Source organism: Dipteris shenzhenensis, chromosome 2 (assembly GCF_047967505.1).
Source record: "Dipteris shenzhenensis isolate YYH24624 ecotype China chromosome 2, Dip_SZ_1.0, whole genome shotgun sequence".
Classification (NCBI taxonomy): Eukaryota; Viridiplantae; Streptophyta; class Polypodiopsida; order Gleicheniales; family Dipteridaceae; genus Dipteris; species Dipteris shenzhenensis.
In genome coordinates this window covers 26,216,818-26,288,906 of record NC_141597.1, presented here as the reverse complement: position 1 = coordinate 26,288,906, position 72,089 = coordinate 26,216,818, and the positions used below count along the sequence as shown (strand labels likewise).

Sequence of the window (72,089 nt, the reverse complement as noted above, 5' to 3'; positions counted from 1 at the left end):
ATTAAAACTTTATGTTAGATAACAAATAAATGGCATAGAAAGGCTCTACAAATCGATACAACACATAAGGTTTAGAAGCTTTGACGATTTTGGATGTTGTTGTACAGTATGTATTGACTTTGCCTTTGGGAAATTTGAAATATATGTGTACAAAATGCATATGGTATAATAGTGTTGTACAATATGTATTGACTTTGCCTTACAAAATTTTGAAAGCAATTGCAGGGTGAAAGTGATTGCATAGAAAATTTCATGGGAAAATTGTATCCAAAATAATGTTGAGATTTATATTAGCAAAATTAGTATATTTGATTGTCATATTTTGCATGTTAAAATAACAGAAGGATTGATGATACAGACAACAAGACCATGAATAAGCTAGAAAAGAGCACAAGACAACTTATGATGGATGATTTTGATATTATATCATTCCGTTGAGAGTCTGCAAAGCATATGTGAAGCAAACATGACACTCACCTAGAAATTTTTAATGCTTATTTTGAGGAAGCACTGCATCACTCTTAATTTTAACACTTTATCATACATACATACATACATATACATATACACACACACATATGTGTGTGTGTGTGTGTGTGTGTGTGTGCACGTGCGTGCGTATGTGTGCGCACGCATGCGTGTGTGTGTGTGTGTGTACAAGACATATGCAAACCAATTCTTACACTGTTGAACTAGGTTATACTCACCACTAATTATGTCTATGGGCAATGAAGACTAGGTATAAGAAAACTACCGGCTGAAGTCAGAGAGCGTATATGAGCCGTGTCTCATCCCCGGACATAGAAGCTATACTTTGAGGCATGTATGGTAGGCTTTATATTGCCATTTATGTGATCACCCCATCTCGTTGGTTTGTCTTCATACGTCGCTTCATGTCCAAACGATTACTTTCATGAAAAGAACCTTGTAATTAGTATGCATAGATTTTGCCATCTATCCTTTGAGCACTCCCAAGCCTATGCCCTATAGTAGCTTTGGAATTTTTATTACAAAGGCATATACTTTATCCAAAGGCTTTTATTAACACATTACAAGCTCGTATTCAGTCCAAATGCTTTAGTTTTCATTATGTAACATAGGTTGTAAAACCTGTTAAGAAATTCTTTTAGCATATCCCGGATTATCGAATGCTTACAAAGTAATATATCTTATCGGATTAGTGTCTCATGGACTATCAGATGTTTGACTAATGATAAGGAAAGATACCATATTGAAGTTATGGTCTAGCTGTAATAGCTAGTCCAATCATAAAAAGCATACATGTGTGTGTGTGTGTGTGTGTGTGTGCGCGTGCCCAACCATCCACCCACACAATCACAAACCCACACCCTACGAGGGTCACCATGCCCCCTCATAGGGAGGGGATCATGGTGCCCACCTTTATAACTTAATGACATCCGAACAAGCCTGATTAGATCATGAGTGTTGATCATTGTTTTAGAAAAACTATTTATGAGAAAGTCAATGATAATCCCTGTTGGTATCTTTTTTATATAAAGGGAGAATCTATATAAATTTATTAGATCCTCGGTCTTGATCAAAATGCCAGGGAAATCACCCTTGAGAAAGTTACATACAATCCTTTTGAGTCTCAGGCTATTGCATCCATTATCAGAAAAGTACTTGAACAATTTATGGATAAAATACCTAGCCTGCTTAGGATTGTTACAAATGTAAAGGATAGGCATAATTTGAGAGCATATACCCATATAGCATAGCTTTGATGGTCTATTGTTGTCCACTTTGATGAATCTTGACACTTTAAATGGGAGGGAATACTTCTTATCATATTTGATGATGATGAACGTCCCATTATGTACGGATGTGATAATGATCTCCGTGCTAAGAAATTTAGCACTGGTACCAGTTATGCAACCATTCTCTAACCGGCAAAATGTTGTGGTGTCAGTGATAATCTCCACAAAATCGAGAGGGTAGATACAGTAATCACCATGGGAGCAGAACTTCATTGGGTTAGGTATATTAATTATGCAAATTTCATCGATATATCTAAAGGGATATTGAAACCATTTCAGAATATCCCATCTACCTTGTCTATTAATGCAGAATTTGTACTCAAAGTAAAACAGGTATAGATTGCACCAAATAGGTGAGCATGATAAGCCCATAGTAATTCCCATCTTCTGCCTCCAAGTCACATTGTCTAGTTGTACGTACCTATTCGAGATAAGCCATGAATTAATTTGAATGTGATAGTTTCCATATCATAGTTTAGATCAAGTCCATTTGTCATGGTCCAACTTCCTTCGATGGGAGAATGGGGCATCTTTCGAAAAGAGATGAAATTGAAGTTACTATCCTTGAAGGCCATAGTGATTATTTCCCTAATGATGTTAACCAGACCATTTTCACCTTCTAGAGGAATGTTTTCATAGCATTGTGCTATGTCAGCAGGGAAAATATATTGAATATTTTGTTGGGAAGATTTAGAGTGTAGTGATAAAGGGATTCAATCCCCCACCAACAAGAACATTTAACACCACTTCTGAGAAAGAGCTCATGCTGAGCATGTATTGATAAGTCCAATTTTATCATATGTGCATCCATCAGCATCTAAAAGTGTTTTTATGGGCTTTGTATATACCCATAATAAATGGCAATTTTGTGGACAAAGGTGTCATGGAAATTGAATGGATTTCGGCCTCTATCTTAATCTCTAAATTCAATGTATTTATAAATTCAAAATCTCCACCATTAAGTCTCCCATATGCCAAGTCATGGGCAAATTTCTGACAAACTAATGCCAAGTTATTAGAAGCTTTGTCGATTCCATGCATGAAAAAATGTTCTTTAAGATTACTTAAATTTTCCCAAAAGTGTTTATCACTCCATATATCCTTCATAAACCTCTTATGGTTGGGTAAATTTATGTATTGGTTCCACAGCCAATCATACGAGAATTTTCTAAAAATATGTAAAGTAGCATGTAGGGATATGCCAAGTATGTGGCATAATTTTTTCCAAGCTTGTTCAAGAGATTTATGGGTATCTCGTACACAAGGTCTTTTAACCGGTATGTGGTTTAATCCTCTTATGAGCTCACGTCTTAATGGTTTGTAATCAATAATACTTAAATCACAAGTGACCACATGACCCCATTTACTATCGATAAATTTTTCAAATTTTGGCACGAGCATTGTAACTTAGCACTATTACAGAAGGTCTCCTTTGGAAAATAAACATATTTCAATAAATTCTTGTGGAGCTTCCAAGTAAACAAGATTTCATCAAAGATAGTATTATTAACCATTACCTTGCATAATTCACAAGCATTTAGAAAAAAGTCTCTCAAAATTACGCCTTCAAGTAGTGGGTTATCACAAAAGAATATGGATGAAGTGTGAAAAGTTACTTTCTCTCATATTTTCCAACACCTTCCTTCCGTGAGTTGAAAAAGAGATCCATCTGTGAACCTGTATAAAAAAAGAATCCTTTTAGTAGGATCCCCTTCCTCTATAATAGATATTCTTGAAGAGCTTTTACTCCCCTCATCAGTATCATATCTCGTGTTGCCCTGTCTTGAGTTGTCCATCACGGATGATCCACCGGGGGAGAAATCCAAAGTTTCTTGTCTTCTCCCGACATCATTGCCCCCATTAAATCCATAGGTATCAACTGAACGTTGCCCTCTACCTCTACCCATGGGGGGGCGGTAGCCTCCTCTTCTAGGTATGTTAACCCGGTCTTCCACCACATGCTGAGTTGCCACGACCTCTAGAACTTCTAGGTTGCCTTTCATTTATAATTCTAGCCCATTTTGGGTTGAGAGACCTGACCAAAAAGTTAATCCCTTTGCCATTAAGTCCTTGAAATGGATCAATGTCTGGATCATTTACTGTAGCTTTTACACCTTCATTGACCAACTCCCAGTAGCAGGAAAAAATCATAGCTTGTTTAATAGAGAAATGAAGAAAACATGAGCACCACTGTATGAAGGCATACATTTTGATTGCCATGCATAAATATGTTTATATGATTCAGTATGTACCATATAGCATGGTCAAACCACATTACCTTATTTGGGCATTGTAACCCTACATTGATACAGTTGCATTTTAAGTAAGGTCACATATAATTCCAAACATCTAATACCTTTTTTGCAGGTAGTAAAGTTTTGTGGCTGCAAGGAATCCCTTGCCTTGATGTGCAAAAAGACTCTTCCAACTCATTTAGAGCAAAGAGTTCCGGTAAGATAATGTTATCAGTATGTGATGATCTCCCCTCAATAGCCATGTTCCTATATTCTTTTTTGACAGTATCAACATTCTCAGTGACCCCTGCCAAAACTACCCACATTTTAAAAGTAATAGGTGATGTAACGCTCAAGTCATTGAGCGACCATAACTTATGGTCAACCTGGTGTGAAAATGTCCCTTCCTTTATTCTTCTTGGGATAAGGGGATTAACTAAAATATCCTTGACATTCAGAACCAAAGTGTCTGGTGCAGGAAAGTCCTGTGTAAGGACATTTCTCTCTTCCTGAGATAAAGTATCAAATGGAATAAGAGAGTGTAATTTTGTCAAAAAAGGTGTAACAGTGGTGTTACACTTCCTTCCTCCACTACTATCCAAAAGACATCCCGCATTGTGGTAGCGGTAAAAGGCTTTGATCACCCCATCAGCATTTCTTTTATACTCCTCATATTGTGGCTTATCATTGGAAATTATCCTTCCAATAACTTTTGATAGCTTTTGAATAGTGGAAAGGGCATTGTCAGAAAATTTTGCAAAAAGTTCCCAAATGCGGCAGTAACCAAAAATACTTAGCTGGATCAACAATAGTTGCTGGTTTTTTGGATCAGTAGAAAGTAGACCATTGTCATGCTATTGGATGAATTTATGGATTCCTTGCTGGAAATGATGGATAAAAATCCTAGAATTCCAATGGAAGGAGCCGGAAGGGTATCAATATATCCCATTTTTAACAGATCACCATATGCTAGGCCTAGTCCTATTTAATTTAATCAAGAAAAAAGATTGGATAAATGTTATGGATGGCAATAGACAAGGATTTCCCTCCCTTCTCCATCCCCCCAAGTGTGTGTGTGCATTTCAAAACAAACATTATCCATCTTAGTCTTATCAATCAAGACCAGTACGTGGCAAGACAATTTTACATGGAGGGATTAAATTTATAAAAATTATAAATACCAAATGATATTGAAGGAGCTCCACTCACCTGCATCCATCCACAACAAGGACAAGTTAGAACAAGAACCCTTATTTGTGGGACTATAGGCTTCAATGCGTAGCTCCACTTGTTATCGATGTCACAATATCATAGGTTATTCTAATATAGCAAATTGAATCAACCTTGGATGGTGGTGCACAGTGCGGCACCTCAACAGTTGAGTCATAGGCATCCAGATGCATTATGTGTACAGTGTGAATTTTTCACACTTTCTGAAACACATTTTTACAAATTACCCCAGGTAGGGGGTAGGAAGAAATTTTAATCTTGATTGATATGGAGAAAGTTTTATCTCCACTGAAGCTTTAAACAAGATCTTTATATAGAGACCAAGGATCTAGTCATATAGATTACCATTTAATGACATATAGCATATACATCCAGTGGTATCGATTCATGTCTATAGGAATATGTCAATAATATGCCTAGATAAAAAATCATCATACCTTAGAGCTGCGTGGCGGGACGGCGGGCATTCAATTGTGCACTCATGCTTGCTCTGGAGTCCGTTCTCTCCTCCACCTCGCAATGCCATGTGGTAGTCTAGTGCAGTGTGTGCCACGTGGCACTTTCACCGAGCCTCGCGTGACTGGTCACTGGACTCAACAGACTGAAATGCATGCCCATCTGTTCACCATGTGTCCCCGCTCCACTGCTCCATCCAAATGATTGCCACGTGGTGGCCTCTCGTCTGTCTCACCCTCCTTAATATATAGTATAGATGTTATTCTTGTAACCCTTGATGGGGAATAGCATGCATGGACAATGTGTGGGCACTCGTCACCCATGCAATGAAATTCTAACTTTGATTCTTGTTAAGACTATGTATCTATTTCTATAACTTTTGAAATTTTAATGTGCTTCCTTAATGGTAGGCTAATAAATCACTTTCTTTAACTTGTTTGTGCCTCGTTTATGGTAGGCTTAGTAAGTGCATTATTTATCTTAATGCCTCCTTTATGGTAGGCTAGGAAATTATTTCATTTCCCTATAATTTGCTGTGCCTCCTATATGGTAGGCTTTTAATTTGTTAAAAAGATTGTTTATTATGCCTGTTTTATGGAAGGCTCTTAATTTATTTCTCCGAATAATTTGATGTCTATGTTCCTTGCACCTAATAGGTTCTTAACCCTTTCTTGTATTTCAATGGAAGGCTAATAAATCACTTTCTTTAACTTGTTTGTGCCTCCTCTATGGTAGGCTTAGTAAGTGCATGATTTATCTTAATGCCTCCTTTATGGTAGGCTAGGAAATTATTTCATTCACCTATAATTTATTGTGCCTCCTATATGGTAGGCTTTTAATTTATTAAAAATATTGTTTATCATGCCCCTTTTATGGAAGACTATGAAATTAATTTATTTCTCCAAATAATGTGATGTCTATGTTCCTTGCACCTAATAGGTTCTAACCCTTTCTTATACCTTTTTGAATTACTTCCTGATATATGACATTTACTAGCCTAGGTTCTTATATGTTTGATGATTGTTATTCGTGATAGCAATGACAAGTGAGGGAAGAATGCTTGGATACCTGTCACCCATTCAATAACCAGTAAAGTTATAACTTTCGTTATTGTATGGTTGGTTGACAGGTATCGTTCTTCCTTCCTCTAATTATTGCTATCAAGTACATGACTACCTTGGCTACCCCTTGAAGATACATTGTTATCTCTTTTGGATTTCATCAAATATTAATAAAAAATATTTGCCTTTTACTTCAACAAAGGATCGATATAATGTTTGAATTATATATGATGGGATACTGAATTATTTACACACACACATGCACTTGTGCTACCCACCCCCACCCCCACCCCCACACACACATGGTGCATGGATGTACGTACACACATGCATGCACATACATACACATACACATGCACATGCATGTGCATACGGGCACACATGCGTGCGTGTGCACATACTCAAGCATGCACATGTATGTGTTTGCACACATAGCCACACCTGTGCACATTCACACACACACAACACCAAAAATAATCTCATGTCCTCTCTTTCTTTACTCGAAAAGCACGAATTTTGAGAGCTAAACAAGCCTTGTTGGCTCCAAAACAGAGTGAAGCAACACCAGTACATCAACCTCCAATACTACTCAAGAAGCAAAAGAATTCTACCCTAATGCAAAATAGAAAATGCCCAATATCAATTCTTGAGGCAAGGAGCCATTTGAGAAAGACAAGATAGCAGCAGCACAGTAGTCAAGGATACCAATGCCATCCAATACAGAAACCATTATTTAACTTATCACCTAACAAAAGGTGACGAATCTACATGCACCTCCCCCCAGTTAGAATGCATTGCATCAGCTAGCTACCATGTCTTTTCTACTCATGTCCTCTTCCTAATTCCTTCTTGTCTCCTCCTCCTCCTCCTCACCTTCCCCTATTTTTCCTTTACTATTTCCTTCTTGTCTCCTTCTACTCTTAATCTCTACTTACATCTCTTCTTCTTCTCTTGCTTTACTTCTTTTAATCAATTTTATGTCCTCTTCTCTTTTCCTTCTCTTTAACTTGTTTTCTCTTACTTTTAAAGTGTTCTAAGATTGCATAAGAAACGTTCAAATGTCCTAAATTTTCATCATGATGTGCCCATCGGCATCATTTATTGTAAGGGGTGTGTGTGTGTGTGTGTGTGTGTGTGTGCGCGCGCGCGCGCACGCGCATGTGTTCAAGTCCTAGAAGATCACTCCTAGTTAGAAAAGAAAACATAAGTATACAAGTGCGAGTGATTGAAAAAACATATATCATATATCTAGAATTACTAGGTCTTGTCACTTTGTTTAATGGGAAAGTAACATATCATAATTGTGTTTTTTAAAAATCATTTCTTTGAAAAAAGATTACGTCTGATTGAAAGAAGCTCATTAATTGAACAAAAAGACCTCATACTCTAACTTTACTCCAAAGCAAAGACCTAATAGGTGCCACCAACACAAATAAGAAAAAGTTGGTTTATGATGGGGAAGGAGGTGTCATGGGTCCCAGCTACTTGTTCTTCATGTTCATAGTAAACAAAGAGTGAAAAAGCAACATGATATTCAAAAAGTGAGAGGATTACAAGGAGGACGTGATAATACCATATGTATTGGAGATCCGTAGGCAAAAATTATAATATAAAATATATGTGCCATAAAGTTGTCCATTGGACTGTTATAAAATATGACCCTATTTACCAAGGTGAAATATATGTGTCAAAGTATAATGACGCCCATTTAAGGAATGCAAAATCCAAAGAATGTCACCATAGCCACATTTCCTTATGAAATTATATGGATCATCTCAATGGAAAAACAAGAAGGATGTATATGAAAACACAGACTAGGGAATAGTTAGTCTGATTGTTTATATATTGAGAACTAGTTGGGTATTTATGGATTGAAACCTCAATAATCAGTTTGTCTATGGTTGCCTAGCAATTGCAACTTGTATACATGAATTCGAATCCAATTATCTATACATGGAGGCTATCTATAGGGCTTATAAAATACCTATAGGTCTAGCAAACCAGAGGCTACCTATAAAAACTATAAAGCCCTCTTTGTTACACCAACCTGCTAAGCAATGCCCAAAATCATAACCCATCTATTGGGCCTATGCAGCTCCATCTACCCCTCCATTGCTAATAGTTCCATCTACCTCTCCAATGGTGACAAATTTAGACTACGGCCCATTTATGGCCAAAGGCATGGCTACCCGTGGACAAGATCCGCCCTTCTAGGTGGATCAAAAGTAAATCAAGATGGGGAAGTATCCATGCATGCTACCCACATGGCAGTCCACATGACTTGCATGTGGTAAAAACTAGTATCTAAGCCTATAGGAGACTGCTAATTGAGCCTATAGTAGTATCTAACCCTACCCACTTGGCAATCCATGTGACTCCCATGTGATAAAAACTAGTATATGACCCTATAGGAGACTGCTAACTACTATGAGGAGTAAATAAGTCATGGCAAAGACTTTGGGCACACATAAACAATATTATAAATGCAATACATGGCATTCGTTTCAAGACAAAATGTTGGGGAGAGAGAGAGAGAGAGAGAGAGTGAGAGCTGATTTAATCAACTTCTTCTCCAATGTAGTTTTAGATTTGGTAGCTTCAACAACTCAAGACAACCATTATAGTGTGCATGGCAAAGACTTTGGGCACATATAAACAATACTATAGATACAATACATGGCATTCATAAGAGAGAGAGAGACATGATTGAATCAACTTCTTCTTTAGCGTAGTTTGAGTTGGGCTTCAACAACTCGAGAAATGTTGATCATTGAATCAACTTCTTCTCTAGCGTAGTTTTAGATTTGGTAGCTTCAACAACTCAAGAAATGTTGATCATTGAATCAAGTGCTTCTTTAGAGTAGTTTGAGTTGGGCTTCAACAACTCGAGAAATGTTGATCATTCAATCAACTTCTTCTCTAGCATAGTTTTAGAGTTGGTAGCTTCAACAACTTGAAAAATGTTGATCTCTCTCTCTCTCTCTCTCTCTCTCTCTCTCTCTCTCTCTCTCTCTCTCTCTCTCTCTCTCTCTCTCTCTCTCTCTCTCTCTCTCTCTCTCTTCCCTTGTTTGTGTGTGCGTGCGTGTGTGTATAGATATATAGATAATAGCTATCCAGAGTTGTTAAAACTACCAACTCTAAACCTACGCTAGAAAAGAATTTGATCTCTCTCTCCTCCTATTCTTCTCCTTCTCCTCTTAACACCCGCTTACATCTTGGTACATGAGTATTTTTGCCTCACGTGGCTCCATCATTTGATTATTTTCTCTCTCCCTCACTTGACACTCACCATGTAAAAACTAACAGTTGATAAAATTCTTGTTCAATCTTTGCTTCTCCTTGTTGGAGATGGAGGGTAGTCGAAGATGATAGGTTTGATGTTCATGTTCCCTTGCATAATTCTCATTGATAGAATCCTTCTTTGGCCTCTACTCCTCCTCGTTTACAGATAGAGGGATAGATGGCAAGTTTGATGTACCTCCTCCCTTGGATCAGGAGTCCCTTATGCCCATCCTTGTTTGCCCCTTATGGCTAGTATGGTTATAGCTTGGAGGATTTTTAAGAATTCTTTATGGAGGGTCTCCCCCATTTTGTAGGATGAGATTGAATCAATTATGTGGAATAATTCTATTCTAGATGAGAGCGGCAGACATCTTGGTGCCTCAAGATATATGCAGTGATCTAGATGGGAGAGAGGTCACACTTCTTCTCTAGGTTCCTGGAAGGTTTTCAAGGATCTTTTGAAGATCATTGATTTCAAGAGACTAGTCACCCTAGAGGGAATGATAGGAGAATTGCTTAGATAGATGTAGCTATCCCTTTGGAGCAAACCTCTACAAATGGGGACAACATAGATGTATCAGGTGGATGGGTGCTTTTTAGGTACAGGAATCCCTCTTTAGGTCATAGGCTTATTGCGGGAAGTGGAGATGATGCTCTAGTTCTCAGTATGCAATCTAAAGGCAAGTTGATCATATCCCCGACTTCTAATGTGGTTTTTAATGCACACTTGGAGCCAGTCAGAGTTGTGGGCTTTGTTGAGTTTTGATTATGGATGGTATGTAGCCCCTCATCTAGAGGATATCCCTCTTGGTAGTTAGAAGCTTTGGTTTTTTTGAGGTGTTCCTATAAAGTTTCTTCAATGGGATTCAAGCAAGAGGGAAGGGATTAGCAGACAGCCACACAAAGGGCCTTTCCTTCTTCAAATTTATAGTGAAGAAATGGCAAGAAGTTTCACATTGCCACCAGAGGTTGGAGAACCTCTAGAGTTTATCCGAGAGATCTTTCAAATCACCTTGGAAATTCAAAGATCTTTTTGGATGAGACTTTGGCATTTCCTCATGAATAGAAAAGCCACTCTCTTTTTCTAGCAATCCATCCATGGAGAGATTGCAGTGAATCATTGGAGGAATATTTTTAAGGCTAATCCCTCTTGTCCTCCATGCTCATTAGCAGTTAAGTCTATTCAACACTACCTTTGGGAGTGCATACAAGCCAAAATCATTTGGATTGGAATTATAGAATTGTTGTGTAGGTTTTCCCCCTCTTCTCTTTCTTCATTACTTGAGCTTCTATGGTCTGGATCTCTCCTATTGGAACTCAATTGTTTAGTGACGGTCGGGACTCTTGTTGGGATATCTTGGTGTGGCACCAAGGTGTATAATTTTTTAGATATTAGGTCGTCCCTTCTTCTCAATATAGACTTGCACATGCATCCATGGAGACTTGTTGCAAGATTGTAGCAAGCACTATTGCCTAGCGTGTTTGGAGATCTAGATGGACAGAGTCTATGGATCACACTTAAGTCCACCATTTCATACCTTGTCCAACATTTTGACAAATATTGTACACTCTCTCATGGCTATTTGGTCTAGGATGTAGGGTTCTTCTAGGTCTGCCTCGACAAGGAGCATAGTTTTTCTCAGTGAATGGAGAAGTGGTCCTTTCTTTTCTGAGACCATAACATTCATGAAATCAAAATGTCAGGCACACTCTTGGTTCTTATCTATTTTTTAATCTTTTTAGTACAAAATGAGGTAGAAGTAGGTACCTTACGCTTAGTACGACACTGCCAGTGACGATGGCCAAAACCCTTCATTCTGTGCACCAAAGACCACTTTTGATTTGGGTCTCAAAGGATGATTGTCCATCTACCCTTGTTCTGTCTTTTAGACTTCTTTGATTTCTTCTAACTCCTTGAGTTTCTGCCATGCCTCCTCTCTGATGATGAGGCAAAACTTAACTATGATCGTTCCATCTTCACTGCTTCTTCATGAAGTCTTATAGTGAGGCATGTTCAGGGAGTTTGTCAACCAACCTTATAACAATGGTGGGAGGTAATGCTTTTAAAAACCACTCCTTCATAACAGCATCTTTAGGTGGCACAGACATCTCATCCTTGTCTACATCTCAAAGATGATTTCTCCAGGTTTCATGGTGTCAATGGACAACTTGTAGACAATCATATTTTCAAACTTCTCCAATTTGAAAGTTTGTAAGAATTCCTCCCTTAGATTTGTCCAAGTCTGGAAATGGTCAGGGGGAAATTGCCTATATCATACATCAGCTGCATCCTCCAATGAAGACAAAAAGGTGTGTAGGGAGGCATGCTCATTCTCCACACCTTTAGTTTTACATGCCGTGAGAAATATCCTCATAGGAGCTTCGCCTCCTTGTGGAGGTGGCCTTTGAACTTCTAAGTCTACACATGGACCTTGTTGAGTAACTAAAGAAGTTTGGCTTTTTCTGCAGGACAAAGAACCACCATACCCATCCCAGAGGCTAAAGGGGGTGAAGGGCCTCCCAATGGAGTAGTACTAAATGTGGGTGCTATGGAGACATCTGGTGGAAAGCCTTATGAGACAACACCTCCTGCAGTGGATCAAGTTGGTGAAGTCACTACTGATGTAGCCATAGAGGAAATAGATGGTACTGCATGGTGCTGTAGGCACTACCCTTGGGAAATTGCTAAAGAAAGCAATGATGTGTGGTATGTTGACTCAAGTGCATCAAACCACATGACAAGTCATGCAGAATGGATGCAGGATGCAAGGAAAATGGAAAGACCAGGATTTGTGGACACTGGTGATGATACTGCACATCCTATTCTGCAGATTGGTAAAATTCCTTTGTCTATGCAGGATGGGAAAAAGAAATACTTGTCTGATGTATTTCATGTTCCGAATATCACCAACAACCTGGTTTCTGTTGGTCAAATGGTTGAGCAAGGCTTGCACGCCAGATTTAATCCTCATGGATGCTTTGTTGAGGATATGAAAAATATAGGTCGCTTGCTAGCAAATGGGAAGAAGAAGGGCAGGATGTGTACGTTGGATGCGGACATGCCTGAATTGAGTGCAGCAATTTTGCACATGGGACCGGTGTAGTTGCAGATATTGATATCTGGCATAAACGCATTGGTCATGTTAATGTACAGTGACTTAAATTAATGCAGGCCCAAATATTGTTGCAAGATTGCCTAAGTTCAAGGTTGCAGAAATGCATAAGGTATGTGAAGCCTGTCAATTTGGAAAATAGGCAAGGAAACCATTTCCTAGGCATGTTCAAGAGAGTAAGAGGCCATTGGAATTAATCCACTCTGATGTGTGGACTACTAAAGCTGCATCTATTGGAGGCTGTCATTATTTTGTCACTTTTATTGATGGCTACAGTAGAAAAGTTTGGGTGTATTTTATGAAAAAGAAAAGTGAAGTGTTTGAGCATTTCAAAGCTTTTAAAGCTATGGTTGAGAAAGAAACAGGCCTGCAAATAAAATGCCTAAGGTCAGATGGAGGGGGAGAGTACCTCTCAAATGAGTTTGCAAGGTTCCTGCGGGAGCATGGGATAAAGTAGCAATATTCATGCAGTCATACCCCACAGCCTAATGGACTTGCAGAAAGGAAAAATAGGCATATTGGAGAGGTATCTCGTGCCATGCTCAACGAAAAAGTCCTGCCAGATTATTATTGGGCTGAAGCAATTGCTACAACAGTCTACAGAATGAACAGGATTCCCACTACAGCAATACATGGCATGATGCCAGAGGAGAGGTATACTGGTAGGAAACCAGATATTTCCCATTTGAAGGTTTTTGGTTGCATTGCCTATGTTCATGTGCCAGATGAGTTGAGATCCAAGTTGGATCCAAAAGTTGAGAAGTGCCTTTATTGGTTATTCTCTGCACAGCAGAAAGGGTATAGATGCTATAACCCTTCTACTCATAAGTTTACAGTGAGCAGAGATGTTGTTTTTTATGAGATGAGCAGCTGGTATAAACCAGTAAATGTGATTGATGATGTAGATGCACAAAATGGTAATGCTGCATAGAATTCACAGCAACAATCACAAAATATTAGTGGACCTGTAGGGTCCTCTAGCAGTGGTTCACATACTTCACCATGGACGGGTAGATTGAGATCGAGAGAATCTCCTCAAAGCAATGCAGATAGTGGTATGCAAGTATCATGAAAGGGAAAAGAGAAAGTAGATCAACCCATGGTTGATGTGAATGCAGGTCACTCTTATGTGTATGGTGAATCTAGTGGCTCAGAACAGAGCCTTGATGATGAGTTGGGTATTCCTTTTGTTGTTACACCTAGAGTAAGGAAGACAAGGGATGTTTTGAGAGCACCTGGTAGTGAGCCTATTTTGCGCAGGTCTACCAGAGTTAAGTATCCTATGGATAGGCTGAAATATGATGGATTTACAGCCATTCACTATGCCTATATGGTCAAAGTGATACAAGAACAAGAACCCACTTCTTTTGAGCAAGCCATGGGAAAAGAAAAATGGGAGAAAGCCATCGATGAAGAAATGGATGCCTTGGAAGCAAATGCTACATGGGAATTGGTGCTTTTGCCTAAAGACAAGAATACAATTGGTTGCAAGTGGGTCTATAAGGTGAAGCACAATGCAGATGGTTCTATGAGCAGATACAAGGCAAGATTAGTTGTCAAGGCGTATGCACAGACATATGGCATTGATCATGAAGAAACATTCAGTCCGGTTGCAAGGATGGCAACCGTAAGAGCAGTCATTGCTATGGCTACATCAAAGGGATGGTCTTTACATCAGATGGATGTAAAGAATGCCTTCTTGCATGGTGATTTGCAAGAAGAGGTCTATATGGAGCAGCCACCAGGTTATATTCATGCTGTTCATCCTGAGTTTGTTATTGGCTTTCAGATTTCCAAGGCAGATTTGTCACTTTATGTGAGAATAACAGAGAGAGGCATTATGCTGCTTGTCATTTATGTTGATGATTTGATCATCACAGGTGATAGTGATGAAGATATCCTTCATGTGAAAATGCTATTGAAGCAGAAGTTTGAGATGAAGGATTTGGGACAACTGCGTTATTTCTTGGGCATTGAGGTGATTAGATCCACAAGTGGGATATGACTCTTACAGAGGCAGTATGGATTGGATATGCTGTCCAAATATGGGATGACAGGCTATAAGCCTATTTCAGTTCCTGTGGAGCAGAATGTGAAGCTGAGCACAGATGCAGGTTAGCTTCTGGAAGACCCTACTATGTACAGACGCATAGTAGGAAGTTTGATTTATATGACTATTACCAGGCCATATTTGAGCTATGCTGTTGGGTTGGTAAGTCAGTTTATGCAGGCTCCAAGGAAATCACATTTGGATGCGGCTAGACGCATACTCAGGTATGTGAAGTCCACACTGCAGTATGGACTATTTTATGAGACTGGGGTTCAGATACAGTTGCATGGATACACTGATGTTGATTGGGCTGGTAGTATTTCTAATAGACAATCTACTAGTGGATATGTGTTCTCTTTTGGGAGTGCTGCAATCACTTGGAGCAGCAAGAAACAACCTACAGTTGCCTTGTCGAGCATAGAGGCTGAGTACAGGGGTGCAGCAATGGTTGCATGTGAGGTAGCTTGGTTGTGTAAGCTACTTTATGATATGCATCAGTCTACAAATGGGCCAGTTGTCATTTATTGTGACAACATGAGCAGTATACACTTGGTAAATAACGCAGCCTATCATGCTAGAACAAAGCACATTGAGGTGCATTATCACTATGTGTAGGAGAAGGTTCTAGTAGATTTTATTAATCTGGTTTATGTCAACGGAGGATCAGGTAGTTGACATATTCACAAAGGCATTGGGTGCAGAGAAGCTGTGCAAGTTGAGAGACCTACTTGGTGTGCAGGAATTGGGATTGAGCTCAAGGGGGAGTGTTGAGATATCAAGCTCCACTCGTGATATGCCAGGGTGATCGTTGTGCATTTATGTCACCGACTTGTTAGCTGCAGATGCGGTCGGTACACCACCCATGAATAATAGCTAGATGATAGCTATCTTTATGTACTCTAGTTAGTGGCTCAATTAATATGCCACCTAGGTTAGCTGAGTTTGGTTTAAAACCCACATATAGGGTTCATCTATTCCTTTTGTACTAAGAGAGAGTTCTTTTTGGCTTTCACAACTAAGAAGAGGAAAATTGTTTTCAGCCTCCACCTTTGTGCGTATTCCCCCATTGTGTATGTGAGAAAGCTGCAAGTGAGACTCCTTACCTCTCTCCCACTCTCTTCACACACACTACCTTGCCTGCAATTAGCTCGCCCTAGTCAAAGACCTCATTAGCGAGTGCCTATGAGGCTGAGATACAAGCCCCACTACTATACTGCCGACTGCTGGGAACCAGACCTCGGGTCCCCTACCAGGGGAGGAGGTGGTGATGGTGCGCAATATCCGCCGCTGTGAAAATATGCTCCTGAGTCAAGAGGAGGTCAACCGACCTACCTACTGCTACCCATTGCAACTTCTCGCAAAGAATCAAGTAGTATTGAGGCTGACTACATGCACGATCGTGGAGCCCATGCACGTTCCAATTCACCATTGTATCATGTCATCAAAAAACTCCGACGTCCATCTCTCCTCTCCTGTGGAGGCAAACTCCATACCCCAAAAAGAGTGTGTGCAAGATCCGTTCATGCTCAAAGAGCCCCCATTCGAGGATGCCTAATCAAAACTATCAAATTGAGAGACAAAACAAGGCCCCAAGCACCAGAATTCTTACGTCAAGGGAAGTCTGGGGTTTCAATTTTGGGTCCGAACCCTGCTACCCCTTGACTCCCGATGTGAGGCTATGGTCCTCTACTGGGGGCTCTCACCTACTACACTAGGAGAGGGTTTGGGGTAGGGGTCGAACCCTTGCTCTTGCCCTAGCGCTGAGGGCCAAGAGGGGTACTGGAGAAGGAAGGGGTGGACCGCTTTGCTGTAGAAGGAGAAGTAGGGGGAGGGGAGGGGGAGGGGGGGCAGGTGATGAGGGTGATGACCTCAGGGGGTTGGAGGAGGAGCGAGGGGAATAACGGGGGGGAAGAGGGGGCATCCGGGGAGCAACAAGGAGGGGGGGAAGGAGGGTGGGGGAAGGAGAAAAGAATCTGGGGGGAAGGGAAGGCATGAGGGGGGAAGCTCCACTGATGAGGAACGCACCTGCGTCTACGTCAAGGCCTAATGACGCTGCCTCACCTCCTCCACTTCTTGAGAGGGTCTCTCTAGAGGAGCGTCTAACATCTATATCTCCAAACCCCGAGGATACAGTGGAGACTACGTGTCTGCATGCACGGCTCTCACGAGGTCCTATACTGAATTGGGAACCCTCCCTACCTGCCTGAGGTGGGATCTATAGGTGATTCTGCTATCTACTCCACCTGATGAGAGGAAGATGACTCGTGCTTCAATCACTCTTACGTTTGGCTCTCTGTCTCCTATTCTTTTGGGTCTGTTTTCTTGGTTTTTCTTACTTTTTACTAGGATCCACTTGCCCTCGGACGGTGTCACCCAAGGTATCTATGACATGGAACCACAAGGACTAATATAGTAATAGAGTGATTCTTCCAATAGTCTTGCCTTGATGGTGTCTCGTAGCTATGATCTTGATGTCACCAATGGTTTTGGCTACATTGATGGAAGAATATCTGACATGGAGAGTATGCCAAGTCCAATGGAAGAAAAATACTTAATGAGTCTATAATCATTTTTAAAGTGGGGGATGGGTGGCAATTGTGTAAAGCTTGTTGAATTCCATCTGCCTAAGGCATTGCTTATAGTGTGTAATCGTGCATGAATTTTTGGGCAAAAGAAGTTTATGTTATATTATATTCATAAGATTTGTACAATAATGTCCCCACTAAACAAATATTTCTCCTTTGATGAGGAATAGCTATCTAGAGACAAAAGATTCCACTAATCAGTGACCATCCACAATACTTTAGGCCACCTGCTCTGCTCTATTGTCATGGGGTAAATTGCCCTGATACATCTTTTGGAGGGAGAAGTACCTTGCATAATTAGGGCAAAGAGTACGAGCTTTAGTAAAAAACAATCAAATGTCTAGCTCCTCTTTGACTGGAAACAAAGGGATAATTTGAGCCTGCAAATCCTAGGTGGATTTGGAGCGGACCTCCACAAGGTTTGAAGTGTTCATCAATTTCAACCTGTAACTGAGAAATCTGATCATTAAAGTTGTGAATTTCTTGGTCCAATAGGTATTTAGCCTGAGCCAACCTGAGCCAAAAAAGAGGAGAGTCAGTTAGCATGTAGAGTTGAAGTCTTACTATACCAACTTATGAATAACTATTCAGCACTTAATTCCTCATCATTAAACTGAAAGACATTTCTGGCAATCCATATAAACCACAATGCATGTGCTCAGATAATGACCCACAAGGCATAAGGTATCTTCAAGGCATCTCCTAATAGCAGAGACTTCCAATTGATAGGCTCTCCTACCATGAGCTAGATCACCTTCTAGACTTTCCTAGCTCTAGGGCAGGTTATGAACAAATGAACAATATATTCCTTTGTCCCAGGGCAAGCTTTGCACATACTATCTCCCTTACCAATACTCACACTCCCATAGTTGATCCAAATAGCTTTATGAAGTATCAGCCACCATAGGAGTGTGGACATTTTTCCTGGAATCTTTTTTTCCCAGATTAAAGAAAATCTACCTTTCCACTTTCTCTCATTGTCTGAGAGCTTCCATATGGTGAATTTCATTTCATTAATTGCGAGCTATCTTTAATAAGCCCTCCAGGAATGTATGCACTAAGCAACCCCCAACATTAGGGGAGAATACCAATCAATAAAAATTGTGAAAATGATTTAGAACCATGTTCACCATGCTCAGCACCCATGTAGTTCACACTTGTACTCCTCCACTTACTTGTCTTCCTTGCATTTATTTTCTTTAGGACACAATAGGTAGCTTAAAACTTTCATGACATGTAAGGGATACTCTTGGTGCTTAGATGAAGAACATTTCCTCCCACAAGCTTGTACAAGTTGTTGTATCTTCAAAGTTCTCATCATCATGTTTGACTGCATTCAAGCATTGCTACAAAGCAACGTGCGTGAAGGCAAAGGATGCATGAATTGAAATTTATCAATTGTTATATCCTCTATGCAACTAGACAATCTTCAAAGTTAAAATTGTTGTATCTTCAAAGTTCTCATGATCATCTTTGATTGCATTCAAGCATTGCCACAAGGCAGTGTACATGAAGGCAAAGGATGTCCATAAATTTGAATTTTTTGATTGAATTGACATTTATCAATTGTTATGTCCTCTATGCAACTAGACAATCTTCAAAGGGGGTTAACAGCTAATCGAATCTATCCTATGATGAGCAATCTCTTAATTTCATTAGTTCATGTGTAAATAGGTATACTTCCTTCATGGAACCTAGAGCATTGGCAACCTAAATGCATGTCTGAGTGAAACAAAACATATTTTTGGGTACAAATTGTAGTAGTTAACTCAAATACTTTCTTGAACATGTATTGCACTTGAGCACAACTCCCAAGAGTCCATGCATATAATAAATAGCCACAATGTCCAAAAATTGCACACAAGCCATTTTAGGGCCCTAATGGGGATCTATATTACCGAAATGAAATAACATACAAGTAAAGGCCCAAATATCATTAATGTAGAAAAATAGAGAGAGACTTGCCCAAAAAAGAGTTCACAATGCATGCACTTCACACATTCAACTTCTATAGAAACTCAAAAATTACACAATAAACTAAAAACTATGAATTAATTGTAGCATACGAAATAGTGAAATTGTCACTCGGGTTCCATGTGAGTAATTTGAGTAACTTTTTAGGTACATTTGAGAGTCATTCCCAATTTTTATTCTTCCTCTTCTACCTAGTTTTGAGTTGTACCAATTCTAGCTTTCTACTCGATGGAATATTCTATCTCCTTGCAATTATCATGGACTAGTAATCAATAAGAAAATAGAGATAAAAGAAGCAACTACAGCTAGCAAGCAAATTAAACGTATGAAAGTATATGAGAGCAATTCACTTAATACCAACTACTCTAGTAGAATTGTGGCAAATAGGCAAAGAGAGCCATAGCCAGGCGAGTGATGCAGATGCACAAACCATGCATAGTACCACTAGCAAGTTCAAGCACCAACTCAAAAGTGATAGATGCAAGTTAGTCACAATGCGCAATGACCTAAAAGTAATTTAGACTCAAGTAAGGCTTATGCACAAGAAACAAGAAAGTATAATAAGCAAAAAGACTGCACATCAATGAAAAATGCTTAAACAACATGCTAACTCAAGATGTTATAGACACAACTCATAGGAAACCCAACAAAAGCAAACAAATAAATTCCAATGTATAAGCAAGATGGACAAGTAGAAAAGTTGATTCGTGACCATAGCAAACAAGCTTAGTGCACAAGCCAAGCTCAAATGTGTTGGAGGTGGTGGCCTTCACCCCTCGGTTGGCTAAAATGGAGCATGGTTTGTGGGTGGAGTTAGCGTGCTATCAACACATGGAAATTTGATGGGAGACTAACCCCATATGCATTGGTGCCCCCTTGGGGGGCTTGAATATAAAAAGACATGTTTGTCCTATATCTCTAATCCCTCCCAGGATTTTTTGGGAGGAGAGAGAGGCCCTTTGCATGGCTAGGGGGCAGGGTTTGGGACCCCCCCATAGCGATCCTTGTGATGACTTGAAGTGCGACTTCATGATGACTATGGCATCGGCATGTCTTGATGACTCCTGATGCATGTACCTCCTTGTGGACTTTCACTTGGTGCAACAGTCAAATTGGGGACAAAAGAAGGAGTCTAGATTGGACAAGTTCTATGTCTCTCAGGGTTTCCTGAATAGCACCTGCGCTACTTGTGGTGTTTGGTGGCAGCTGGCCTTTGTTTGGTGGTTTGTTCTTGTGTCTATCCGTGACCAAGTTTGGTTAGCTCCATTGTTTGTTTACCTCAAGGTTGGTCCATAGGGGGGTGTTGGAGGTGGTGGCCTTCACCCCTTGGTTGGCTGAAATGGAGCATGGTTTGTGTGTGGAGCTAGCGCACTATCAACACATGGCAATTTGATGGGAGACTAACCCCATATGCATTGGTGCCCCCTTGGGGGGCTTGAATATAAAATGACTTGTTTGTCCTCTCTCTCTAATCCCTCTTGGGATTTTTTGGGAGGAGAGAGAGGCCCTTTGCATGGCTAGGAGGCGAGGCTTGGGACCCCCCGTACCCGGTGCACATGTGGTGCCTTTTGCACCAACAAAATGAAATTCTCAAACACTTTTTCCCTCCCCCTTCTCATTCCAAATTCATAAAATTCATTTCCTCCCAACACAACCCCCCCCCTCCCCCCTCTATTTTCCCTTATGTTTTTCACTCTCTCTCTCTCTCTCTCTCTCTCTCTCTCTCTCTCTCTCTCTGTTTTTCACTCCCCCTATATCCCTATATTACTTAACCTTTTTTTCATTACTTTGTAACTAATTTCATTTAAACATAATTTCCCCAACCCTCCCCCCCCCTTTTCTTACTTCCTACTCTAAAAACTCCCCTTTCTAGTCTCTTCCCAATTATTTACTCTCTTTATTAAATCTTTATTTATAGTGCCTTAACCTTGTTTTATTTAAAAGAATGAATTTATTTGAAGATTATTTTTTCCTCTTCGACCTTTTGTTAATTTTAAATTTCTAAAACTTACATACCCTCCCCTATATTCTCAATTTGAATTTTTTTTCATCAAACTCATCTCAATGATTACTTAGGGAAATGCTCATGATAATTGTTCTATTCCAAACCCCCTTCTTTTTCTGTATTAGAAAACTCTCACACACCCACTTATCTAACTCATAATACCCTTTTTCCATTTTTTATCCTCCCTTTTAAAAAAAAATTCCCCTCCATATTAACTCTTTCTATTATGCACCCTTTCCCTAAAATGCTCTTCCTTTGTCGATCACAAGTCTACTTTGAGCTATTTGAGTTTGTGGTTAAGCTTCTATTTTTATTGTGACCCCAATAACAAGGGAGGGGTGTTTATGACACCTGTCTTCCCAACTAAGGTGTAAGCGGGTTCTCACCATGTTTTTCTTGTTGGATGATGGCAAGTAGGCAGACTCCCCACTTCAATAAAAGTGATGCTTGCCAGGGCTTATCCAAGCTCAACTTCTATACAATTTCCACACAATATTTCTACAAAATGGCCCACTGTTGGTTTCCTTTATAAGCAAGGATTCACCAACTTGTACAAACTTTTTCGTTAATGCAATTAGTCCTATTTCATTGTCTAGCTTCGCTCTTTTATCTTTTCACTATGCAAAGGGGTGTTGTCAAGTTTTCCACACATAGGTCATTTCCCCTGCAACTCTGGATGGTTGCACATAGTACACTTAAGTCATTAAGGCCTTTTTGGTTCTTGACTCCCTTCTTAAACTTGTTCTTTATTTGTTTTATTTTTTCTTATAAACATATCTCTAATCTTTCGCTTATCCTTGCAGAATTATGCATTAGATGTCACACTCCAAATCCAAAACTCTCAACTACTCACCCCTGATTATGGCTCCCACCTCCCAAACAATACATTTAAGCCATCATGTCTTTTGGCCTTTTGACTCCTTTCATTTCTCTTTTGAGCAATACTGTTGTATTACACTTACCTCGTTAGTTTTTCCCTTTTTATATAAAACTCTTCTAACCTAGATTGTTGTCATAATTGGCCACTTCCTTTACTTGTCTAATATTATTATAACCACAACTTACCCATATATCTATTAAACCAATTTGCCTCCATACTGTTTACCTACCTCACTCAAGTACTTCTCTTCCATTCCTTTTCCATTACTGTAAATTGCACTTCTCAATACTTCTTATTCTCTTCAGGTAGATAGTAGGTCATCACACTAGGTGATGACCTACTATCTCACCTAGTGTGTTGTATCATACTTGGGCAAAAGTGGGTGTGGTGTACACACACACACATACTATCCTCTTTTTTCTTTTGAAAATACTTGTTACCTTTCTTCCCTTGAAGACCTTTTTAACTACCTTCCCCCCTTTCTCCCTCTATCCAAAATTTTCCCTTTCTGGCTGCACCATGTAAATTTCCTCATGTAGATCCCCATGCAAGAAAGCTGTCTTGACATCCATCTCCATAAGCTCCATATCCTCTGTTGCCACTAGGCCAATCATGCATCTAAGTGTGGTCATCTTCACAACCGGAGAGAATATCTCATCAAAGTCCACACCCTTCTCTTGCTTGAACCCTTTAGCGACCAAACGGGCCTTATACCTAGGCACATCATCACCTATGGCCTTCATCTTGTAGATCCATTTACATGGCAATGCTTTCTTTCCATGTGGCAAAGAAACCAAGTCCCAAGTCTTATTCTTCATAAGTGAACTCATCTCTGATTGCATAGTATACTCCCACTTGCATTGATCCTCGCGCATCATAGCCTCTCTATAGCAAGAAGGCTCCCCGCAATCAGTAAGCATCACATAGTCTACCCCTGGAACAAATCTATTAGGCAGTCTAGATGCTCTAGATGATCTTCTCAAGGCATTTCAGCTTGCTTTCCCACCTGCATATCAGCCACATTAGGGTCATCATTTCCACGAATAGATGATCCATCATCTACCCTTGATTCTATACCTGTGGGAGTACTTGGTGGTACCATTTCTTGCACATTTGGTGCACGGAAAACTTGCTATCTATCAACATATGAAGGTGGATTCACATCCTGGAAAGTGATTCTCCTCATTTCCACATCCCTCATGGGTGCCTTGTGCATCTTCTTCTCATTGAAGGCTACATCATGGCTGCATATGATCTTCTTTGCTTTTGGATCCCAAAGACGATAACCCATCTCTCCACTTTCACCATAACCTAGAAAGATGCATTTCCTAGACTTAGGATCTAGCTTCTTTCGAAGATCTTTTGGCACATGTGCATATGCCTCACACCCAAATATACGCAAATGAGAGTAAGAGGGCTTCTTGCCACTCCATGCCTGTTCAGGAATACCACCATCCAAACTCTTACTAGGTGATCTATTGATCACATGCACTGCAGTCTTCATTGCGTCAACCCAAAAACCACAAAAAAGACTTGCATTGCAACCTTTCTTGAATGGTACGGTTCATCTTTTCTGCAACTGGATTTTGCTCTAGAGTACGAGGGGATGTGAGCTCCCTCTTAATCCCATGTGTATCATAGAAATGCTGAAAGTCATGAGAGAGATACTCTCCACCATTGTCAATCCGTAGGCATTTAAGCGTTCTACCTGACTGATTCTCAACCAAGGCCAACCATTTCTGAAATACCTGGAACACATCACTCTTCCAAGCTATAGCATAAGCCCACACTTTCCTAGTTGCATCATCAATGAATGTCACATAGTATTCATCCCCGCCTAATGACCGTGTAGGCATGGGACCACATACATTTGAATGCACCAAATCAAGCTTTTCAAACTCTTTCTTTCCCCTTCTTTTATGGGCTGATTTAGTCTGCTTCCCATAGAGACAGTGCTCACAAAATTCAAAATCAGAGAAACTCAAATGCAGTATATAACCCAAACGGCATAAGAGTTTCATTCCATTTTGGCTCATATGGCCCACGCCAAATGCCATAAAGAAGTGCTTGGCTACTCGGTTATTGCAACAACATGATCAAACACCCCTGATACATGTAAGGGATACAAAGTCCCACACTTGGCACCCATGGCCAAAAGCATAGAGCCCTTTTTAATTTTCCAACTCCCAGAACCAAAGATGGTCTGAAAACGAGCATCATCTAGCTGACCCGTTGAAATGAGACTCTTGGTCAGCTTAAGCACATGTCTCACATTTTTCAAAATAAATATAAACCCATTTGCAAAAGGAAACTGTCACCTACTCCCACTATGTCACATGCATAGTCATTTCCAAGATGCACACAACCTATCTTTCCACTGTCATAAGTGGAGAACCATTCCCTATGGGGAGTAACATGGAATGAAGCACCAAAATCCAAAATCCAATCCTAGGAATATGCATAACCTAAAGTGGTAAGCAACTCTGCAGATAAACTAGACATGAAGAGAATGTCATTGTCACTATCATGTGTAGTTCTGCATTGATCTCCTCCATATTCACTTTTCCTTTGTCCTCCTTTGGACTCTCTTCCTTCTGATTTTCACCCCAATTTGCATTCTTTTTCTTATCCTTTTGCTCTCTTTTAAGCTTGTAGCAATCCTTTTTCATGTGGCCCTTCTTGCCACAATAGTGACACTCAATGTTCCATGCCCTGGACTTGCTATGGGACTTCCCTCTTTCTTGAAACTTCCCCCTGGACTGTGATCTGCTGCCCCTTTGCACATTTAAGGCTGCATCCTATTGTTGCCTTCCATTGACTTCCATCTAATCTCCTCGGCCAACAAGCTACCAACCACATCATCAAAATTCAATACTCCACCAGGTGCAGAGTTACTCAAAGCAGTATAGAAAGTATCCCATGAGGATGGTAATGAGCATAAGATAAATATTGCCCTCATTTTCACATTGAAATTCAGCTTTTGAGCTTGAAGCTGACTGAAAATAATATTAAATCATTCAAGTGCAAAGCTATGGATACTCCCTCCTTCATGTATAGCTCAAACAATCTCTTCATGAGATAGACTTTGTTTGAGGTAGTCTCTTTCTCATATGTAGCACACAACTTTTTCCATAAAGCTTCCGTAGTCTTTTTAGTGACTATTGTGAAATAAGCTGTCTCCCCAAGATGAATTGCCAATGCATCCAACTCATTCCATTCATCTGTGGACATAGCTGCAGGCTTAGGTGCAATCCCTTGCAAGGGTTTTATCTGCTTCTTTTGAATAAGCACATCCCTTATCTATTCTTTCCACAAAGAAAAGTTTGTCCCATCAAACTTTTTAATGCTGAAAAACTCCTTTTAGACATGGAAGAGGATGCCATGATGCAAATAAAGCAAAATCCCAAATGCTAGTGCCTGCAAGAGAGAATCACACCAAATACCAGATGCACCCAAATGTGTATGCCACAATAGAGTGAAATATCACCAAAACTCAAAGCTTAAAGCATCAAAAGATACAGCTGACTCATGTGCATGTACTATGCATCCATATGAGCAAATCTGGCCTAAAAGAAAATGCCAACTGCAATAGCAATCCAAAATGCCAATAAGTGCCAAATGGCTCAAGCAGAAACACCGTCCATGGGCATATGCATCAACAATATCTCATCCAAGAGAGCATAACACTATCAGTGCATCAACTACAATGTGTCAAAGCTATCTCTCAGCATAAAATAGCATCCATGTGCAAAGCGTCCATAAAAAATAGCATCCCACAAGGCAATCTGGGCTTATCAACGCATCCAATAAGGATCGCAATGCATCCAAATGGCTTATAAATCATCCACTGCAACCCAATGCACACCACGAATGAGCGCACATGGCTCAAACTGCAACCAGAGTGATCTGCATAAGGTATGCTCAAGAAATCGTGGTCCCACGGCAATGACTGCTACTGAAAATAGAACCTAAGATGCCTCAAAACATGGGCGCCATTCCATAATCGAACTCAGCAAGACAATCTGCAAATATCTCTCTTCTGTTGGAACTCCAAAATCCCAACCGATGAGTGAGAAATGGGAATCAACACTTATCCACTGCCATGTGGCATAAATCTAAGGTTTCAAAACCTTAGAATGAAAAATGCATAACAGAGAGACGAAATCAAATACACAGAGATCTATAACTTTGAAAATACTCTATCGAATCACGCAAGAACTGATAGGTAGGGGTTTTAAGCATTCGAAATGCAATGGGATAGACGGTTTTGGAAACTGTGGTCCCAATCACTGGCTCCAACACACGGACTGAAAAACATTTTTGGAAAACTGATCTGTTTGTAAACTCCACCGAAGTGCGAATGATGAACAACATAGAAGTTTTAGGACTTCTTGAGTCCACCGGAACTGATAGATCTGCAAATGGTTGGTTCTAAGACCCGGGCAGAAAAAACATTGAAACTGACATAGTGAGTCAGAAATCCAATGAAATAATCCCAAATTCAAGCATGAAGGTGTTTCCAAGCTCTTGAAGTGAAATGGACACCAAAAGCAGGCAATGGTTGCCTCTACAAGTCAATACGGAGTCTTTGTCATCAAACGAAACAAGGAAATGCCCAAAAAATGACTTTTTCTTTGAAAACACTTAACAAGATCTCAAAAGCACTTTGCAAAACCAAAGTGACTTTTCCAAAGGTTCCTTCGAGGTCTCTGCGCACTTGGATGCAAGTAAAATCACCCACAAAGCTTCCCATAGAGCTTCTCCTTCCTTCCACAGAGCTGCTGAGCTTCCAGGCATTCACACATGCTCAACTAGATCACCTGGGCTCTAATACCAGTTGAGAGTGCTCTCAACGGAAGCGGAATAAAAGAGGGAGAGAGAGAGACAGAGAGCCACACAAGTTTTTGGTGGGTGTAGAACACCCTAATCTTCTTTTTCATTCATTTATATATGTGTTTGAGTATTGTACATAACCGGGGTAAAGGCACAATGACCTTTAACCCCCACACCCTAAACTCCCTTAATTTCCCCTTAATCTGTGTCTACATTTTTCCTTAATCTCCCTAATTTCTTTTCCCTCAAATTCCCTTATTTTCCCATTAAGTTCTCTTATTTTCTCCGTTTCTTTCCCCCCAAACTCCCTTATCTTCACGTAATTTCTCCCTCTGCTCTCTCTCTCTCTCTCTCTCTCTCTCTCTCTCTCTCTCCTTCAACCCCCCCCATCTCCTCCAATTCTCTTAATTTCCTTGATTTAAAAATAAAATTTCCCTTTATTTTCCCTTCCTTTTTTCTTCAACTTTTTATACATTTTTTATAATTTTCCTAGTAACTTTCTAATTCTCCTCCCTATTTCATTTTATCCTATTTTATTCTCACTAATCCCCCCTTCCTAATCATTCATTTATAGTCACACTTATCTTAATCCCTCCCCCCGGCTGCAACATTTTTTCCCCTTTTTTTCTTAATTTTTTCTATTATTTTTCTATTTTTCTACTGTTTTTTAAATTTCTAAACTTTTACTTTTTCTTGAAATTTTTATATAAATTTTCTAAACTTGTTTTTAAATTTTCTATTTTTTAATTTTTTCCAAATGTAGCTTCTTACCCTCCCGCAATTCCTCCTATTTTTCCCTCTTTTTTCTTTTATTTCTTCTAAAATCTTTCTCTAAATTTCCATAAATAGCCGCCCTTCTCTCCCTAAACTAAACCCCCTTTTCTCCCTAATAAACTCGCACTCTAACCTTTCCCTAACCACCCTAAACTAATCCCTACCCCGCAAACTTACCTCCCTGGGCTACCCGACTACCTTGACTTCTCATTAACTCAACTGACTAACCTCCCTGACTTTCTCCCTCTCATCTTATTTAACCTCCCTCTTTCCTTTCTTTCTCGTCATCTATGCCTCTTTCTCCCTCTCATTGCCGTACTTTGCTCTTAGCTCCCGTCTATTTTCTTGCCTTATCGACTTCTCCATAGGGCCTATCTTTGCCTCCTTGCTGTTATGTTGTCTTCTCTAGTAGCTGCCTGTGCTGCCTCTAATCATTGACACCAGCTGCTTCGACTTGGCCCTCCTTGTAGCCACTGTTGTTGCTGCCTCCCTGTGAAGCCTAAACTACTCTTTCTCATGCACACTGCTCCAAACGATGGCAACCATCCTACTTTCGCACTGCTACCAAAGTCGCGTAAACACCTCGTCCTTCATGCACTTCCACGCCCAACAACCAGCTCCAAATCGTGTGCTGCCTCGTCGAAATCCTCTCACACAAGCATGGACACACAGGTCACCCCCTCCTTCTTTGTTTATTAATTCCTCCCTCCTCCTTCTTTGTTTGTTAATTCCCCCCTCCTTCTTCTTTGTTTATTAATTCCCCCAACCGCCCCCCCCCCCCTTCTCTACTTATTTATTCTCTTTCTCTTGGTTTCCTTTTTCCCTCCCCCTTCTCATTCCAAATTCATAAAATTCATTTCCCCCCCCACGCAACCCCCCCTCCCCCCTCTATTTTCCCTTATGTTTTTCTATCTCTCTCTCTCTTTTTAACTCCTCCTATATCCCTACATTACTTGACCTTTTTTTCATTACTTTGTAAACTAATTTCATTTAAACGTAATTTCCCAAAACCCCCCCCCCTCTTTTCTTACTTTCTACTCTAAAACCTCCCCTTTCTACTCTCTTCCCAATTATTTACTCTCTTTATTAAATCTTTATTTATAGTGCCTTAACCTTGTTTTATTTAAAAGAATGAAAATTTATTTAAAGATTATTTTTTCCTCTCAGACCTTTTATTTAAAACTTACATACCCTCCCCTATATTCTCATGATTAAAGTTGAAATTTTCTTTCATTAAACTCATCTCAATGATTACTTAGGGAAATGCTCATGATAATTGTTCTATTCCAAACCCCCTTCTTTTTCTGCATTAGAAAACTCTCACACACCCACTTATCTAACTCATAATACCCTTTAAAAGTTCCCCTCCATATTAACTCTTTCTATTCTACACCCTTTCCCTAAAATGCTCTTCCTCTGTCAATCACAAGTCTACTTTGAGCTATTTAAATTTGTGGTTAAGCTTCTATTTTTATTGTGACCCCGATAACAAGGGAGGGGTGTTTATGACACTTGTCTTCCCAACCAAGGTATAAGTAGGTTCTCACCACATTTTTCTTGTTCGACGGTGGCAGGTAGGCATACTCGCCTCTTCAATAAAAGTGATGCTTGCCAGGACTTATCCAAGCTCAACTTCTATATAGTTTCCACATAGTCATTTCTACAAAATAACTCACTGCTGGTTTCCTTTATAAGCAGGGATTCACCGACTTCTACAAACTTTTTCATTAATGCAATTAGTCCTATTTCATTGGATAGCTTCACTCTTTTGTCTTTTCACTATGCAAAGGGGTGTTGTCAAGTCTTCCACACACACACACACACCACACATGCACACACACGTACACTCATTCACATGCGCACACATGCACACACACAGTCACACACATATTTTATGTGGAACAACAATATCTATGAAAGAATGGAATGTACAATCACAGCCACCCAAAGTGGGTGGAAGTATGAGAACGAGTTAGAAACAATGGGGGAACACCTCAAATTTTTGAAGTGAAAGCTCTTCTAGATCATATCACTTGCGAAGAGACAAAAAAAGAGTAGCACATAGATAAGGAAAAGGTAGAACAGTGTCACCATAAGAGTGAAGCTGATTCTGGGTAAAATAGATAGTCCATAGAGCCTAGAATCGCAACCAAGCCAAAAAATCCACATACTCTGGTAAACCTTGGGGACAATTTGCTAAAAAGCAAGGAGAGGAATTCAAAGAATCAAAGTTGCAGTGAGGTATACAAGCGGTCAAAAAATTCTATGGAATATTGGCAATACCATAACAAATGGGGCATAGATTCTGTTGTAAAGTGGTAGTAGTGACAAAGGGTTGGAGCAATCTGCCATCAAGGCAATAGAGTGCCAACTGGGAATGTACAAGCAATACATGTCTAGAGGAAAACCCATTGCTTAAGTTGCAACTTTGACTTCCCCACCTTTTACAATGTCTGCTCGCCAAAAATGGAGATGCTTATCTATTGCCAAAGGCTATCGTTATGCTCTGATATCCAAGGCAAAGGAAAAGGCAAGTGAGATGCCTTGGAAGCAGTTAGGAGATGAAATGGGAAAGCAAGACAACTAGGTTACTCACGATCAAAACACCAATCCTGTAATTTATCAACACCTTGAAAGAGGAGGTGCCAGTTGAAAAGGTGCCATGCAAAATAGTGTGACAGAGTATTATGTTGAAAAGTGAAACTAGGAGTATACGACTTGAGCTATCTCCATAAATCACAAGCATGCAAAACCGCAATTATATGTTTCCATTCATTTTGCTTTACCCGAAGCATGTGGGAATGACGACAAGAGTTGTCCTTGTACTTGGGAGAATAATGAAAGCATTTGCATCATGATTTGATTTGCATTGGTGCCTGGCTCCTTGCATCACTATGTATAGGGGTGAGCAAGTTAGTACCCACCACTGAAACATTGCCCATGTCACAGATATTGTTTGAAAACATTGTACTCGTTTTAACCACTACAGACCATAACTTCCCTGCACCTCTAACTTCTCATGAGCGACTGGATTGTCTAGTCAAAGGCACAAAGGTAGACTAGTTACAAGTAGGTACCAATCATGGTTTGGTTAGAGCTAGTTTTAAGGGAGTTGCCATGCAGAGGCATCATTTTTATCAGTGTTTTTGGCCAAAGTAAATTAACATGACTAGATGTAGGCATCTTTTCTTTGCCCTTATCAAAAATGTGATCCACAAAAATGACTGATTTTCCCTTTTGTTTTGTTGCAGCATTTCTTTAATTTTAGGCTGTTTTGAAGGACACAAGGCTGCAAGGTGGTTGTGAAAGTGTCAGAGGGCATTAAGATGCCATGTGGCCAAATTTCTTACATATGAGAAGCAAACACCTGCAAATATGCTCCATTTCAAATCAAAATCTGCTAGACCCATAGCAATGCCATCAATTTGCAGGATGATAGATAGAGGAGTAGTTACATCTCTATCCCAAAGTATGCAAAGCAATTCCCATTTTCATTGGGCCGTGGGCGACAAATGTAGCTTTGCATAAACTAGAAGCAATCATGGGTAATGGATCTCCTAAACACTTGGGAAAATCCACAATTTCCATCCATATTAGGTATTTATGTGACGAATCAAACTTTGATAGTCTTTAGGAGGTGACCATGGTAATATACGAATTGTCTGAGCCACAAAATACAAAGGTGATTTTTCTAATAACATTTGCTTGAAACGTAAGTCTGAGCACAAGCTCTAATAAAAGCCTAAGGTGGCAAAATAGACTCCATTCACTCTATATGCACCAAGCTTAGAATTCAACTATTGAGCAACATCATTAGCATTAGGTTATATATTTGTGTGTGTGAGTGTGTGTGTGTGCGCGCGCGTGTACACGTGTGTGTTCATGCATGCATGCGTGTGTGTGTATATGTGTGCGAGTGTGTGTGCATGTGTGCGTGTGTGCGTGTGTGTGGGTGTGTGTGTAGTGTGCATGTGCGTGCATGCGTGTGTGTGCATGTGTGTGTGTAAGCATGTGTGTGCATGTTTGTGCGTGTGTGCTTGTGTGTGCATGCCTGTGTGTGTGTGCATGTGCACATGTGTGTGTGCGTGTGCATGTGTGCGTGTGCGAGTGTGTGTGTGTGTATATTACAATTGACACCATATGTTTTGGAAGTGACTTGTTCCAAGCTTTGCGGACGTCAGCAAAACCTTGATGCATAATCTGGGCATCTATAGAGTCTGGGCGATAGTCCTACATCATCAAGACCTTACATTTAGCCTCCACAATAGATACTGAGGCATGACGTTCACTATCTATTGCCTATGTGACAGTTAGCCTAGAGTTCATAGAAGCCATCTGAACTTCATCACACTGCTCAAACATGCTTCAATGTTTTGCTTTAGCCCTTGCTAGTCTTGCTTTTGCACGATCAAGAATTGTGCGTTGTTGCTTTTAGCTCTCCAAACTTGCAATCTTATAGACTGTAGCTACTGTTTAGCTTCAACCCCTATTGGTCTTGCTTTTGCTCAATATGAAGCTTTGTGTTGTCTACATTTAGCTTGCCCAACTTCTTGTCCTTCTGCAATGAATTTGTCCATTTGGAATACTGACTCTACACCATCGAGATCTTTCATAATATCTACTAGAGTGTTCATATGCCATCAACTAGAGTCCTCAATAGTAGCCCTAGATTCATTGCACCAACTATCGCCAGCTTCTTGAGCCTAGAGCTTCCTTAGAGACCTTGGATCATTCGATCTCTTCTTCACTAGGGCTACCATGTCAGGTCCACTATCCCTACCACTACAAGCACTGTAGGTGCCACTATCCCTACCACTACATGCACTGTATGTGCCAATACTAGAGATCCTTGAGCCTTTTAGTCTCCCTCTATTCTATTTTGATTATGGTGGAACACTACCCACAACCATGAGCTGAAGAAAAAACTGGTGCATTTTTTCCTGTGGCAGCTTCTCCTTCAGCTACCGACTCTTCGGCTACATCTCCAACCTTTCCACGAGGGTGTTCTCAGCCTCCGACAACTCCCCTTTTGCGTAGGTATCCTGATCTAGTCTCCTTTTCACTTGGGCTCTCTTTGCCATTGACATGCATGAGTTCTTTGTGTGTTTCTTCCATGGCATCCCTGTATTGGGACGTGGTCATTGTTTTTACTCCCATGTCATCTTTAAAAAAAAAAAACAACCCATCTTGCATCGTGAGCATATTGAAAGAACGCTTGCAGCTTGTGACACAATTTTTTTCATTTCCAAACTATTGACATTAACGAGAACTAAGACTACCTAGTGAGTTGAATAAAATGACATTCTCGGAGTTTGCATTGACTCTAAAAAGCTACATACACATTTAATGTAGCCATTTTCTTTGGTCTTTCTCAAACAGGTTGAAATTATCTATCAAACATGCTAAAATTATCGATAACAAGGTCACGGGCATGCTCAACCTCATGGAGGCTTGTCCTAATACATGATCCGTGAAGAAAGTTGCCCTTGGGAACTCTAGCAAGGAGATGCTAAGCGAGCATTGCGAGAAGCACGTCGCCATGAAAGCTTTGTGGTTCCAAGTTCGAGAGTAATGAGGATGCGACAAGGTGGTTGTGGAGGGTGTTTCAGCCAATGGGAAAGAAGCTTCCAACATGGTATCAGAGTAGGGTTCTGAGTTGTAGACGCTCTCACATTGAAGTTTTCTTCAGAAAAGTGGCTGGTATTCGAACGAGCGAAGTCTATGCACCAATCGCATTACAAAGCGAGGCAAGCACTTATTATTATGCATGCGGGAGGGAAAAATCCTACACGATTTGCATCCCATGCTTAAAGCAGCCATGCGAGGGAGGAATGGGCAAAGTGGCTTAGGGGCAAAAAAATGAGGACTAAAGAGTTTGAATGAATGAAGAAAAGAAGTGATGAGAGTTAGTTGGCTATGGCGGCTTTCCTTCCGACCTTGAGAACAGGTTTGTGCTTTAGAGGGTCCTCCTTCAGTTGCTCTAGATTGTTTCTTCGCATACCCAGCCCTTGCTTGCCTTCTTCTCTTTCTCGTACCCTCCTCGCTTTGCCCTCCATGGATCGCCAGTTCGAGGATTTTCGTTCCCAGCTCGAAGAATCTGGCGCCGTCCGGGAAAAGCTCCGCTCCATCGTCGCTGAGCTTGACACCACCACCCGCCTCATGCAAGCCCAGCTTCTCCTCATCCATCACTCCCGTCCTTCTCCCGGTATGTCTTCCGAACTCGACTCGCTTCTAGTTTTGGCTCTTTTGCCGTTCACTCGCTTTTCAATCTCGTTTGGGAACTTTTGCTCAGAACCGTTGATGAAGGTGAAGTCTCACATTGACGGCTTGCGCTCACTGTATGATCAGCTCGCCGAGGTGATCAAATCCTCTCCAGGACAGTATTACAGGTAGATAATTTCTTCAAACGTAGGTGCACGCCTTGCCCTTTTGTGCAGGAAGCACATTTTCAGGTTAGACTTTGAAGATGATCCACATGCATGGCCAAACAGTGAATGCGGAGAGAGGTGTGCTTTCCTTGTTTTGCGACGTTTCTGACCAAAGTACTGCACTTCTCCCTCCTAATGGTTGTAAATACCCGTGCCGTTCTTTTTTCTGGCAGGTATCACGATCACTGGCGTAATCAGACGTACACTGTTGTCTTTTTACTCGCTTTTATCCATTGGCTAGAGACTGGTGGGTTACTGTCACACAGCGAGACAGTCTCACTGCTATCATGTGAGCCTTCCGAAATGTCGGTACAAATTTGTGCGATGAGACAGTCTCATAGACAGCGAGCAATCCGTTGCTCAACGTGTATTCTATTCGTGGTTAAGTGACGCACTTGCACGAGTGCACAATGATTCTAATCGTCAAAAGGAAAAAGTATCCAAGCTGAATAGAGTGCTGTTCATAACATTTTTTATGGTGCACATAAAAGACGAAAAGTTGCATTCGTTTTCGAACGCAGTATGTATGTCCCAACCTGAGTTTGAGGGATAGGATTCCAATATTTACGATCAATCGTTGTCATGTCTTCTCATCGAGCAGGTCAGGAAATTCGAATTTGATCTTTGACACTTTGTGTTGGTTCATGCAGTGAAGCAAGAAGAATTTGGGCTTGATCTGGAAGATTATCTTGTTGGTACGTAGGTTGGTTATCTACTACAGATTGTATTTCGTTGGATTATGTGTTTCCAAATTTAAATATTTTCACATGGCATTGTGTGGAAAATGAAAGTAAAAATTCCGTGTTATCTTTTTTTTCAGGTCTTTGCAATCTCTCGAATGAGCTGGTATGATTGTTACCCTTCAGGCTGCTCTCATGTTGATTTCATGAAACAAGGTGTGCTTCTAGAATATACGCATCGTTTTTGTTGTTGCAATTCTGAAACAGCATTGACGTTACTGACATTTCCACCTGAGAAACCCCTATTCCATGGCCTAGGTAACCTCTACTGCCTGTAGAGTGTTAGATCCCATTCATCCGTTGCTCAATCTGCATAGGCTGATGCATATATAGTAAGTAGAACTAGGCTTGGCAACACTCGAAGAGAATCACCTTCTTGGACTTCTTAATCAATTTATTATTCCTCTCCGTTGTGGATTTATTATTCAATTTACTAATATATGCAAAGTATATCCAATGAAGAAACAATATCAGGTTTTACTTCTTAGGTTAGGCATCCAAACACATACGGATATGGGACAATGCACATGTACATGTGGCAAAAACTATAAACCTCTCGTAACTATGACGGCAAACACACAATTCAAGCACATGAACAGCCTATAGTAGGCTACTTTTAAGTTCTTGCTCCATCTAACCCCATATGTGGCTCAGATGAGCTATGTAGTGAGCCTGTGCTGTGAAAATTCACCATTGAATAATAATATATTGTGCTCAATATGGATAACAAGACCACATGGTTGGGCAGATAGATGACAAGCGAAGTAGGCCTCAGCTACGATTGGCACGCATAGAGGGCCACGGCTGGCAATCATAAATGGGTTGAGCTAGGTGCTGGATACAGCCAGCCAATGTGGACAGTCGCAGTAGCAGTTGGCTGACCAAGCCAAGTGTCAAAACAGGCCACTCAGCTGACTGTGATTGGCCAGTGGCAGTTGTGGTGGGCCCTTTGACAGCCTACAAGCCACCATACTCCAGCAACTTCGTCGTGGAAGATTTACCCTGTGATCACAAGACACTAGAAGAAAGAGATAACTCGACTGCGTGTGCTTACTGAACAGTAAAGAGAGCAACACAGATCTGAAGAGAACCCAGATGTACAGCCAAATCGCTCAATGGTGTTAGTGGGTGGAATTCAAAACTTCCCTTTGCGTGGTCGACATACATGTGCAAGCGAGTAAATAGACAATGCTCATAGGAGAGATATAGAACCAACAAAAGATATATTTCCGTCCGATGGACACAACACAAAATGAGTCCAGAGTCCCACTAGAGCGTGGTCCTCTGTCCTTACCAAAATATGCTGTCGTACTACCTCCGTGCACTTCTAGATCCCTAAGCTTGCATGCTTCCAAGCTTGAGTTGGCTTTACCACTATGCGCCTTGCTGCCCTGAAAGACAGCCAAGGGTGAAGCCCGCCCTTGAGCTATGTCTGCAGCATCCAGCTCTCTCTCTTGGTCCTCCTGGATGTGGGCCCAAACCCTGCTGTTTTGCTGCTCCAGTCTGCTCCTTGAAGGTTGCTGCAATGGATGAGTAAGGAGCACAAATGGCTCCCTTTATATAGGAGCTGGTAGCCCCCAAGTCAACCGACTGATCAGCCCTAGGGGCTAGATATCGTGGACCATAAGCTCCTCTTGAGCTTGCAAGCAAGTACTCTTTTGGCTTAGGCTCATAGGAGAGATATAGAAACAACAAAGATATATTTCCATCCAATGGACACAAAATAAAATGAGTCCAGAGTGCCACTAGAGCATGGTCCTTTGTCCTTACCAAAATATGCAGTCGTACTACCTTCGTGGCAATTCTAGATCCCTAGAGCTTGAGTTGTCTTGTCACCGCGCCTTTGTCCTTGCACCTTGCTGCCCTGAAAGACAGCCAAGGGTAAAGGCTGCTGCAACTGATGATTAAGGAGCCCAAATGGCTCCCTCTATATAGGGGCCGGTAGCCCCCAAATCAACCGACTAGACAGCCCTAGTGGCAGACTCAGTCAAACCGACCCCCCAGCCCTGCCTTGGGTTTGTTGGCTGGCTGATGGTTGGTCAGCTAACTAGCCTGTTTGGCCCCTATATAAGGACAAGGGGACTTATAAAAAAAAGACATACTCCATCATGCATTCCATTAGGGGCGAAAGGGAATGTGATATATTCCTTTGCTTTGGGTGTTGTAGAACCTCCGAGGTCATGTGGGTGGTAATTCCTTCTGGCATGCTCATCATCACAAAGCTCCATATCATTTAAGTTCCGGATGCCCCCATGGTTTTTGTTATGCACACCCTATTGTCCTTTGCTGTCCACGTTTCTCCACATGGGAAGCACTGATTGTTTTGCCAAAACTTGCGAGCCCAATACCTTTTTGGGCTCCTTTATTTCAGCTCTTTCTTGGTCAAGAGCCATGTGCAAATAATCCTAATCAATGAGAGGCATATCAGGCTGAATTTCTGGCTGCACATGGGGCTGCAAATGACCAACAGATGGAGGAGGTACTACATCCCGAGCATCGGATGGAAACAAAGGCATCAAGCTGTCAAATATGTCAGGGTCATCAACAAAGGGCTGTTTTTGACAGTACAGCAAAGGCATAGTGGAAGAGTCATCAAACACAACATTCCGACTAACAAAACACTTGCCCGTGCGGGGCTGATATAGCTTATAGCCCTTGCCTTTGAACTATACCCAAGAAAAAGGCACTTGACAGCTTTATCATCCAACTTAGTGCATTTGTGTGAAGGCACATGAGCATAAGCTAAGCATCCAAAAGTCCTCATGTGGGAAATGCGAGGCTTACGACCCGTCCAAGCCTCATAAGGTGTGATAGTTTGCAATGCCTTTGTAGGACATCAATTCAAGATGTAATTTGCACACATGACCGCATCCAACCACAACTTATGAGGCAAATGTTTGCCCTTCAACATGCACCTGGCCATCTCCATCACTGATCTATTTTCCACTCAGCCACGGGATTCTGTTAAGGAGTATAAGGCACCGTGCATTGATGATTGATGCCATGGGAAGCCAAAAAAACAGCAAACTCCTTTGACATGTATTCACCCCCTCTGTCTGTATTAAGGTGAGCAATGTGCAGCCCACTCCCAATCTTAGCTAAGGCAATAAAGTGCTTGAAGCATGAAGAAACTTCAGATTTGGATTTCAATGCGAAAATCCAAGTGTACCTGGTGAAATCATCAATAAAAGTGACAAAATTGTAGAAACCCCCAAGAGCTGCAACCCTCATGGGTTCACAAACATAACTATGAACCAGATAAAGCTTGCGTGAAGCACCAACTCTCCCATCCTTGGGAAATGCAGCACAGTGCATCTTACCAAGCAAGCATGGTTCACAAACATGTTTTGTAGGCATATTCATTTTGGGAAGATCCACAACCATATCCTCCAACTTCACCAGGGCTCCAAAATTGAGGTGTCCAAACCTCTCATGCCACAAATGAGTATCTGCTATTGTAGAATCAAGAGCAAAGGCATGTGCATCGGCAAGTGCAGCATCATCATCCAAACATCTGTCATAAGCATCAAGTCTATAAAGACCTCTAGACAATGTGCCAGTCAAAACCATGCTAAAGGCATGTGTAGCATTATACACTGCACACCTAACACCATAAAAAAGAACCCGAAAGCCACATGTATCAATGGCTGAAATAGAAATGAGGTTCTTACGAATGCCTGTAACATAAAGCACATGCTCAAGAGTAACAATACCACCAGAGACAGAAGTAAGAGCAACTTGCCCAATACCCTTCACGGTATATGATGCATTGTTGGCACATGTGACACTGCTGCCTTGAGATGTAAGCTCCAATGAGCTGAATAACTTCCGATAGGAAGTGATGTGCTTGCTAGCACCACTATCAAAGAACCAGGCATCATGGACATTAGAAACTGCCACACAAGCATCATGAACATCAGGATTATACTAACATGTAACCAAGAAAGCCCAATGCTGGTCTTGTGCGAAATTAGTGGACTCATGTCGATCTTCTGCACTAGAAGAACCAGATATTGCAAGACCAGACTCTTTCTGTTTCTTTTCAGATGCCATGCGCTTCGTGCATTCATAAATATAATGCCCAGGTTTCCTGCAATCATTACATCTCTTCTTCTTTTTGTTATCACTTGAAGAAGAGGCACCATGTGAATGATCAGCATGGGAATGAGAGGGTTTTTCAGCTGCAACCTTGCCTTTACCTTTGTGTTTGTGATGGTCAGCAAATGCTTGATCACTAGCCATAGAAGCATTGCGATTCACATGACTTTGCTCCTCCTGAAGAAGAAGAGCAACCAGCTGGTCAAATGAGAAATGATTGGCATCACCCCCTGCAACCAACCTCAATGTAGTAGCAAAGCCTTGATATGAATCAACAACCCATCAAGGGTATTGAAAACAAGTTGAGAATCAGGTATAATCTCATCAATGTTGGCCAAGTAGTGCTCTTTCAAATCCCTCACATTAGTGAGATAGGCATCCATGTTACCACCACCCTCTTCAAGCTTCAAGTCTGTCACCTGCTTGTGGAGATAGGCAACCCTCGCCTCATTCCGCACCTGATACAAAGATGCAAGCTGATCCCATGCTTGCTTCGTTGTCTTTCAAGACCGGATATGAGGGATAATAACCCGTTTCACTGAAAGAGCAATCAAGGCATGTGCTTTGGCATCATGACCATCCCACTGAATCTGCTCTTATGTAGGAAGCAAAGCACTTGTAGCAGGAGGTGCAGGTGTCCTGGAAGTAGCATTAGAACCATCACTTGAAGCTGCAGAAGAACTAGAGGCTGTAGTTGTAGCACCAAAAGTGACAGTGCATGTAAGCATTGAGAGGGAGGAGAGTAGTGGAAGAGAGCAAGAGAGTGAGAGTGAGAGAGAGTGATACTCTAGTGCGAGTGTGAAGAATGATGAGCCACACCACAAACTCACTTATGTTTTATTAGGATTAGGTTTACCCTATGACTGTCTTAAGACAGTCATAGGTGTCCTATCTTTTAATGAAGGGTTGGCAATGTGCCTTTACCCCAACAACCTCCCACCTAAAGGCCAATGTGCCTAAAGGGGAGAAAAGAATAAAAAATTACAGCAATATACAGTTACTGTATACAAGACCATAAAGTAAGAATGGTCTCATCCTAATCCCATGATGTGGCGGCAATGTGCAAACCGCTCTGTAGGCAAGCACTTAGTGAGCAAATCTGCAGGATTATCATGAGTATGCACTTTCACAAGCTCAAGTCGCTTGTCTTCCAGTACCTCCCTGATGAGATGATATTTCACTTCTATGTGCTTGGTCTTCTGATGAAAGACCGGATTCTTTGCCAACATGATAGCACTCTGACTATCACAATGCAAAACTAGCATATCTCCTGTAATGCCCAAATCTCCCACCAGCCGAGTAAGCCATATTGCTTCCTTGCAAGCCTCAGTGGCTGCAACATATTCAGCTTCTGTGGTTGACAGTGCAACGCATTTCTGCAACCGAGACACCTATGATATAGCACCTACTGCAAATGTGAAAATATAACCGGTAGTAGACTTCCGGTTATCCGCATTCCCTGCATAGTCTGAATCTGTAAAACCATGCACCAATGCATCCTGCCTACCATAGCATATGCACAAGTCTTTGGTACCTTTGAGATACCTCAAGACACCTTTCACTGCTTCCCAATGCCGCTTGCCTGGATTTGCCATATACCTGCTGATGACTCCCACCGCAAAAGCAATATCCGGACGAGTGGCAACCATGGCATACATCAGAGATCCAACTGCAGATGCATATGGAACCTTGGCCATTTCAGCCTTATCATCATTTGATCCGGGGCTGTCCTTACTGCTGAGTTTTAAATGTGGAGGCAACGGGGTACTAATGGACTTCCCCCCCTCCATTTTAAACCTCTGCAGTACTTTGTCAATGTACTCTTTCTGTGACAAAAACAAAAGTCCCTTGGACCTGTCACGAGTAATACGCATGCCAAGAATATGATTTGCATCACCCAAGTCTTTCATGTCAAAAGACTTATGCAGTTGTTTCTTCAAAGCACTAATCTCATGCTGAGATTTACTGGCAATAAGCATGTCATCCACATATAGAATGAGTAGCATCAAAGTGCCATCCTTTGCCCGTTTGGTGTACAAGCAATGATCGGTCTCACACCGATGATACCCTTGGGACTGCATGAAGGCATCAAACTTCTTGTACCATTCCCTTGGCACCTGCTTGAGTCCATACAAGCTCCGCTTGAGCTTACACACAAGCTGTTCTTTCCGTTTAACAGCATATCCCTCTGGCTGACTCATATAGATCTCATCATGAAGATCTCCGTGAAGAAAAGCTGTCTTCACATCCATCTGACATAAATCCATGTCGTCATGAGCAACAAGAGCTAACACTGCTCTCAAAGTAGTCATCTTGACTACAGGGGAAAAAATCTCATCAAAGTCAATGCCCTTTTCCTGCTTAAATCCCTTGGCAACCAATCTGGCCTTATACCGAGGTAAAGCATTTGAATCCACTTTGACTTTGTAAACCCACTTGCATGGCAAAACCTTTCTGCCTGCAGGTAACTGCACCAAATCCCATGTATCATTCTGAAGTAGGGAGTCCATTTCTGACTGCATGGCTTTCTCCCACTTCTTTTTCTCTGTTCTTCCCATAGCTTCCTCGAAGCTGGAAGGCTCACCACAATCTGTCAGCATGATAAAATCAGCCACATTATTGGCTCCTGGAACAAACCTGGCAGGAGGCCGTTGTGCACGGGTGCTCCTCCTAACAAAATGTTCCGGATTAGGCTGCTGTCCAGCCTGTTCTTCATGCATGACGGGTGGCTGTACCACCATATCTGGCTGTACTACAGCCCCATCTGTTGGCACATCCAGTGGTGCATCATTGGCAAAATTATCTGGCTGATTTTCAGCCTGTATACCCTCTTGAACAGGGTGATCTGCAGCAGCCTGCTGCTGCATATAAATGGGCATTCTTTGCTGTCCAACATCATCATAAATAACCCTCCTGTATTCTACAGGTTGCACGGGTTCCTTGTGTACACTATCTTCTTTAAAGATGACATCATTGCTGCGTATAATCTTCCGTTTAACGGGATCCCATAACCTATACCCCATTTCACCTTCGTCACCATAACCCATAAAGATGCATCTGATAGACTTTGGATCCAGTTTGGTGCGTAGATCTTTGCGTATATGAGCAAAGCACTCGCAGCCAAATACACGTAAGTGCTTATATGAGGGTGGCTTGCCAGACCACACCTCCTCTGGCACTTTCAACTCCAAAGCCTTATTTGGTGACCTGTTAATAATGTGAACTGCTGTTTGCACGGCTTCTGCCCAAAAGCCATGGGGTAATGCAGCATAAGACAACATACATCGAACCTTCTCCTGAATAGTTCGATTCATCCGCTCACTTGCACCATTTTGAGATGCATTATGAGGGGCTGTGAGTTCCTGTTTGATGCCCTTAGCTTGGCAAAACTGCACAAAAGCATGTGACACATACTCACCCCCATTATCGGATCTGAGGCATTTCAGCCTACGACCTGTCCGATTCTCAACCTGAGCGACAAACTTCTTGAAAGCATCTAAGGCATCTCCCTTATGCTTCAAGAAATAGACCCACACCTTACGTGTGGCATCATCAATGAAAATAATAAAATATTTTGCACCCCCTAGTGATAACTGTGGCATCTCACACAGATCAGTGTGCACTAGATCAAGTGGTGCTCTATTCTGAGGAGTTCTCCTCTTATGAGGAGTGACAGAGTGCTTGCCAAAAATACAATGATCACAAGTAGGCAAATCTGAGAAAGAGAGAGGCGGCAGATAACCCAAACGTGACAGTTCTTGCATTCCTTTAACAGACATGTGTCCCAACCGGCTATGCCACAATGAAACCTTTGGCAGCTCGGTTATGGCAACAACATGATTACCCACACTGGAAACATAAAGAGGGTACAAGGTATCACTTTTAAAACCCTCAGCCACTACAGTCTGGCCATCAGTAATCACCCATTTGGAATCCCCAAATGTGGTGTGGTAACCACTGTCATCCAATAAGCCAGTGCTAATCAGATTTTTCTTGATTTGCGGCACATGGCGAACACCATCAAGCATAAATGACTGTCCATCAGGAAATACTATCTGTATACTGCCAATCCCTGCAATCTGACATGCATAGTTGTTCCCAAGATGAACAACTCCATGAGTACCTGTGTAGGAAGTAAACCACTCCCTATGAGGAGTAACATGAAAAGAGGCACCTGAATCCAAGAGCCAGGTGTGCATGTCATGGCCATCAATAACCAAAGCATGTGCTATTACAGCAGAAGAGCATAAAACATCATGTATGTCACTGTCATTGTCCTCTGCTGCAACATTCACTGCATCCAAGTCATCTGCCTTGGCCTTGCCTTTGCCTTTGCTTGCATTTCCTGCATCCTTTGTTTCAGCCTTCTTGGCTTTCTGATCCCGTATGAACTTGAAGCACTTCGACTTCACATGTCCCTTCTTGCCACAATAAAAGCATTCAATGTCCTTTTTGCCACGGGACTGACTGCGGGATTTGGACTTACTAGCAGATCTCCCCTTCTGCTGAGTCCTGCCTCTGTCCTGTACCTGCAAAGCATTTGAAGACTTGCTGCCCGCATTATTCTTCCTGCTCATCTCCTCCATAAGGAGAGAGCTCTCTACATCAGCATAAATAAGAGTGGCATTCGAGTTTGACAGGGTGGTCTTGAAAGTGTCCCAACTCTCGGGGAGGGTACACAGCAAGAAAGTAGCCTTGAACTCCTCATCAATGTTCAACCCCTGTGCAATCAGCTGTGTAAAGATAGCATTGAACTCACTCAAGTGTGAGGTCATAGCTGTACCTTCCTTCATGCGAAGATCGACCAGCTTCTTCAGCCAATAAACCTTACTGGCTGAGCTCTTTTGGGCATACAATTCTGCTAGTCTTTGCCATAGACCATAAGAGGTCTTTTCAGCCTGTACATTGAACACAAGAGTGTCTGAAATAGTGAGCATGATAGCTGCCCTCGCGGACAAATCAAGCTCTTCCCAGTCATCAGCTGCCATATCAGATGGCTTGACACCCTTCACCCTTATGGGCTTAGCAATCTTCTTTAACAGAAGTACATTCAAGCACTGTTCTGCCCATAATGCATAGTTGTGTGCTCCTTCCAGTTTCTTTATGTTCAGAATTGAAGAATCACCTCCCCCTGATGCCATATCAGATGAGGAAAGTACCTGACTCCCTGGAAGTAAAAAGACTGAATAAAAATTCTGATTTCTCAGAAAAAACCTGCTCTATTCAAGAGCCAGAAGCACTCTCAATGGTGCTGTTTTTACTGTCAGTAAAATCTGCAGCAAAACAGTAAATGACCCTGCAAATACTGTACCTTCTGACAAACTGTTCTGAGCTCAAAGAGGCATAAAAACAGTAATTTCAGACTGCTGCTGCTGCTCAACAAGTGCTTAACAGTGCATAATCATCTGACAAAACCACCAACACTGCTGTAAACACTGCTGTACTGACTGTACTGATCACTTCTCCCACCTCAGATGAGGTATTGCACTGAGTTAAATTGCAGAAACCACTTGACAAACACCCCAAAAACAGTAAATGACCCTTCAGCCTGTCACAAAACCTACAACAGTAAATGGGATAAATCCCAAGCAATCACCCTTATACCAAGGGGAGAAAAAGCATCTGAAGATCTCTGTCGGTAACCCAAGTGCTATCAAACAAAGTCTGGGCAAAAGCCCCTTGATCTGACACCTGAATCAAGTGGAGAACACCTCAACACTGAGGTAGCATACAATATGAAATCTCTCTGACACTTGTACCTGACAATGTGCAATGCATAGAGTGCCCCTGTGTACTCAGTAACAACACAAATCACAAAGTACAAACACCAAGAAGAAAATCTTTTGAGCACTGTCAACGATGGGCAGTTAGGGACCGAGTAAACTCGATGCGCCCTGACTAAGCGTGGCTCAACTGAGATTTTCAAAGTGCGTACAAAGAATGTGACCTGCAACAAATGTCACCAAATGCACTGCGGAAACAAAGCAAATGTGTGCTCCCTGGCTACACACTGCCTCAAGGCATATACTGCAAACACATCCAGGCAAAAGCCCTTTGAAATGGTCACCCAAAACTGAGAATTGCACTCAGTAAATGCATAGAAGCTTCTGCAAAACAAGCATTTGACCTTCTTGAAAGACAAGTAACTGCGCAAACACCACCATTGTGGTACAAGTCACCTCAAGCGTGAGTGACACAAGAGTATCTGCTGTACCTCAACAAATGCACAGTATACAGTTGAAATGCTTCAGGAATGCTTCATGTACTGCGCGTACATGCACAAAACAGAGTGCTTCAGCACTATTCCTCTTCCAACAAAAAGTGTGTCTGTTGTACTTTTCAGTACCTGCAAAGTACCTGCTGTACTTCTGTCCCTGCAGAGTACCTGTGTACTCTCTGTCCCTGTAGCAGGCACGCTTCCCCCCAAAAAGTCGAGTCTTTGCAGCAAAAACAAACGAGTCCTGCAGGTGAGTGAAGGAGACGCCCGTACACAGTTGTACGGCAGTCCGTACGACTGTACAGACAGTCCGTACGGCTGCCGTATGAGTAGCTGCGCACAGCAGCTATGCAGCTGCTTGATGCAGCGTCGCAATGCTGCGTACAGCAGCTGCTGTACAGCTGCAACCCGACGACGCCCGCGCCCGCGACGTCGCCTTGCAGCCCGCGCAAAAAACCCTGCAGCCCGCGCCTGCGCTATCGCCCTGCAAGCGGAATGCGCCGCCGTCCCGTTCGCTGCCCTGCGCAGATCCGTCGAGATCCGTCCGTACGGTTGTACGGACGACGTACGGCCGTACGGATCTGTCCGTACGTCCGTACGGAAAGGATAGGCTAGGGAGAGGAGGCTAGGTAGGCAAGGGAGGCTAAGGTAGGCTCTGATACCAGTTGAGAGGGAGGAGAGTAGTGGAAGAGAGCAAGAGAGTGAGAGTGAGAGAGAGTGACACTCTAGTGCGGGTGTGAAGAATGATGAGCCACACCACAAACTCACTTATGTTTTATTAGGATTAGGTTTACCCTATGACTGTCTTAAGACAGTCATAGGTGTCCTATCTTTTAATGAAGGGTTGGCAATGTGCCTTTACCCCAACAAGCATGGCCTCAGAACCTGAAATAATGTGCCATAGATTCTTGGCAACCAAAACATGTCCCATCATGTATGATCACATGGGATAATTGGTGCCATTAAGCTTGTCATTAGCCCCAAACAAATCATCTTTGCCACCAGAGATGGTGCTGAAATACAAAACAAAAGCATCGACTGGCAAAGCAAATGAGAGAAAGGCCACCTCTCAAAATCAGGTAACAAAATTCTGCCCAAGCTTCTGCTGTCCCAAGGTGTACATGTTGCAAGAAAAACCCCCAAAGGCAACACTAGGCCTTTCCAAAATGCAAATGAAGCAGAAATTGGAAAGAACCAATGCAACAACGGCTTACCAACTGATGTTGAGGGAGCAGCCTAGTCGGTAGGCCAGCAGCCTATTGGTCGGTGAATTTGAGGCCCAAGGGGGCCTATAAAAGCAGCCCCCTTGGCATTCACTTCTCATCCCCACCTAGGGCCTTCCTAGTCATCAATGCAACAGTACACAGGCTTCCTCGCAATAGACCAGCAGGGTGCCTAAGCCTCTACAGGGATCTAGTGAGGATTCACCTTCTCTAGGTAGTCTAGTTTCTTTCCAGTTTGTAGTTGAGGGTTTCAGCCCGTCCATACAGTTGTATTCAGCCCTTTGGGCATTCATACATTTTAGTTATACCCTCTCATCCTCTCACTCACATCCATAGCATCACTTTGTGTATTTAGTGCATCAAATTGAAGTTGCAGTTAGTATTGAGTAGGAGGGAGAGGGAGAGAGAGAGAGAGAGAGAGAGAGAGAGAGAGAGGGCTGCAGCAGAACACTAGGAGATCCCCTCTGAGAGAGAGAGAGAGAGAGAGGGCTGCAGCAGAACACTAGGAGATCCCCTCTGAATCTACCAAGTCGTAACATCCATACAAAAATACATACTGATAACATATTGCCACGTGAGTCAGTGGGAGTTGTTCCTCGTGGCTTGCGGTCCTACCTGAAAGCTTACTTCACCTGTCTTTGGTAGGTACTGCTGCCACAAAGAAGCAAGCAATCTTTCTTTTGGATCCAGAAATTCTGTTGGTAGCGCATCTTGTCGCTTGCTACTAGAAGGGTGGAGTAAACATCGTAGCGGTGGTAACACTGTCTTGTTGGTTATTCGTCCCCTCATTGCTCCTTCGAGAACATTGCCGCCAATAGTGACCTTTCTGGTCACATCGGTCACATGTACATGACGCCTTGAGTGCTTCTCGTTCCTCAATTGTCAATTGCTTCCCTTTTTTCTGCTTAGCTGCCAAAGCCTCATGTTGACTCTCATAGTATGATCTACAAATCTCTCCTTGTGGTCAAGCACCATCGGGATGAGCTTCTCCCAGGAAAAATCACAGGCGATGGCATCACGTATATCCTCCCAGCCACTCTCATGGATAGCATGCACACAAAGATACGTAACTTTTCATTCCTCATGCCTATACACACGCCCACAACTCCCTAGATGGTTCCCTCTGCCACATGTCATCATTTTAGACCTTTTACTTGGTACACCATTTACCCCTCTCTTGGGGCACAATTTAAAACATTTGCCCCTTGGCATTATTACACATTTAGGTGCACCTAGGCCTTAGCACTCAGAACTACCTAGTCGATGCTAATACACCCTCACCTAGGACCTTGGCGGTTACTTCCCTTGACCATTATATTTACGCACATAAACTATTACAAAAGTCGGTCCTCTAAGGGAAAATGCCCACCGATCTTTTCGAGGTCATGCTATCTCAGCTAGAGCATAATATTCCTTCCCTCTTCAAGCATCAGTGTCCTCGATGATGAAATTTGGGAACACTCTCCATAACTGGTATACGGATTCCCAGGTAGCTTCCGATAGAGGTAGATGATGCCATGCAACCAACACCGTGGGTATCTTCCGATTGCGCACTTGCATTGTTCCTCGGTCCAGGATTCTTGTTGGCTTGCGTCTTGCGTTATCCTCTATCTCTTGAAACAAAACCACACCTTCGATTAGTGAGTCACCAGTATGCAAAAATTTCTTTAAACAAGAAACATGAAACACTGGGTGCACCTTACATCCCGGTGGTAATTCTAATTTATAGGCTACCTTGCTTATTCTTTTTAGAATTAACCATGGCCCACAATATCGAGGTGATAACTTAGCACACTCTCCTGCAGTCAAAGACTTAGAGCGCGAAGGAACTCTGAGAAAAACTTTTTCTCCTTCCTTAAATTCTCTAGTGGATCGGTTTTCATCCGCATACGCCTTAGCTCTATCCATAGCTTGGCGGATGTTAGCTCTCGCAAGTGCTAGCATCTCCCACATTTGAACCACAAAGTCCGCGGCACTAGGCACTTTTTGAGGTACTCCAACTATAGTTGGATTCGCTAGTCTATAACCATAGTTCAGTTGAAACGGACTGAACCCTGTAGAGGAATGTTTTCTATCATTGTAGGCAAACTCCAACAATGGTAACCACTTGTCCCATGTATGTTGTGAAGGGGGAAGGGAAGAGGGAGAAGAACAACAGGGAGAGAGTGAGAGAGAGGAGTGACACTAAAGATGCGGGTGTGAAGTGATGAGCCACACCACAAACTCATAGGTTTTATTAGGATTAGGTTTTTCCCCCTATGACTGTCTTAAGACAGTCATAGGTGTCATATCTTTAATAAAGGGGTGGCAATGTGCCTTTACCCCAACAACCTCCCACCTAAAGGCCAATATGCCTCAAGGGGAGAAAAGAATAAAAATTACAGCAATATACAGTTACTGTATATAAGACCATAAAATAAGAGTGGTCTCATTCTAATCCCATGATGTGGCGGCAATGTGCAAACCGCTCTGTAGGCAAGCTCTTAGTGAGCAAATCTGCAAGATTATCATCAGTATGCACTTTCACAAGCTCAAGTCGCTTGTCTTCCAGTACCTCCCTGATGAAATGATATTTCACATCTATGTGCTTGGTCTTTTGATGAAAGACCGGATTCTTTGCTAACATGATAGCACTCTGACTATCACAATGCAAGACTGGCATATCTCCTGTAATGCCCAAATCTCCCACCAGCCGAGTAAGCCATATTGCTTCCTTGCAAGCCTCAGTGGCTGCAACATATTCAGCTTCAGTAGTTGACAGTGCAACGCATTTCTGCAACCGAGACACCCATGATATAGCACCTCCTGCAAATGTGAAAATATAACTGGTAGTAGATTTCCGGTTATCTACATTCCCTGCATAGTATGAATCTGTAAAACCATGCACCAATGCATCCTGCCTACCATAGCATATGCACAAGTCTTTGGTACCCTTGAGATACCTCAAGATGCCTTTCACTGCTTCCCAGTGCCGCTTGCCTGGATTTGCCATATACCTGCTGATGACTCCCACCGCAAAAGCAATATCCGGACGAGTGGCAACCATGGCATACATCAAAGAACCAACTGCAGATGCATACGGAACCTTGGCCATTTCAGCCTTATCATCATCTGATCTGGGGCTGTCCTTACTGCTGAGTTTTAAATGTGGAGGCAACGGGGTACTAATAGACTTCCCCCCCTCCATTTTAAACCTCTGCAGTACTTTGTCAATGTACTCCTTCTGCGACAGAAACAAAAGTCCCTTGGACCTGTCACGAATAATCCGCATACCAAGAATATGGTTTGCATCACCCAAGTCTTTCATGTCAAAAGACTTATACAGTTGCTTCTTCAAAGCACTAATCTCGTGCTGAGATTTGCTGGCAATCAACATGTCATCCACATATAGAATGAGTAGCATCAAACTGCCATCCTTTGCCCGTTTGGTGTACAAGCAATGATCGGTCTCACACCTATGATACCCTTGGGACTGCATGAAGGCATCAAACTTCTTGTACCATTCTCTTGGTGCTTGCTTGAGTCCATACAAGCTCCTCTTGAGCTTACACACAAGGTGCTCTTTCCCTTTAACAGCATATCCCTCTGGCTGACTCATATAGATCTCATCATGGAGATCTCCGTGAAGAAAAGCAGTCTTCACATCCATCTGACATAAATCCATGTCCTCATGAGCAACAAGAGCTAACACTGCTCTCAAAGTAGTCATCTTGACTACAGGGGAAAAGATCTCATCAAAATCAATGCCCTTCTCCTGCTTAAATCCCTTGGCAACCAATCTGGCCTTATACCTCGGTAAAGCATTTGAATCCACTTTGACTTTGTAAACCCACTTGCATGGCAAAACCTTTCTGCCTGCAGGTAGGTGCACCAAGTCCCATGTATCATTTTGAAGTAGGGAGTCCATTTCTGACTGCATGGCTTTCTCCCACTTCCTTTTCTCTGTTCTTCCCATAGCTTCCTTGAAGCTGGAAGGCTCACCACAATCTGTCAGCATAATAAAATCAGCCACATTATTGGCTCCTAGGACAAACCTGTCAGGAGGCCGTTGTACACGGGTGCTCCTCCTAACAAAATGTTCCGGATTATGCTGCTGTCCAGCCTGTTCGTCATGCATGACGGGTGGCTGTACCACCATATTTGGCTGTTCTACAGCCCCATTTGCTGGCATATCCTGTGGTGCATCATTGGCAAAATTATCTGGCTGATTTTCAGCCTGTATACCCTCTTGAACAGGGTTATCTGCAGCAGCCTGCTGCTGCATATTAATGGGCATTCTTTGCTGTCCGACATCATCATAAACAACCCTCCTGTATTCCACAGGTTGCACGGGTTCTTTGTGTACACTATCCTCTTTAAAGATGACATCATTGCTGCGTATAATCTTCCGTTTGACGGGATCCCATAACATGTACCCCATTTCACCTTCGTCACCATACCCCATAAAGATGCATCTGAAAGACTTTGGCTCCAATTTGGCGCGCAGTTCTTTGCGTACATGAGCAAAGCACTCGCAGCCAAACACACGTAAGTGCTTATATGAGGGTGGCTTGCCAGACCACACCTCCTCTGGTACTTTCAACTCCAAAGCCTTGTTTGGCGACCTGTTAATAATGTGAACTACTGTTTGCACAGCTTCTGCCCAAAAGCCATGGGGCAATGCAGCATAAGACAACATACATCAAACTTTCTCCTGAATAGTTCGATTCATCCGCTCACTTACACCATTTTGAGATGCATTATGAGGGGCTGTGAGTTCCTGTTTAATGCCCTTAGCTTCGCAAAACTGCACAAAAGCATGTGACACATACTCACCCGCATTATCGGATCTGAGGCATTTCAGCCTACGACCTGTCCGATTTTCAACCTGAGCGACAAACTTCTTGAAAGCATCTAAGGCATCGCTTTTATGCTTCAAGAAATAGACCCACACTTTGCGTGTGGCATCATCAATAAAAGTAATGAAATACTTTGCACCCCCTAGTGATAACTGTGGCATTTCACACAAATCAGTGTGCACTAGATCAAGCGGTGCTCTATTTTGGGGAGTTCTCCTCTTATGAGGAGTCATAGAATGCTTGCCAAATATGCAATGATCACAAGTAGGCAAATCTGAAAATGAAAGAGACGGCAGATAACCCAAACGTGACAGTTCTTGCATTCCTTTAACGGACATGTGTCCCAACCGGCTATGCCACAATGAAATCTTTGGCAGCGCGGTTATGGCAACAACATGATTACCTACACTGGAAACATAAAGAGGGTACAAGGTATCACTCTTAAAACCCTCAGCCACTACAACCTGGCCATCAGTAATCACCCATTTGGAATCCCCAAATGTGGTGTGGTAACCACTGTCATCCAATAAGCTAGTGCTAATCAGATTTTTCTTGATTTGCGGCACATGGCGAACACCATCAAGCATAAATGTGCGTCCATCAGGGAATACTAACTGTATAGTGCCAATCCTTGCAATCTGACATGCATAGTTGTTCCCAAGGTGAACAACTCCATGAGTACCTGTGTAGGAAGTAAATCACTCCCTATGAGGAGTAACATGAAAAGAAGCACCTGAATCCAAGAGCCAGGTGTGCATGTCATGGCCATCAATAACCAAAGTATGTGCAATTACAGCAGAAGAGCATAAAACATCATGTCTGTCACTGTCACTGTCCTCTGCTGCAACATTCACTGCATCCAAGTCATCTACCTTGGCCTTGCCTTTGCCTTTGCCTTTGCTTGCACTGCCTGCATCCTTTGCTTCAGCCTTCTTGGCTTTCTGATCCCGTATAAACTTGAAGCACTTAGACTTCACATGTCCCTTCTTGCCACAATAAAAGCATTCAATATCCTTTTTACCACGGGACTGACTGCGGGATTTGGACTTAGTAGCAGATCTCCCCTTCTGCTGAGTCCTGCCTCTTTCCTGTACCTGCAAAGCATTTGAAGACTTGCTGCCCGCATTATTTTTCCTGCTCATCTCCTCCATGAGGAGAGAGCTCTCTACATCAGCATATATAAGAGTGACATTTGAATTAGACAAGGTGGTCTTGAAAGTGTCCCAACTCTCAGGAAGGGTGCACAACAAGAAAGTAGCCTTGAACTCCTCATCAAGGTTCAACCCCTGTGCAATCAGCTGTGTAAAGATAGCATTGAACTCACTCAAGTGTGAGGTCATAGCTGTACCTTCCTTCATGCGAAGATCAACCAGCTTCTTCAACGAATACACCTTACTGGCTGAACTCTTTTGGGCATACAACTCTGCTAGCCTCTGCCATACACCATAAGAGGTCCTTTCAGCCTGAACATTGTACACAAGAGAATCATTGAGAGTAAGCATGATAGCAGCCCTCGCGGACAAATCTAGCTCCTCCCATTCATCATCTGACATCCCAGATGGCTTGACACCCTTCACCCTTATGGGCTTAGAAATCTTCTTAAGCAGAAGTACATTCAAACACTGTTCTGCCCATAATGCATAATTGTGTGCCCCTTCCAATTTCTTTATGTTCAGAATTGATGATTCACTTCCCCCTGATGCCATATCAGATAAGGAAAGTACCTGACTCCCTGTAAGTTAAAAAAGGACTGAATAAAATTCTGATTTCTCAGAAAAAACCTGCTCTATCAAGAGCTAGGAGCACTCACAATAGTGCTGTTTTTACTGTCAGAAAATCTGCAGCAAAACAGAAAATTCCCTCCAGTTACTGTACCTTCTGACACACTGTACCGTGCTCAAATAGGCATAAAAAACAGTAATTTCAGAATGCTGCAGCTGCTCCACAAGTGCTTTAACAGTGCATCATCAGCTGACAAAGCACAAAACACTGCTGTCCTGATCACTTCTCCCACCTCAGATGAGGTATTGCACTGATTTAATATGCATAAACCACTTGGCATACACTGTTTTGTTCACTGAAAAAGAGGCTCCAGACACTTCAGCCTGTCACAAACCTGCAACAGAAAATGGGATAAATCCCAAGCATAAAAGGCATCTGAAGATCTCTGACAGTAACCCAAGTGCTCTCAAGCAAAATCTGGGCAAAAGCCCCTTGATTTAACACCTGTACCAAGTGAAAAACACCTCAACACTGAGGCAGCAAAGAAAATACAGCGCTCTCCTAGCACTTTCACCTGACAATGCAATGTTGGAATATGGAAAAAGAACTAGAACTAGAAACTGGAAATGGAAATGAGATGACAAGACTGAAAGATAAGAAATACCTTGAGAAGAGTGTAGACAAGACACAAGCTAGACAGATAGATTAGAATGATGTGACCCATTGAATATATGGGCCAAAGTACAAGACATAATGCAAGAGTGTTTATGGGATAATTGTAGAAGTGCCACATGGCACACACTCAAGACATAAAGACTAGACTTAGACTAGGAAATAGTACACTTAGTGTGCACTTATCTCCAACACCCTCCTTAAGTGGACACTAGGAGTAAGACAGAAAGACAAGACTAGAGGACAGACATAAAGACTGATAGACAGGATAGAAGACATGACAGACAAAAGATCCTGAGACACCCCTCCTCAAGTGATATCCTCATATGGGTCCACAAGGGTAGGGACAAGATGGATCTAAAACATAGTCAGATTGATAGACAAATAGACAGACAGACAAGACTAGATAGACAGAAGACTGACTGTAGACAAATAGAAAGACCAAGACACTAGAACCCCTTGACCTACATCATCGGTGGTCAAGGTGGTAGACAAAACATAGAAGTAATCAGAAAGCCCACTTTTCATCATGTAAGGAAGGAACAGCAGGATCAGCTGATGGAGATGTTGCAGCAACATGGGCTGAGGTAGATGCAGGAGCTGATGTAGAGGTTTTGGAGTAGCAGTCCCTCTCCCGGTGATTATCACGGCCACAAATGGTGCATGGATGAGCCTTGAAACAGTCCTTCTCCACATGATTAGTCTTGCCACAATGAGTGCAAGGCTTTCTTACCTTAGAACTGCCTTTCTTTGCTAAAAATGCAGTGTCAGTTACCTTGCGTTGTTGAGTTCTTTCTTCCTCTTGGAGAGCATTGATGATACCCTCAAGAGAAGGATTATTATGATACTTGAAGGTAGTGACAAGAGTAGCATAGGAGTCAGGTAAGCTTTTGAGAAGCACAGCAATAGCAATATCTTCGGAGATGGGAGACTTGACTGACGCAAGCTGAACCATAAGACTGCGAAGATAATTAACATGAGAGGCTATAGTAGCTCCTTCCTGCATATGTAGATCAAAGAATGAGATCATAAGTGCAATTTTAGAGTTTTTAGATCGGGCTCCAAAAAGAGTATCCAGAGTGATCCATGCTTGAGGAGCAGACTGTATGTCGGAGATGTGATGAATGTAATCATCTCCAAGGCCAAGCAATATGATAGCATAGGCTTTGTCGTTCTTGGCAGTAACAACTTGCTCAGATGGACCTTCGGGGGCATCACGGTGAACAATGTCCCAAAGGCCTTCTTTCATAAGATGGCACTTGATTTTGATCTGCCAAGTATGAAAGTTGGACCCATTGAATTTGTCGATAGACATGAGAGAATGAGAGGAGGATGCCATGTGGGAAGGTCTTACCTCTTGCTAGGATGCAAGGGCAGTGTCTATTCCCTTACAATATTGTAGAAATAAATGAGAAGAAGAGATCCTAGAAGCCAGTTCTCTCACCACTTTGTCAGGGCCATAGCATATGACAGCCCATCGAAGCAGGAGGAACCAGCAGTTTGCAGATATGAGGATTAACAAAGACTGCTCAGCAAACTGAAAGAGACAATGTACAGTACCTTAGCAAGAACTGAATGCAGAACTGAATGCAGGTTGGGCAGAGATAAAAAAAAGCTTCAGCTCCTCCTTTATTTCGAACAGAAAAGGTACGGGCAGCAGCTTCAGAAAGTCGTGGGCAGCTCCTTCAGCTCACGAAATCAGGGCAGAAATGGCAGGCAGATCTGCAGCAGTAGAGGCCACCTGAACTGGGGCAACGGGTGCAGGTACAGATTCCGTACAGTCGTACGGACTGTACGGATGTACGGACGCTGGCGCAGAGTACTGACGACGGAGTATGGACGAAGTACGGCGGCGTACGGCGGAGGACGAACGAAGTACGACGGCGTATGGCGGCGTACGGCGGTCGTACGGAAGAGCAGAGGCGCAGATTTGTCGGTGACAGCAGATCTGGCGCTCAGATCTGGCTGAGCTGCGCAGATCTGAAGCGCAGATCTGTTGTGACAGCAGAGTGCTGCGCAGATCTGGCGTGACAGCAGATCTGGCGCAAGAAATGGCGGTGCAGAAAGAGGGCAGATCTCGAAGAAGAGGCGGCCACGAGAGGCTGAAAAGAGAGATGCTGGAGGGAGAGGTAAACTGAAAGGAGAAGACGAAGCTATGGCTGCAGCAGAGTGAGAGGGGAGGAAAGGAGATCTACATGCTCTGATACCATGTTGGAATATGGAAAAAGAACTAGAACTAGAAACTGGAAATGGAAATGAGATGACAAGACTGAAAGATAAGAAATACCTTGAGAAGAGTGTAGACAAGACACAAGCTAGACAGATAGATTAGAATGATGTGACCCATTGAATATATGGGCCAAAGTACAAGACATAATGCAAGAGTGTTTATGGGATAATTGTAGAAGTGCCACATGGCACACACTCAAGACATAAAGACTAGACTTAGACTTAGACTAGGAAATAGTACACTTAGTGTGCACTTATCTCCAACATGCAATGCATAAACAGCCCTGTGTACACAATAACAACACATATCCCAATGTACAAACACTGAAGAGAAAATCTTTTGAGCACTGTCAACGATGGACAGTTAGGGACCGAGTAAACTCGATGCGCCCTGGCCAAACGTGGCTCAACTGAGATTTTCCAAGGTGTCGTACACAAAATGTGACCTGTAGAAATGTCACTGAATACACTGCGGAAACAAGACCAATGTGGGCTCCCTGGCTCCACACTGCCTCAAGGCATACACTGCATAAGCTTCCAGGCAAAAGCCCTTTGAAAATGTCACCCAAAAGCTGAGATTTGCACTCAGCAAAAGCATAAAAATCCTCTGCAAAATCAAGGCATTACCTTCCCGAAACAAGATAACTGTGCAACCACCACACACTGTGGTACTAGTCACCTCAAGCACGAGGGACAAGAGTGTACTTGCTGTACCTCAAAAAAAAAACACAGTTTGAAGGACTGAACAGTCGGGAATGCTCTCTCTTTGCCTTCTTTCCCCAAAGAAAAAATGCTGTACTTGTTGTAACTGTGTACTGGCAGCACTGTACCTGCTGTACCTGTGTACTTGTGCAGGGTACGAAATCCCAGAACAGAGAGAAAAAAAAATTTCCGAAATGCTCTTCCCTGATGCAGCTCCCTGTCGAAGAAGTTCCTGACGCTGCTCCCTGTACGTACGGCGGCGTCCGTATAGTACGGACGCCTGTACAGAGTCGGTACGGACGGCCGTACGGCCGTACACGCGCGCGCCTGCGCGTCGCCCTGTACGAAGCCCGGAGGCTGTAGCAGCTAGCAGCAGCTAGCTGCTGCTGTGCAGCTGCTGGCGCTGCTCGGCGCCGCCCTGCTGCAGCCCGCGATGCGCCCTGCGCTCCTGCCCGTGCTGTCCCGCTGGCCCGCGCTGCGCTGTCGCTGCAGCTGCCCGCGCTACGCCCTGGCTGTTGCCCTTGCTGTCCCGCTGGCCCGCGCTGCCTGCAATGCTGAGGGCACGAAGCCCGAGGGGAGGGGGAAGGGTAGAGAGAGGGGTAGGCATGGGTAGGGAGGGAGTGAGGCTGGCTCTGATACCAGTTGAAGGGGGAAGGGAAGAGGGAGAAGAACAACAGGGAGAGAGTGAGAGAGAGGAGTGACACTAAAGATGCGGGTGAAGTGATGAGCCACACCACAAACTCATAGGTTTTATTAGGATTAGGTTTTTTCCCCTATGACTGTCTTAAGACAGTCATAGGTGTCATATCTTTAATAAAGGGGTGGCAATGTGCCTTTACCCCAACATGTTGCCTCAATGACACATATGCTCTAAGCATATCCTCTAAAATTTGGTTGATTCTTTATGTCTGACCATCCGTTTCTGGATGATCCCCACTACTCATTCCCAACTCAGTCCTTAGTGTCTCAAAGACCGCAGTCCAAAAATGACCGGTAAATTTGACATCTTTGTCTGACACTATGGATTTGGGTAATCCATGCAAACGAAATATGTCTAATAAACAAATCCGCCACTTGCAGGGCACTAACAGACTCTCTAGTTGAATACGGATCTGATGGTAGCCACACTTAAGATCTATCTTACTGAAAATTACGGCCCCATGCAATGCATCTAGCAAATCATCGATCCGAGCCATCGGATACCTGTGCTTAATAGTGATATTATTCAATGCTCTGTAATCTATACAGAGGCGAAAAGTATCATCTTTCTTCCTCTCTAATATCACTGGCGAAGCAAAAGGTGAAAAACTGGGTTGAATCTGACCTAGCTTGAGGTATTCTTCCAGTTGTCTTCGCACCTCAGCTTCTTCTGTAAAGCTTAATCTATAGGGAGGTCTATTTACAGGTTCTGCCCCCGGGATAAGCTCAATTTTATGTTGAACATTCCGCTCTGGAGGTAACCCATAAGGTAACTCATCCCTAAAACAATCAGAGAACTTCTCCGATATCTCTTTAGCCAACTCGGCCATTTTCCCATCTTGGGTAGCCTCAGTGCTAGTCGACGCATCATCAATCGACTCTACCGATGCTATATACAGACACAGAAGCTTTTTCGGAGTCTTCCAAACTTTCATGGCTGAAATATATGGTCCTCGAGGTAAATCCTTTCTACCTCGCAAAACATACTCTACCCCGTTCATCTTGAACTGATAAATATGCTTTTTTCAATCAATGGCTGGATTTTTCCAAAAATGCCAAGCCATGCCTAGGGCTATATCTGCGTGAGCAAGCCTGGTCAACTCAAAGTCGAGCTTCTTAACATAGTCCTGTATTCGAAGTTGCAACTGGGTAACCCTTTGGTCCCATACTTCAGTTGAACATCCGTTCGCCGTTCTGACCGTATAAGCATAGTCAGACGGACTAGTTTTTAACTTGAGCCTCTTAATAAGCTTCGAGTTAATTACATTGTGCGTTGACGCTGAGTCAAACAACACAATCACATCATGATTGGCTACTTGCCCTTCATTTTAATTAACTCAGGCTCATTGAAAACTATATATCCCGTTGCTGCGGGCTTTGAAAGGATGTTATCAGGTGCACCGCTTACTCACTTAGTAACAGACACACTTAACAACACATGTACTAACCTCTGAGAAGGTCCCGCCAATTGCATCTGCATATGTTCCGCATTGGGACTCTCCTGCATTTCTGTCGCATTCAGATATTATCCTATTGGCCGTGCGACGTTCTTTGTTCAGAAGACAATCTTTCCACTGATGTCGCTGAAGGTAGCCGAAGCACAATCCTTCTTTTCTAGCTTTTTCTTTTTGTTTAGGGGTCAACGAGGACTTTGACCAAGCCCGGGCTGCCATTGGAGTTACTTTTCTTTTCACCCCAACGGTGGTACTTGTCTTTGCTGGTCCCTCAACCGGATTCACCTGCTTGGTTTGGCCACTTGGCTGCGAGACACTTGTCTTTGAAGTCCATTTCCTCTGAAATCCCCCTTTCCTTGGGTACTTATGCTGAGTCCCTGCCTGCACAAATCCACTAGATCTGCCTCTGGCATCCTCATAGTTCAGGGAACTGCAATAGATTCATCTAATGTAGTCACATATTTAGCCCGAACTTCCATTTTAATCTTGTCGTTCAGTCCATAGATATAGTCTTTCAACTGAACCGACATAGGGAGAGAGTCTGCTATCTTCATAACACATTTCCTGAACTTGTCAGTGTACTCTGCCACCGACCAATTCCTCTGGCGAAGGTTTCTATAAGCATCCCAAGCTCGGGACTCTTCGTCAGGTGGAAGAAAGTGTTTCTTAAATTCAGCTTTAAACCCTTCCCAGGTGGTAGGGGCAACTTGATCTTTCTGTTGCTTAATCCACCATCTATCCGCTGCCTCAATAAACAGGTGAGTGGTCTCGCGGATTTTCTTTAGATCAGATTTGATTTCACAAATGGCGAAGGCTTCTATCCACTTGTGTAACCAAACCTCGATCACATCAGAACTGCGCTTGGTCATCGGACCAGCGTACTTTTCCGGTCTATAGTTTGCAATATTAGGTACCTTGACCTTTGCACGTTCTGATGAGTGTAAACTGGGCTCTGGCTCTGCTAGAGCTTTGCCCTTTTAATTTCTAGATAGTCTAGCCGACAAGGCTTGCACCATCTCCCTAATTTCATTTTGACCAGCATTCACTTGAAGCTGCTGGTTCATGATCTGCTATAAAACATCTTCTAATACAGAAATCCTACCCACCAAAGTAGGCGTTGTGTGATGGGACACTTCTTGCGTAGATCGCGCTCTAGATTCACCAGGATTTACCCTGGAATCTTGTCCCTTTGCCTGCATTGTTTCAAAAGGGAAAATAGTTTTTTTTTTTCACTTCGAATTTCCTTGTGCTATACAGGGATAAATCGACTGCAAACTCTGCTGTACAGGAATAAATTGACTGCAGACTGGAAACTAAAATTTATCTCAAAGGGAAAAAAATAATGCTCCTTGGAATATCCCGGAGTCCCGAATTCCTTTCTTCTGCCAAACCTTCGTAAGTCTCGAAAATCTTCGTTGAACTAATCAAGCACGTTTCGATGTCAAGCCACTCAGCCATATAACCATACTGCTGTCCGTGCGTCGTCCATCGCCACGCCTCTCTCCACGAAGTAATCCTCCGTCTGCGCTCCCTTCGTCCGGCCTGAACGCTAGCCTGGCTATTTTGTTTCGTCGTCACACGCCCGTCCATACACACAACCAACTTGCCCTTTTCATGCGCGACTTCTTGAGTACAGGAGATGGAGTCCTGCGATGTCTTTTGGGAGTCGGTGACTGCACCCTGTGATTTCGCTTCGGAGTCGCAGATACCAAATGATAGGCTCTATTCCTACCCGTCTGGTTTTCTCGTCAATTCACGGGCATCGTCAATTTACGGGCTAATTCTACTCTCTGTTCCTTCTCTTGGTATCACATTCAATCACATTGACGGGTCTCCCCTTTTTTTCTCTGACAACTTGTCTTCTCGAGCTCTTTCTAGTGCCTTCGTTCGTTCATCAACCCACCCAACCTTCAGGCCCGTCAGCCTGCGTAATGACCAGCCAGCCCGCCATGTGCTCTCGTGTGCACCGTCTCTCCCTCTCTTTCCTCTCGTTCGTCCACCTAAACGCTCTGATACCAAATGATACGATCTATCTCTAATTCTCTCTTGAATTTCGTCAATCATGGGCAAGGAAAAATCACAGGCGATGGCATCACGTATATCCTCCCAGCCACTCTCATGGATAGCATGCACACAAAGATACGTAACTTTTCATTCCTCATGCCTATCCACAAGCCCACAACTCCCTAGATGGTTCCCTCTGCCACATGTCATCATTTTAGACCTTTTACTTGGTACACCATTTACCCCTCTCTTGGGGCACAATTTAAAACATTTGCCCCTCGGCATTATTACACATTTAGGTGCACCTAGGCCTTAGCACTCAGAACCACCTAGTCGATGCCAATACACCCTCACCTAGGACCTTGGCAGTTACTTCCCTTGACCATTATATTTACGCACATAAACTATTACAGAAGTCGGTCCTCTAATGGAAAATGCCCACCGATCTTTCCGAGGTCATGCTATCTCGGCTAGAGCATAACAGTCAAACACATTCATCCTTACATTGGTTATCAAGGATGAATAGAAGGCATCATACTGAGAGTATAGCTGGGGACAATAGAGTTATGGCCTGTGCTTTCCTTGCCCAGAGGATCTCCTGATGAAGTTCCTGTGACTTGTTGATGTGCTCCTGCATTGATGAAGACTTCTTGGGATCCAATAGTCTCATTTGGACTTCTATGGAAACCCTCTTCATGGGAGAGGTTCAATTGTACAGGGACACCAAGTGCTCCAAGATACTCTTGGCCACCGTCATGTGCTTCGCGTGAGAATCACCTGAGGAGTACAGCTAAGAAATATAAACGACCTTACTCTTGCATTGATATGGTCCCACAGCTGAGCCAAGGTCTCAGAGTCCTTTCGTTGTAGGATCCCTTGATTGGCCGCAAGGGGAATGGGCGTGTCAACTCCCACCAATATGAAGCCTGCCAAATCATACGATTGTAGCATAGACTCCATCATGACCCCCCAAACACCATAATTCAGTCCATCTAATTGACGGTTGATTAGGAATGTGGGCAAAACTGCAATTTTTGCCTTGCTCTCTGCCATCTCGGACAGGGTCGACTTGTCAGAGTGACGAGGGAATGAAACTGAAAAGAGAGGGTAGATGGGATAGAAGGAGAAAAGGGGATGGACAGAAATAAGGGGAGAAGAGGGCTGGATATGGTGATGAGAGGCTTTGAGCCTACAAGACCTTCGCACCTCGCTGTCCCACCCTTGAGTAAACCTCCCTTCGAATCTGAAAACACACTTCAAAGTCTGTGTACCTTCCTTGACTCCTGAACAGTTGACACCTCTCAAATCCTCCTCACGAGAACACCTCCAAACAGCCCCAAACTGTTAGAAATCGACCAACAGAGGGTACGCACAGGCTACAGTAGAAGACTGATAGAATAGCCCAGGAGCTCACACAGTGTGTGTGTGGGAGTGGAATCACAAACTTCTTAAACTTATGTGCATAGGATAGATGTGCAGACTCATCAATAGACAATGAACCAGTTAGATATAGAAGACACCAAAATAATTTCTGTCCAAAGCTATGGACACAATACAAAAGAGATAGATCCAGAGTCACACCAATGGTGTGGTCCTCTGATCTTACCACAAGGTACTTCTCCTATCTGCTGGCTATCTCTAGACTCGAGCCCGCCTGCTCCACCTCGAGGGTCTGTAGACTTTCTGTCCAGAATGATCTTCTCAACCTTGCTGCCTTGTGTGTTAGCCTAGGTAGGCAGCCCCTTTCAAGCTTTGTCTGCAGCACACAGGTCCTCTTGGTCCTCTTGAATGTAGGCCCCAAGACAGCTGCTCCACTGCTCCAACCTGCTTGTGAAAGGCTGCTCCAGAAGATGGAATGAGGGCCCGGAGGCCCTCCTTTTATAGCCCCCAAGGGCTGCTGACAAAAACCAACCAGCCTTGCTGATTCTGGCCGACCAGACTGGTCAGCCAGTAAGTGGCTGGTCCAGCCCTTTAAGGGCTCTCAAACCGGGGCCCTTTGGCCCAATCTTCTAGGGCCTTGGCCTCCAATCAAGGCAAGGGCCCAGCCCTATATAAAGGCATGTTCCTGCCTACTGGCAGCCCCCTTTGCTGCTCCACCAGGCCTCCATGTGGCCGACCTGATCTGCTGGTCTGCCCTGCCCTTCTGTGCCATCTTCTCTGACAGACAGCCTGCCACGCAGGCGCCTCCAGCCTGCTCATGCTGCCACGTGTGCGCCTTTTTTGCAGGCCTGTTCTAGCCTGTACATGCTGCACCTCTGTCAGCCCTCTGCCAGACTGCTGTGCTGCCCACATGGCAGCTCATGTACTGCCCACATGGCAGCTCATGTACTGTCCATGTGGCAGCCCCTCCCTCTCTTTTCTTGTCTGATCCCTGCCCTCATGGCAGCCGTGATGCTGCCCATGTGGCTTTCTCTTAGACACTAGGTTCACCCCCCATCTCTCCTCATATGGGGGCTTGCAAATGGGGAGGTGACCTTTCCAACACCTCCTCTCACCAACACATCTCGGCCCAATGCGAACATGTTGATGACGATGCTCCAATCCTAGGTCGTAGTCCTCTGGAACTCTTTGATGTCGAAATCTTTTCCTGGCTTTTCATCCAGTGGCTCCTGCTCCACTAGGTCTGGTTCCGCTTCCACACACCATCATGGTACACAGGTCCATATTTGGTAGCACCTCTTGGCACCACTCTTAGTCGTGTTCCTGCTTTCGAACTACGATCTTCCAATTGTCCCCCTCATTATGAGTGAACAACTTGGAGTCTTCCAGGCACCATGCTCTGAGGGTTTGTTTCAACCCGTCCTTCCTTTGGCAAGGTCCGCAACCAATGAATATCTCCAGATAACTTGGACCTCGAACTCTCACTGAGCTCTCAAGTAGGTACTCTTCTGGCTTCAGTACACCTTGTCCATCACCTTCGAGTAATCTGTGTCCGAGATTTGAAGAATCACCCACACTTCCTCTTCTTCCTTCAAAGAAGGCCAATTCCTTTCAATCTTGCATTACCTGAGACAAATGAAGAGCAGAATCCATATTCTTTCCACAACATGCTATAAAGCCTCAAATGAAGAACATCAAGTACATATCAGATTGTCTTACTGCCTGTGTGCTTGCCCTGAAAGCAAACCATGCACCTCATCAAGGCACATACCAATAGCGTGTGTAATCCTTTACTGTCTCCTTCTGAAGTACTGCATCCATCTGAACATGAAACCCGAGGGGGCACTCCATGGAATTCACCCTCATCTCAGTATCAACAGCCACGCACCTGGAAGATACCAGGCACTCCATGCTGTTCTTCACCTTCACAAAGGTTTCTGACTCCTCGTTGACCCACATCTCAACGTCAAACATCATCACTTTGGTTTCTAGGTCGGCATATCTGACCTCAGTAACACACGGAGATGTCATCAAGAACAGCTCTTCGATCACCACATTAGCTTTGGCTTTTGTGTTACCCTCTTCCTTTTGTTTTCTTGATTTCTTTTTGCAATCCTTCGCAAAATGACCTAGTGCGTCACAATAGAAGCACTTCTTCTTATGCTTCCTCCTGGAAGTGTCCTCGTGATCAGAGTCATCCTTCTTGGACTTGCCACCGTTAGGCTTGCCCTTTCCTTTGCCAACATAATCCTTCGCCAGCAACGTCTTGTCATCTTTGTCGTTGTTGTAGAGCTTCTCCCTAGCTTCTTCTTGTAGCAATAAGGGACCCAACTCCTCAAAAGTCAAAGGTTTGGTCCTCTGTATTGCTGTCACAATTGTTACGAAGCTTTTGAAATTCCGAGGTAGCCTCCTCAGTACCATCAAGGCCAAATGACACGAGTCCACCTTTTGACCAACTGATGCTAGTTGATCCGGTACCACCTTGACCTTCGCCAAGTCCATATCGAGCCTGCGTGCTCCACCTCAAGCATCTGTAGACTTTCTGTCCAAAATGATCTTCTCAACCTTGCTGCCTTGTGTGTCAGCCTAGGTAGGCAGCCCCTTTCAAGCTTTGTCTGCAGCATACAGGTCCTCATGGTCCTCCTGAATGTAGGCCACAAGACAGCTGCTTCACTGCTCCAACCTTCTTGTGAAAGGCTGCTCCAGAAGATGTGGAATGAGGGCTTGGAGGCCCTCCTTTTATAGCCCCCAAGGGCTGCTGACAAAAACCGACCAGCCTTGCTGATTCTGGCCGACCAGACTGGCTGACTAGTCAGTGGCTGGTCCAGCCCTTTCTTCTCTGACAGACAGCCTGCCACGCAGGCACCTCCAGCCTGCTTATGCTGCCACGTGTGCGCCTCTTTTGCAGGCCTGTTCCAGCCTGTACATGCTGTGCCTCTGTCAGCCCTCTGCCAGACTGCTGTGCTGCCTATGTGCTCTGCGCACATGGCAGCTCATGTGCTGCCTATGTGGCAGCTCCTTTTCTTCTCTCTTGGCTGTGAGGTGCGGCAGCCCCTCCCTCTCTGTTTTCTTGTCTGATCCCTGTCCTCATGGCAGCCATGATGCTGCTCATGTGGCTTTCTCTTAGACACTAGGTTCACCCCCCCATGCACTCATATGGGGGCTTACAGATGGGGAGGTGACCTTTCCATCACAAACCTCCTCTCTGTGTTCTTGCTCAACACTCCCTCCAGTCCTCGGTTCTCTAGTCAACTATGGCTCTGATACGATGTGAGAAGTGCAGCGGAACTGAACTGAACTGAAATGAAGAGAGAGAGAGAGAGAGAGAGAGAGAGAGAGAGAGAGAGAGAGAGAGAGAGAGCCAACCTCACCCACAGCAAAGTGAGAGAACTGCAAGTGATCTCAGGAAATGCTGGGGAAAACCTCTCCACAAACGACTGCTGCTCAAGAGGCACCACACTGAGATGAACAACAATGAGGGAAGGGGGCCTATATATAGCCTGCCCTCTCCTCCTAGTAGGTTGTAACAGACTGACTGACCCCCTGCTTTAGGGGCTGACTCCTGCCCCTAGGTGGGCCGACCTGGTCTGCCCCATAAGGGGCTCCTCCAAGGCCCTATAAGGAGGGCTGCACCCTGCTCTGCCTAGCCTGATTAGGGCTCTACTGGCCGGCCTGGCCTCCAGCCTAAAGGAGCTGCTGCACAGCCCTCTAAAAGGGCTGCAGCCCCTGTCTCCCGGCCTGACTGCCCCTCTACAAGGGCTGACTCCTGCTGCCCTACCATGGGCCGACCAGCAGACCTCCCTCAGCCTACAAAGGGCTGCTAGGGCCTGGCAAGAAAGCTTTACTGGCCCCACCTCTAGGCCTCCCTAGTGCGCAACAAGATGTGCTTACATGAGGGCTGCCATGGGACAGCATGTGGACGAGCAAGGGGGCCGAAGATGGCATACCTGTCCTACCCTAGACTACCCTCACGGGGGCAGGCACACCCTCAAGCAAAGGCCCTCTCTTTGTACCCTACCCTAACCTCTCTCTGTGAGGGCACACCACAAGCAAGGCCCTCTCTTTGTAGAGTGACATCAGGAGATGTTGACCTCCAACTCATTGAAGCCCTATAAAGGGAAGCCAAAGTTTACACCAGAACAAATTGAGGCCTTCCGGAAGGAGGGTAAGTGTTTCCATTTTGCATATGGCTGCCTAGTTTCGAAAAGCCTTTAGGTTTGAGAGAGCAGAAAATGTCAAAAGACCCGTCAAAGCCTTTGGCGGGAGGAGTCACAGTTGTTTCTAATATTTCTATTACTAAATCAAGAAAATCGGCTATTTCTGCACACATGGTTTTCATTAGAGAGAGGGAGGGTGAACCTCAAGTGGAAGTGAATCCTCAAGAAAAAGAAAAAATTCAGTTTCTAGAATCTTTCAAAGATTGTTTCTTATGTTCTCTACCAAGAGAGCTTCCTCCTGAGCGGCCAGAAGATCATGTCATAGAGCTCCTTCCAAGCCCCGGAATCGGCTACTTTATTGTGTGAGCGCAGCCCAGACCGAAGAAATTATGGCGTAGGTACATGATCTACTTCATCAGATCTAGTTCCTCGCCCTTTTGTTCACGTGTGCTCCTAGTTCAAAAGAGAGATGGCTCCTATCATATGTGTGTGGATTATAGAGCCCTCAACAAAATGACAGCCAAGAATAGGTTTCCACTCTGTCGTATAGACAATATATTGGACAGACTAAAAGGAGCCACGATCTTAGTCGTATTGATTTGAAAAGCAGGTACCATCAGATAAGGATCCATCCTCAAGGTGTTCATAAGACAACTTTTCGGACCACTTTCGGATTGTACGAGCTTTTGGTGATGCCCTTTGGGTTAACCAATGCACCAACCACTTTCAACTGCATGATGGATCCTATCTTGAGCTATCTAGGCCTTGTCATGCTTATCGGTACCATCATACTTCTTTTCTCAATCTACTTGCTGCAATAGTAATGGAACTAGCCCCTTGAAAGTCACCGGTGCCACCCTATGCCTTGCGGGGCTCCCTACCTATTTGTTGGTAGTACTTCTTTTGCCTCAACATGCTTGATGAAAGTTTAGCCAGTGGTGACAAGGGTGGTGATTTTACTCTCTATACTGTGGTCCCAAGGTAGCAACAATTGGAGGGAAGGGGGTATCTCTCTAGTTTTTCTGCTATTCTATGCTAGCAACAACTAGTGAATCGTCTCCAAGTTAATGATGGTGGAGGCGTTCTTCCCTTATGCTGTTGGTCCATGGAGTGGAGTTGGCCCTTGCAGCTATGTGGTTGCCGCCTAATGATGAGGGGGTTTGGTCAAGCTTCTCGTTATGGCCACAAAAATATGAGGTGTGGCTCATTTCTAGCCTTCTCTTGTGTACCACCAATGGGGCTGTAGTAGGGGGGGAAATGGGCTAAGGTAGTAGGAGTTAGCACTAGGCAGTGTTTTAGCACATTAGGGCTAAACCATTGCCTAATCTATTTCAAGGCTCTTCTCCCTTGCTCCCTTTATACTTTCTCCCTCACTCCCTTTCTTCGAATGTGTTCCTCTCTTACATTCTTCTTGCTCAGCTCTGTTTTCTTCATCTTCTTCTAGTTGTCTGCACCACTCATCAAACAATGACACATACAGTAAAACGAAAGCAACTCGAGATCAACATCAGTACGTGCACAGATATATTTCCACAATTAGTGTGCTCACAGCACTCCATTACTCTCTCTCTCTCTCTCTCTCTCTCTCTCTCTCTCTCCACTTACTCTCTACCCTGCTTTACTTCTGCTCAACTCTTGCTCACGCTCTCTTTCATTTTGCGCAAGCCTTACACAAGGGGGCAGCTTTTCTTTCTGTCTGCCCCCCCCCGCCCTTCTTCCCTCTCCAAGTTGGGCTGAAACCCCAGCCCAATTTCTGGGTTTGGTTCAAGCTGGGGGTGTGTAAATTGTTAAGGCTAGACTATGGAGCAGCCGGGGTCTCCTTGAAAATGCCGAATCTCACGAACCCTCCTGCCTCAACTCCATTGAATAGAATCTCCTGGGCCTCTACGCATTCTCTTTTTTTGTCACCTTTCTTGAGGAGCTCCTCTAGGCCCTTTGAGTGCCTTTGTGTCATGTACTATCTTGCGCGCACACAGCCCAATTTCAAAGGGAAATAAATACCCACTGACATCTAGAGGCAGTGGGCATGTGTCATGCATGATTATTCAATTTAATTCTTTCCAGCTAATCAAGCTACTAATCCCTGGCATGTCTGCACTAATTAGCTTCCACAGTCCTACATGCAAGCTTCAGAACTTAGCATATACTACAAGTGTGGTGTCCTATATTCCAATGAGTTTACTGTGGTTTCCTTTTCGGTTTTTTAGTTTGTGACGAAGTTTCTGTTCATGTGAACATCTCATATAAGCTATATTAATGGATTGAGATTCTCTTTGACACCCCTGTTTCTGGCAGCCAAGATATGTGGTGAACCAGGTTACTTCGGGGGATTATGACTGTGCAAAGAGAGCCTCGGTCTTTCTTACTGATCTATATGCTGCTTTCCGTATCCTGAACCTTCGAAATGACACACTCCGGAAACGATTTGATGGTGGGTTGCCTTCGTCACTTCTGTGTCTCGTTTTTTAAAAAGATTGTTAAAGTAATGAAATAGCTAATCTATCCTGCAACATTGATTGCTATTTTCAGTTTTTTGTTCATGTTCTACAATTGAAAGACCTGGCACCTTGTGATTGTGTCAAGACCTTATTACGGCAAGAGAGATTCCATTTTCGGTTTATGCATTACAACTTGCTGTGGGTGCATGATTCTGTCTGTCTGATGTGTAGGGATGAAATATGACCTGAAAAAGGTAGAAGAGGTTTTATATGATGTGAAGATCAGAGGTCTTCTGAGTGATGCAGCCACGCAGTCTTTAGCAAATAAGGGTGGCCAAGATATTTAAGCTTCATGGTTTATTGTAACGCCCAAAAATGCTGGTGGAGAATTAGGCAACCATTGACTTTACTCTTACACCTCTTTTGGAAGTTCTTCCACCATGTGCAGAAAAGCCTTTTACGTCTTTTACTCTTTCACCTCTTTTACCACTTTTGGATGTTCTTCCACCATGTGCAGAGAGCCAAGTCTTGAAGTTAAATGATTTGGAAGTAGTTACTGAAAGTTAAGCCCTAGTTGCAGGAAGTTGGGGCATAATCTCATGAACATAGCTCACTGAAGAATCAAATGGTGAAGGAGCACAAGCAACTTTTTACTGGCTATGGACCCATTGCAATAGCTGAATTTTGATTTTGAAATAGGTAAAAGCAAGTTTTGCTAAGGTTCCCAATGTACGAAATCCTCTGAATGCCCTTTTGGTAATGTAATTTTTTTGTCATCACAAGTCAGAATTGAAGCATGTTGAATAGAACACGAGTTCTTACCTTCTTCCGTGAGTGTTCTCAAAAGGTAGGAAAACAGGAATGACATTCAGCATGATAGCCACTTTGCCATAATGCTGAGATACAGCTGCAGTTGAAATTAAAATTGTCCATTGAAGCACATTTTGTATGTAAGCTATGTATTTTGCAGCATTATCCCTCATGATGATCATTGTGTGCCATACTGTGGTTTAGAGGATGCATTCCCACAGATTTTTTGGCAATGCTTCCTTTGAAGGGATCTATGTCTACATATGTTGCATCCCATGCTCCGATGTATATGGTCTCTCTTGCTTGGAGTTGAGGAAATTTACATGACCTTCTTTGGTTGTAGGCAGACACTTGTCTTGCTTTCATGAAGTCTTGGAGGACATTCACTGTTAAAGAAGGGCACTAGATAGGAGATGCTTGCGTCAATTTGACTGCCATCTGATAGGTACTTTAGCTCTTGCTATGGCCTTGTAGGCTATTGTGTGCGCTAGTGCGCATGTTGTGCACTATCAGCTCATTAGCATCAAGCCAACCTTATAACTTAAAAATTTGCTCCATGGGTTGATCGAGCAAGGGCTTAAGCGTCAGACTAAAAGTCCTATACCATCACTCACTTGTACTCTTGCCCTCTTGTGCTACTGTAATAACTTACGTAGCTCATTTATGGCTCTCTAGCTCTGATTTTCTTGCTCCATTGCTTCCCACCAATCTGACATTGCTATCAGAGCGGAGCTGAGGTCCCCGCCCTGTGCATTCCAGCATGTTTTGGAGCATTTTTGTTGTGACATGTTTCATTTCAGCTTCGACATAAGCTTGAGAATAAGGATGCCAACTGCGTTTTTATTGGATACTCCGAAAGCAAAGGGTACAGGTTATGTTAGCCTAGTTCAAGAAAGGTTATCATTATTTTGCCAAAAAGTCTGTGATGCCTTTGTTGGGCTGTAAAACACAACCAACTATTTACTTCTGACATATTTGATACACATTATTACCTTTCTTCAAGTCCGCATCAAGTTTTGATGGGCCCACAGACGCTTCAACTTAGCCACAAGCAGGTGCTTTACAACCACATATTGAATCTGATTTACAACCTAATAAGCCTCCCATTGATCAGGCCACCACGAATGAAGCAGTGAAGAGAGGGCTGTTATAAGACATCAGAAAAGAGCTCCTAGATGGTTTTTAGATATCTAAAAGGACAACAAGCGTGCACGCTTAACATTTGTTTGGCCACATGAGGACCGCCTCTGTCACTTGCAGGACATTGCCATGGTGTTACAAAGACGCTTTTGAGAACAAAGACTGGATGAGTGCGATGAAATCCAAGTTGGATTTAACACATCAGAATAGCATTCAGCAGTTGTGTGACTTGCTCTAAGGCAAGCATGCTATAAGCAGTGTTGATCACTTTAAGGCCCACATGTCTGGCTATGGAAGCTACTTGCAGATTTTGGGTGTTGGTTAGGCATCTCCCCTAATCATCTATTGTGACAATCAGAGTGCTTTGCCATTGCATGGAAGCCAGTGTTTCATGCACGTACTAAGCGAGTTGAGGTTCATCATCACTATGTCAAAGAGGACTGTCAACAAAGGGATATTCACTTGTTTGATATTCGACACAAGACAATGTGGCAGATATATTCTTCAAAGCACTTCCACGACCAAAGTTTGAAGCTTTTCGGCAAGCTTTACACTTGATTCCATTTGTTATCCATGCCCTATACTTCTATAAGTTGCTATATGCTCTTGGATGGACGTGTGCAACTCCTCTTGGAGGGTTTTGATAGGTACTTTCTAGTAACTTTGACACTGCTAAGAACTTCTTAGCCATCTTAACAAGTCTTAGTCTCCTTAAGATGGACTATTTTTTGAGACAAATCTCTATCTATAGCGGTATTGTTAGGATTGAAATGAAAATAGATAGGATATGAAAAGTACTTAAGCTATTTTTGTTTATTGCATTTGACTTCGTTCATCATAATGGGTTGAGATCTTTGGGAGGTACACTATTCATTGGAAGGTT

The 72,089-nt window shown here is 43.1% G+C and overlaps 1 protein-coding gene across 1 annotated transcript; it reads left to right on the top strand.

Moving 5' to 3' along the window:
• The first annotated feature begins 34,110 nt into the window (after window positions 1-34,110).
• Window positions 34,111-70,181, top strand: LOC147904551 (Translin family protein). Its single transcript, XM_087394669.1, has 7 exons — window positions 34,111-34,460; window positions 34,548-34,644; window positions 34,857-34,972; window positions 35,334-35,378; window positions 35,504-35,529; window positions 69,114-69,249; window positions 69,488-70,181. Exons 1-7 carry the CDS (start codon window positions 34,172-34,174, stop codon window positions 69,601-69,603), a joined length of 825 nt encoding a protein of 274 aa, XP_087250795.1. The 5' UTR covers window positions 34,111-34,171; the 3' UTR covers window positions 69,604-70,181.
• Window positions 70,182-72,089: the final 1,908 nt, after the last annotated feature.

Coding starts and splice junctions, on each gene's coding strand:
- LOC147904551 (XM_087394669.1), top strand. CDS start 34,172: ATGGCGGCTTTCCTTCCGACCTTGAGAACAGGTTTGTGCTTTAGAGGG. Junction 35,379..35,503: donor TCTGGAAGATTATCTTGTTG/GTACGTAGGTTG, acceptor CTTTTTTTTCAG/GTCTTTGCAATCTCTCGAAT. Junction 69,250..69,487: donor ACTCCGGAAACGATTTGATG/GTGGGTTGCCTT, acceptor TCTGATGTGTAG/GGATGAAATATGACCTGAAA.